Source organism: Elaeis guineensis, chromosome 1 (assembly GCF_000442705.2).
Source record: "Elaeis guineensis isolate ETL-2024a chromosome 1, EG11, whole genome shotgun sequence".
Classification (NCBI taxonomy): domain Eukaryota; kingdom Viridiplantae; phylum Streptophyta; class Magnoliopsida; order Arecales; family Arecaceae; genus Elaeis; species Elaeis guineensis.
The window spans coordinates 183,013,702-183,074,649 of record NC_025993.2 but is presented as its reverse complement, the minus strand read 5'-3'; the positions used below and the strand labels follow the sequence as shown (position 1 = coordinate 183,074,649).

Genomic DNA, 60,948 nt, shown 5'->3' with positions numbered 1-60,948 from the left:
TATGCATAATCTAGAGTGCAAATCAATTGCCCAGGCATTTTCCACTGTATGTAGACCAGGCAAAGCTGCCATCCAAAATGAATCGAGCCTATCGCCAAAAACCAAAAAAAAACAAAAAACAAAAATAGCGAGTTGATAACGTGACTTAGACAACTCGCATCAGAACATGATGTACATCATCCATAGAGCTATTCAATTGCCAATTCACTCGGTCACCCGCTCCAACTTCTCTCTCTCTCTCTCTCATGTAGCACTACCTATTCCTTCTTTTTTTTTTTTTTTTTAAATAACCAGCGAGTTCTTTAATCCGAACTCCACTGAAACTATGCAGCGGTGTTACCATGACAACCCAATCAAAATGCAAAAATCGATGGCTAACATGGAACATCATTCACGAAAATCGATGAAATACATGATACTCGATAAAACACACATACTTTTGTTGGATTGTGATAAATTTGACGTGATATTACCGATTTTCTCCTCATATTGCCAGTTCTCTCTCTCTCTGTTTTTTTTCTGAGAAAATAACCAGCGAGTTTTTCTCTGAACTCCACGCAAACTATGCATAACCGAAGAACCGGTTCTCATGTTACCGTGCACTTGCAAGGCACTATACAGCAGGTGGTATGACCGGCTATATAGAACCTTCTTGTCACCCTGTTTTGATTTATGGAACAACATCCATACAATTTAGACCCTGAATAACAGGGGATGGTAATAAAAGCTATAGCTAATCCACCAATCAAAATAAAAGATACTATGCTTGCCAATTACCTCCAATCACTTCATCATCAATATCTGATACCATGACAGCAGTACAGAACATCTAGTTTCATAGCTGATCAGATTCAAATACAAAGAAATCTGTCTCATACACACCATGGGGCTCAAACCATCAGGAACTGCCCAAGTGTTCAGCAGTCGTGCAAATCATCTCAGATCAGCAGTTTAAAATCATAAGCATCAATTCGCTATCATATTCTTATTTTTCCTTGTTAAAAGAAAATTTCTATTACTTTCTCAGAAAACAAAGCATCATACATGATTGATTAGACAACGAATATTTACAACAGAAAGACTTTCCATAATATTGGTACCAAGAGCCCAGTAACAGAAAACATGAAACTGAGATGGCAACAGGGAAGTAATAATATGTTAAAAAGAGCCAAATGGCAGCAGGACAAGATGCGTTCCAGTGTTTAATAGCATGCTGAGATAGCAAGAGGGGTCAGATATGTCAAAAGAAAAGAGAAAAATCACCATGCTCTGCCCATCATAGGGTTTCACGAGTATGTACAAGGCTCCACGTAAAGGAGTTCATATACAGTAAAACAAGCTGGAACTAAACGCAACACACTTCAACATACCTGGTAAAATCAAAGCCACTGACAAATATGTCTCCAACAGAATTCATTTGACTTTCAGGTTTTTGAAAGGATTTGACACGGAATTCAGTAATGGATGCAAAACAAGTCCAGTCCAACATAACATCCTAAATCCAGCAAATCAGACTCCCGCCTGTGGAGAAACCCATTTAGCTTTAACTCTCACTTTGACTGAGGCATCGCATGGAGAACAAGGGGTGGAACTAGTTACTAATCAAATCACGCATAGGGAATAACCAAGTCAACAAAATGCAAGGCAAACTGATCTCAAAGAACCCCTTCACCCTAAGTGTCATGACACCCAGGCTTCCAGCATGCTGCCAGGCAAATGTGATCAATCAGAAATTTGATGAAATCATGCTCAAACTCTAGACTGCATTTACTCATCTAGAATTTTACATATTAATATTGACAAAACAAGATCTGAACCATAATGAGGCATGTGACATATAAGTTGTTCCATGTACATACCTGTATCGACATTCAGTCTCCATTATTATAAGGCTCACCAACATGAACTGCGGCACCACTGCTCTGCCTGAAGAATTGACCACCGTGTCTTGAGTGATTCTGATCATGCTCCCTGAACCTCAGTCCTCGAGCCCGGGAACCCTCCTGGGATTCTTCACCAACATGGGAGTTCAACTGAGATGAATCACTAGGCTTATCATAAGGCCCAATAGGCTGGTACTCATAATGTGAGTTAGTCCTTCTCCTGTCGCCATGTCTGTGAAAATTTTGCCTGCCAGCATCTTGCCCTGAATCCCTACCTCTATAAGCTACTTCTTGGCCTCTAATAAAGCGCCCATTATGCTGTCCATGTCGTCGTGGTGATGGAACAACCTGGTGTTCATGCTGGGCTTTTACATTTTCTGGACCTAGCTCAGCATTAATTGGCACATCTTTGTTTGGGGTATGGCTCTGTTGTTTTGATGGATCTACGGTAACCTTCATGTATCCTTTAGCTTCTTGATGGGATTTGCCAACTCCATTTTCTTGGATAAGGGCATCAGCATCCTCCTGCAAAGGATTACTCTCAAACCCCTTAAAAGCAAACTCCTTGTCAGATCTGCCACCATGAAAAGCAACTCTTTGCCCTCCATTGCTCCTATTTCCTTGCTTATGAGAATTGGCATGAGATTTCGGCTTCCAATGAGACCTCATATGCTCACCACCAGAATTCTTGTTTTCAGTTTTTGAAGTATTTCTTAAATCAGGTTCATTTAAGTCAGGGACTGGAGTTCGGATATCACTTTTATCATCTATCCCGGTCTGCAAATCCTTGTTTCCAGCAGGGGCATGATTATTTCCTGCAACTCTGTGGACCTTAAATTGCTGGCGCTTTTGTCTGCTAGTTATTCCTTCGTCTTTCACACCAAGTGAGGCAATCGGTTCAGTTGGCGCTGCATTATCATTATTACTGTCCCAGTCATCAGATTTAAACTGCTTTCCTAATTGGCTATCAGAAGGGTTCTGGACAACTTTTGCACCGGAAGAGCCTGAACCTTCACCAGAACTCTGAAAGGCTGATGCAGATTCAGCTGAATTCCTTTGACGCCAAGAAGCATGTGTCTTGCCACGCCTGTTAGGTTTATTCTCCTCTCCATTTTTGGTATTGGCAAGAAATTCTGTCTTTCCAACTGCCAAACCATCAGTTCTGCCACTATCAAGACTCCTAGAATCAAATTCAGGTCTCCCAGACTTATCGCTAGATGCTCCCTGCTTGAGGAAAGAAGGTTGCCGGGAGTTTTCTTGTTGTGACATTTCTTTGGCCACAGGTTTAGGAACATATCGCTCCATTTCAGCCCTCTTTGTTTTCATACCATTCTGAATATCATGCTCTTTCTTCTCCAAAGATTGACTGCTAGCATCAGTTATATTGCTCTGGCTAATTTCCTCAGGTTGCTGCTCACTTTTGTTTTGTTGTTTAACAGGTGCCCAGACAACAGCCTCCCCACCATGGAACTTGTCTCCAGGCTTGATACCCTGCTGGTTTCTTGCTGACCTCCTAGGAGGCTGAGGTTTCCATTGGTTGCTAGACCAAGCACGTGCTTCTTCAGTTGCTTTGGACCACTCCTGTTTGGAAGATGTAGCCATAATATCACTGGGACCTTGTGTTCCTGAAATCTCACTAGAATTTTGAGCTGGAACAGAGACAGTTTCTGCCTCTGATGCTGGGGGATGAGTTTTCTGGCAATCAATTGGACCTTTTTCAATGCCCTCTTCAGTATGTGCTAAGGATGGTGTGGTGGAGCTCATTGGAGCCTCATCTAACTTGTTCTTATTTCTTGAGTTCTTAGTATTTTTCTTCTTGTGCTGCAAAGAAGGATCCTCATTATGGTGCAAGCTATCATTGATTGATGCATCTACAGCCATCTCAACAAGAATTTTTGGGCTTTCCATATTCCCAGAAGCAATTGGGTTCTCACCTGCATTTTTTTCGGTTGAAATAGTCTGCCTTCTTCTGTAGCCCAAATGCTTATGCTTGGAAATACTAGTATCATGAATACGTGAACCCACTGTCTGGGAAGCAACCACAGTATTATTAATCTCTTGCCTGAGGGCCAAGGATGTGTCTTGGTAAATTGCAGGATCTTGGGTAACATTATTCGAAGTATGTGAAGCTATATCTGAAGGCAACTCAGCTGGGACATGAATATTTTTAGGATTGCTATCATTTGCTTGTATCAGCGCATCAGAATTCTCAGCTAACATAACACTTGGCACTTCATTGTTTGTTGCATCAGTTTTCAGAACTGTATCAACTCCAGAATCTTGTTTATGCTGCATATCAATGCTTGTTGGTATAGCATCATTTGACTTCTGTTTTGAGCTTTGTGCAGAAGATCGCCTGTTCAACTCTTCCAACTTTGCAAGAGCTTTTGCTTTTTGTTCCCTTGTCCGTTCCTCCTCCTCCTCCTGCAATTGTTTTGCACGCTGTGCGGCTATCTCCTTCATTTTAGCACGCTAGGAGAAAGAGGCAACAAAATAGCATCAGATTGATCAAGGAACATTAGGGAAGCCTTCACAGAGCAACTTAATAGAACTATTGTCAGTGAGTTACTGGAACAGTCTTTGTCATTTGCATTTAAAAAAATATATACAACATAATTTCCACTGCTCTTAAATTAACGCTTCTTCAGGATGCAGACATTCTACAATTAAATGCTCAATTTTATATCATCAAAATCACAGTTCTCCTTTTGAGCGTTTTATATATACAACATCTTATCCTAAACTATACATTTAGTTGCATTTTACCTTCCAGATTCCTTTTGCACACAATTACCAGAAGCATAATAGAAAGGAAAAACATCTCATAATTTAAAGGAAACAATATGAACACAAGCATATTCTTCAGGAAGTAGACCGATGGTAGTGGTTAGTCCTACTTACTTTGTTTAAAGAGGATTGAATTTTTCTCCTAAACAGAATAAACTCATAAATATGCATGATGCTTTTCAACTAGTATTATGAAGGCCTAAAGCTATAAACATTTATTTTTTGTTATAGAACTATCTTTTCTTGGAAAGTATATAATTTTGTTAAGAATATAATGGATTTCTGAACACAATCTGAAACAAGTCTACATACCTTCTTCACAAAAATTACATAAAATCAGAACCTCTTTGCATTGATTAAGCATTAACTGATACTTCAATTTACTTGACAAAAATAGGACCAGGTAGGCAATGCCAATTTACACCACCATATACAAGGATTGCAGCTTGTGAGCATGGCTTTTGTTAAAACTTCAAGCTATTACTTGATAGAATTACTAGACGAAGAAATAATATAACATAATGGGTCTCTTGTGAAAAAAAGAGTTTCATATAGTCCCAGAATGGAGTTTCCTAACATCTCTGTTTCATCAAACTCCTAGTTATTACAGAGAACCAAGAACTTTTCATAAAATTCTTCCCAAAATCCAAACTATGTTTTTCCAGTTGTCAAGAAAAAAAAAATTTGAAGAAAACAAATTAATGACTTCCAGGGTTCTTAAAATGATTGTCGAACATGTATTGCAACCATGGCATACTGAAGATGAGAGAATCTACACACCTGGGCTTGGTAATCAAGTGAATCCAAAGATGGCGTATATGATGCAGATGCACTGTTGATTGAATGATGCGACTCCTTTGCAGTATCCTCTTGAGAAGAATGGCCATCAGGAACACCTCCCTGAGCGCCATTCTCACCATTTTTCACAGTGATTAGCACCAAGGAATCTCTTCCAGGGGATTCCTTTGTCCATCCATCATCAACTTGACTATTACTTCTTGACTTAGCATGATAATCCACTCTAGCTCGCATTGCATTGTCTCTCATATAATTATGAGAATGACCCACTTCACCTAGTTCTGAAGAATCTGACTTACCCACTGCAATAACTTGCGATTCTGATGGCCCAGGGACAGTTTTCCAATCACTGGATAATTTCACGTCGTTGCTTATTGTAGAAGAATTTAACTCACCAGGACCTGGGATGACCATACCAGATGAAGGAGCATTTTCCAATGTAATAACATTAGAGCAGATTGGTTTTGGAGAATGATCTGCCTTTCTAGTTGCAGCCTTTAATTTTGTCTTTTCTTCTCTGAATGAAAATGGTGCAACTTCACTGTGGCCATCAGCACTCCGAGCTTTATTGTTTAGGCCCTCTATTTTCTCTATCAATGTTGCATTCTTTTTAGTAACAGGATACCCTTGCCTATCGTGAGCCACTGAAACAGCAGCTTCTGGTCTCGTCAAAATGCCATCAGTCGATTTGTTCGAACTTTTTTGAGAGTCCATGCTAACAGGTTCTGAAGAATGACCTTCAAGGTCACTGGATGGCTTTGAAAAACCTTCACAATCAGGTTTTGACCTCCCAAGTACTGCTTGTTCATCCTTTCTGCTATTTGTGCACCAGCTTGCCTCCTGCGCAGAACGTCCTCGCTTGCTTCCCTTACCAAAGTGTGGGTTAAGCTCCATCTCTTGTAACTTATTATCCTCCAATTCCAAACCATCATGCTGTTTTAGTAAAACCTTGTACTGTCCTTGATGAGTACCATGAGTTCGATCAGTTTCCATCACCATTGGTGGATCATGTCCACGAGGTCTTATATGAAACTGTCCTGGGTTAGGATTGCCATGTTGATGTGGATGCTGGTTATAAACACCTGGCCGACTAGCTACTCCCGAGAAGGGGACCTGTCGCTCACCATAACTGCAAAAGCCTGCTTGTGGCATGCCATGATAGCCATCATAGGGCACTGGAGTTTGATAAACTCCAGGTCTAGCTGGAAGAACAGGATGACTGGCAACCATAAATGAGTTTGGGGGTACATGAGGACGATATGTCTCACCATTATTGGGATGGTATCCACCCTGTCCAGGACCCTGCCTAGGAACAGCCTCAGAGCTTGGGGGAAACTGAGGATAATAACCAAAATGATCGGCAGGAAAACCACCAGGAGGCCCAGTTGGTCTGCATGGACCACCTAACCCCCTTCCTCTATACCAAATTCCATCAGGAGAGTCGAGTGGAGGACCATGCCATGAGTCAAACTGGTGAGGCGTCATGTTCAAGCTTGGATATTGGGGTTCCATCTGCCAGTTCATGTTTGGTGAGGCCCGACCTCCGACATGCAAGTAATTATCTGCCTTTTGGGTATTCATAGTTCCCTGCTCTGAACATTCAGCTACCCTGGCATCCCCTGGAAGAGAGGAAGCAAATTCCACATTGCCATGGGAGAAGTGAATAAAATCTGAAATGATATGGACTTAACTACTGAAAGAAAAAATAGTTCTAAATACTCTACAATCTTAAAAACCTAAGGATGCATGACAACGTAAACACACCAGGCAGAGGAGATTCCAGCTTTTCCTTTGGTGCTGCATCTGTACCAGAAGAAGCAGAAGCGGGACGACTTTGAGAATTATGACCTAGAAACAAATAAGAAAATTGTATCATAAGTATGAAGATGAAAACACAGCTATTTTCCTAAAAAACCTTCCATTAATTCAAAAAAAAAAAAAAAAGTGTACTACAAATCTGATTATGCTCGTCACTATTCCTTTCTTAGATATTATAAATGTGCCAATAACACAAATAAAAATAACTAATGTAACATAATGCATTGCTTTGATACACATGATATGAACCTGTATATGCAAAACAGCTCTAAGAAGCTTAAGATGGAAGAGGATACAACAAAGTGATACTATCCCAGGGCAGGGCAGGGCAGCAGGGTTAGGGGAAGGAAGTTGAAAAAGCCAAAAATGCTTTAGTATGTTAAAATACATAATCATCATGTTTTTTCTTTGTAAACAAAGTTGGGATTTGTATTTAGAAAAGCACAAGACATGGACTTTGACAATAATGAATAAAAACAAGCATAAAGGTAATGAAACTAAGGTCATTTATGATATTAAGCGACCAATATTTTAGAAAGACAGGAGCCAGAAGCATCAGGAAGTGCTTAGAAGCTGAATAAAGTGTGACCAGCAAACTACCAATGACAATATCCTGTGACTTTTCCCTTTTTTTATGGATTATGATTCCTGATTGTAAAAAGCAGTGCATCATATTGTAACTTCAACACAAAAAAAAAAGGGAAATAAACATTTAAAAACTCATAATTGTTGAGAAACAAATAGGGAACAAAAGTTCATCCACATACAGCCCATAAATTAGACCTAGATGAAATGCTAGATAGCAAATATCAGGTCCAAAAAAATTAGATGATCCAAGTCTAACCAAGATTCTATGTAAAAGCATCATCTGATCCATTCGGATTTCTCCTGTTAGCAACAATTCAAGTATTCAACAAATTGTATTGCTCAAGTCTCAAAATACCTACAATAAGATGCAATGAAAGAAGACCATGCACCTTTACGGTTCTTTTGAAACACTTAACCTTTTTGGTGGTTTTGTGTCATAATATGTTGTCTTTCATTTTATTCATTTATTTTCTTACATTTCAAAATGTGCATATGCAACCTTTGCTCCAACATGAGAACTCTTAACAACAAATAGTTGATTAAACTAGCATAATGTAGAACGACAACTGATATATACATTCACCTACAATATAAGTGTAACTTAGTTGATGTGATTTTTCTATAGGAATTTGGTCCGAACATACTTTGGAAAATACCAGTACTTTCACAAGGTACCCTACAAATCCCCAAATTCATTGGATTACCAGGTCAAATAGAAGAATGAAGAATTCATGCAAGAAATTGACAGAGTGAAGGATGAACACAGTTTACTTTAAAAACAAGATAATTAGACATGCATACATCAGTCAACTTATTGAATACAGAAATATAGTGTTAGATTTTGCTAAGAAAAAAAAATCAATATTCATGTGTAGTTGAACTACTATATGGTATTCCCGAAGCAAAGCCACATTATCACATGTACTTATAGGAGGAAAAACAGTAAGTGAACTTTAGTCCTGGTATAGACAGCTTCCACTGTCAGTCAAAGAGTAAGCACAGAGATATGCAAAATGATTGTTACAACAATTTTACCTGCTTATGTAGTTTAAGAAACACAATTTGCAGGATGCCAGTTAAAAGAATGTAAGATATGCAGATCATACAATCAACGTATTGAATGAATCTGCAAGTTGGTTTAACCCTTGCAATGAATTTTATAGTTATTAAAGATGTGAATAGGTTAGTTGATATACAATTTGCAACACTGCCTGGAAGCTTCCACTTTAGGAATTCTGAAATATTGTCATTTCTCGGAACAAATCATATGGAATGGCATGATACTCATTAGCCCTGAGAAAATGGAATGTTCAACCTACATCATCTCAAAGAATCAATATTCAGCACAAAATTTGGAGAGTCATGTCCAAACTCCAGTATAAGTATGGAAAGTTCAATCTTCAAGAATTTGCATTGATATGAAAAGTCTGAGAATTCTGACCTATGTATTATAAAACTTTAATTTTCTTCTGTTAGTATAATACAAGTATTGAAAGTTCAACCTTCAAGAATTTGCATTAATATGAAAAGTCTGAGCATTCTGACCTATTTACTATAAAACCTTAATTTTCTTATGTTAGTATAATCACACTTGATTGGGTATTTTCTTTTCAAATAATAGTACCACTGACTAGTCAACTTACTGTAGTGTCCATTAAATTTATGTTTATTTTATAGTTAAAATTATTTTTATGTTGTAAGGCAGTCATTCTTGACAAACAAAGCCGAAACGCCAATACTGATACCCATATCATTACATGATATGGCACTGTACCAAGACAGTGCACCTGTTGGTGATGGCACAGAACTAATGCGCTGATGTACCATGTGTCAAAACTGACCATTATTGCAGGACATGCAGGTACCAATACATGCAACTACTTAATTCTTTCCTTTTGATGCTTGTCAGGTGGTAACCAGGATATATGTCTCAATAACATGTTAATTTTTACGTAACAATTACAGAAAGAATGTGTTGGGTGGATGTCTGGCTAGAACACCACCTCTCAGGACCTTTTCAGTATCACGCGATGCAGCAGAAAGAAAGAAGAAATAAAATAAAAACAATCAAAATACATGGATCAGCCACAAAGGGGCTCGCCTCCACGGGACATGCAAACTTCACTATGAAAAAAAATTTTTACAAGAAGAGATCTCACCCTCAACCCTCGTACACCCAATTTCTCTCTCACTAGAAGTTCCCCTCATAAAAACTCTTTCTCTTGGAAAACCCCCCCTTGAACCCCTGAAGCAACCGACGTCCGCTGTCCAAAAGTCTCTTGCTCCTTCTCTCTCAACGTACGGCTCTCTCTCTCTCTTCTCTCGGGTTCTGATCGTCTGCGCCACGCGAAGCCTTCCCGCGTCCACGAGAAACCATGCCACACAAAGACCACAATTTACTGTTCAGGCCCTTTTAGGGCTAAAACTCAATTAGATCAGGTTTAAGAGTCCTAATCAAATCCAATTAAGGCCCCAAACCGTTGGATCATCACCGAAAATTCTCTGGGCCGTCCGATCGTGACCGATGCACGGAATAGTGCCGTGGACCACGAGAAATGCCTGGGAAACGCCCAGGCGGTCCACAGACCCACCCGTGAACCACTCGATCTACCGTGGATCGGGGTACAGGCTGGGCCTGGGCCGGCCCACGCGGGCCTGGGCTGCGCCCACACCGCGCCCCGCGGGCCCGCGCGTGGGCTGGGCCGTGCGCTCGCTTGGGCCGCGCACCTAGGTAGTGCGTCCTGCGCATTGGCCTCGCCTGGGCCGCACTCCGTCGCCTGTGGCCGCACTGCCGCCGCTCCGCCGGCGGTCCTCCGCCGTCTCAGGCCTCGTGCCGACTTTAAAAGCTCGTATCTTCTCCATCCGAGCTCCATTTGGAGTTATCTTGATCTCGTTGGACTCTATTTTTCGCCGCGGACCTCACTGTGGGCTCAATATGGACTAAATCTCGAGGTGTCAAATCCTAACAATCTCCATCTTGACTCGATATTCGGCCTCCTCCTAATTCCGAGAGCTTCTGGATCTCCTCGCCCCGATATCCTAGGGCAATCGCCTATTGATCATGGATGGACAAACATGAGAGTCGAGCCAGGCCACTCGATCTCATCTCCGTCGTATGCTATGCTCCTCCTGACCTGAGACCTGCTCGGGGCATCATCCTGCGGCAATAAGAATCTTACCTTGTGACGTCGCCTCTCGTCCTCCCGAGTCTCCTGTCTCGTGCCCAATCCACCTCCTGGAGTTCCACCTCGCTTTGGACTCCACCTGGCTCCCGAAGCTCCACCTCACATTGGGCTTCCTGCTAGGTAATAATGTCCTCTACTCTCCTTCTTCCTCTCCAGCACAATCTTATCGCCGTGTAGCACCCTCAGAATTCCTCCACCAGCTACCGTCCTGTAGCCTCTCGAATCCAGTCTGCTAAGAGATAAGATTCTGCCTAAAATCGAGTATATATCGAACCTCTCCTAATCTCCTCACTGCACCATCATGTGTCTTCCAGCTGACCATCCCAATGCCTCTGATCGCACAGCTCGATCCATCCGGCAGATATACAGTGTCCTCACTGTTCTCCAAGGAGTCAAACTGCTTCTCTCTGCAACATATATGATAGGGGCATGCAGAATCTAATATCCACTGCTGGGAAGAAGTATATACCTCGTCAGATATTTTTAGGACATCTCCATCTGAATCGCTGCCGGCCATCGCTATAGCAGCCATCGTTCGATTTTTGAGTTGAGGACAATCTCTGGCTAGATGCCCCAACTCACACCGGTAACACCTGGTTTTGCTCAAGTCCCTCCTGAACTTGGATCGCCCTTGTCGCGATCTCCTATCGCTTCGTCTACCACCTCCTGCTCCTCCAGAAGCCACCAAAACTGAGCTACCGCCACCTGAGCTCGAAGCCGGATTCTCCCTCCTGAGAACCTCATTCTAGAGTATCGCCGCAGTGACCTCGTCCATCTTGATGGTGCTTTTCCCCACTAGAAGAGCAGTCACCAAGGACTCGTACGAAGGTGGAAGCGACGCTAGCAAAACCAACGCCCTGATCTTCTCCTCAACATTCTTACCAACGCTGAAGAGGTCGGTGAGGATCTTCTGAAAGCAACTTAGATGCTCCTACACGCTGTCCCTCAGTCATCCGCAGCTGGTAAAATTGCCTCCAGAGGAAAAGAATGTTGGTGAGAGATTTTGCCATATACAACTCCTCGAGCTTCGACCACAGCACCGTCGGAGAAGTCTCGCTCAGCACATGAATCACCACTTCATTCGCTAGGTACATACGGATAGCACTCATCGCTTGCGTCTGTAGTCGTTTCCAATCCCGCACCTCCATGGTGGTTGACTTCTTGTCGCACAAGAGAGCATCGATCAACCCTTGCTGGATGAGTACGTCCTTTATCCTCGTCTGCCATAAACAGAAATTACTCTTACCATCAAACTTGTTGATCTCCATCTTGATTGATCCTGTCTTTTCCATCTTTAATCTTGCTCACCACTGCTGCAATCTGCATCCTTATACCGCCTCGCTCTGATACCATTTGTTGGGTGGATGTCTGACCAAGACACCACCTCTCAGGACCTTTTCAGTACCATGCGATGCAGCAGGAAGAAAGAAGAAATAAAACTAAAAAATCAAAATACGTAGATCAGTCACAAAAAGGCTCGCTTCCACGGGGCATGCAAACTTCACTATGAAAAAGAAATTTTACAAGAGGAGATCTCACCTTCAACCCTCGTACACTCAATTTCTCTCTCACTAGAAGTTCTTCTCACAAAAGCTCTCTCTCTTGGAAGACCTCCTTGAACTCCTGAAGCGACCAGCGTCCGCTGTCCAGGAGCCTCCTGCTCCTCTCTCAACGTACGGCTCTCTCTCTCTTCTCTCAGGTTCTGATCGCCTGCACCGCGCGAAACCTTCCCACGTCCACGAGAAACCAGGCCGCACAAAGACCACATACCACAATTCACTGTTCAGATCCTTTTAAAGGGCTAAAACTCAATTAGATTAGGTTTAAGAGTCCTAATCAAATCCAATTAAGATCCCAAACCGTTGGATCATCATCGAAAAATCTCTGGACCGTCTGATCACGATCGGTCCACGGAATAGTGCCGTGTACTGCGAGAAACGCCTCAAAAATGCCCAGGCGGTCCACAGACCCGCCCGTGAACCGCCCGATCCACCGTGGATCGAGGTACAGGCCCAGGCGCAGCGCTTGGGCCTGGGCCGACCCACGCGCCCGGGCCTAAGCGCCCGCACTAGGCACCTGGGCCTGGGCCGCGCCTCGCGGGCCCGCGCGTGGGCTGGGTCGCATGCCTGGGCCGCGCGCCTGGGTCGCGCGTCCCGCGCGTTGGCCCCGCCTGGGCCGCGCTCCGCCGCCTGTGGCCGGCCCGCCGCCGCTCCGCCGTCGGCGGTCCTCCACTATCTCGGATCTCCTGCCGACTTCAAAAGCTCGTATCTCCTCCATCCAAGCTCTGTTTGGGGTGATCTTGGTTTTGTTGGACTCCGTTTTTCGCCGCGGACCTCGCTGTGGGCTCAATGTGGACTGAATCTCGAAGCGTCAAATCCTAACAAAATGCTAGACATATATTACAAGAAATAAAAACCTGTATTAGCAATAATGGTGCAAGACAAGATGGAGTGCTGATGCAACCCAAACAGAAGAACACAAGTTTGGGATGAAGGGGCCTTTGCTGAATACCAAGGAGTCTAGGGCTTCTAGGCCAAGCTTGCAGTCTTTTTGGGAGGTTGATTTCCTTCTTGTTTAATATTTTATGACATCTGCTGCAAGGCCATCAAGTGATTTTAGCCCAATGACCAAGATTAGAAATTGGCCATAATCCTTTGAGCTTTTTGGTGCATATGCTAACTTATGGGACCATAATTTATACTAGTCTTCACATGCATGGTCAGCATGGAGAGAATCAAACTGGCATATCTACTCCTTTCCCTAGTCAATACCAAAGTCCAGCAGATGACCAATAAACACCACACATTTTAGTACCATGAAAACCAATGGAAAAGGTACAAGGAAAAACTAATCAGGGACCTGATAGTTCTATAGTATGTCAATTAACTGGATATATATTACTCAATCAATCTCATTCATAAAATAAAAAAAATATGTTTATAAGAGTGCAAAAACCATTAAGTGAGAAGCACCTCGCTGACTATGCAACTCAGAATCCTTCTCAGAACCAAGTGTTGGAAAATCTCCAGAACTCAGAGTGAACCCATTAGTTTTCGATGATGGAGGCCCCTACAAAGTACAAAATCCAATTACATGCCTGCATAAGAGATTATACATGGATCTAGAGGGGAGATGTGATTTCCTTTAGTTCAATCATTGAGCAATGAATAATAATAGCAAATGATACTTGTGTTGAAATATCTTATTCAGAAATTTAAATAGTAAAAATATTGACTTCCAGAACTATACCAATCTCTCAGCAATTCTAGTGGACCCCCATGCAACTGTACTTTCTGCTGAATTTTCTGCAAAGCGAGACAGCTGAGAGCTTCCTGGCCTTGTTTCTGCACTTTGAGGGCGAGTTGCTACAATAGATGTCTGATTTGGTGCCAATAATCCCGATGCAGATGATGGTCGTGAATTTGACCCCCATGCATTAGAAGCAGCCTCGTGGGATCTATCACTACCAGCAGTTGATGGTCGCGTGCCACTACCCCCAGATGATGGGCGACCGTTAATGTGGCTTGGCGAACCAGTACTACCATCAGTTTTAGGTGATAATAGAGTAGATGAACTCCATGCATTTGGTGCTGCTGAAGATGGTCGGCTACCCCAGGTGAGTGTACCCCTACCACAGGCAACCACAAGTCATGTCATGCAGCAACAATAAACTTTAACTGGGCTTTTTTTTTTTTTTTTGATCATTCAAAAAGGAAACATACATCACAAAAAGTTCGGGGTATGAGAATCATATTCATAAGGTAAAGAAAAGAATGACAAAGAACGAGACTCACTTTGGAACAATTTCCACATTTGGGTCCAGACCATTGTTTTCCAACCTTCAAGAATGAGGATGAATTAATTTACAGAGAAAAAACAACACTAAAAATTGAACAATGAACCTTGAACTAATCATTCTAGAAATATTAATACCTTTGACTGGGTAAGTTAATAGGTTTCGGAACTTTGCCCAAAACAGTCATGCCAGATTTTCGTGTAGAAGCCCATCTACAAGTAAATTACAAAAGTTAAATAAGATTACCCACTGGTATGTATATTACAAAATATTAACTAAGAACTAATGGATCAAGATAGAATAAATGGCAATCTACACTCAATTTAGTGAAACAACAAAAGTACATTACGATACAACAAATAATTAATGCAGCACAAGTATTTTAAAAAGAAAAAACATTTGAATGAGTTTTCCCTTTTTGTAAAATTAAAATTACTAATGATTTCAGTACACGTGTGGAACAGTCCAGACCGGCCATACCAATTTACTCGTACCCCCATGCCCCATCTACCAATATTATACCAATACATGGTATTTTACCGCTATTTTGCTTCAGTAGCATCAAGAGGCAAAAATACCATGTGTCTGCATGATGCCATACCAGTAAGGTACTGGTTTCAATCCTTCAACCATTGCAAATTATTTTATATGGTGGTACTCATTTTAAAGATTACCACAAAGATAATATTATGGTTACTGTGTAATAATAAATTCGGCTGCCATATAGTTATCAAGCTTCAGAGCAAGAAAGCAAGCTCAAAAGAATATATAAAGTGCTTAGTAGAATTTAATTGACAGTGACTGGATATGCTGTTTATCCATTGTATTGAGAGGTTCAGAAGACAAGGTGGCACATCTCAGATTCATTCAGCTGCACTATCATCATCGGTTCTGTTAAATTATTTGTTGGTATTTTAATAGTGCTCAGCTCTCCTTAGAATGAAGCATTTTGATGGATATGATATGTAGGTTTTAGAACCTTATTTGGAGGGGGGAAAAGAGAACTACAAAACAAAGAACATACTCTATGCACCATGATATAGACGGACAAACAATCATTCAAATAAACATATAGTTTGAATATGCTGTGAGACATGTTTTATTTCGTCAAATTTGATTACGTCTTGTAACTTGTTCTGATAAACAAAGTGGGCATGAAAACACAAAGATGTTAAACAAATGAGAATTCTGCATGCATGCAAAAGTCACAATTTTGCATAAATATCCATCCTCTCACATTTCACTGACTTGCGTACTCTACCTTAGTATGGCCAAGTTTTAAAAGTTAACCCAACTTATTTATTTACTATTTTGTTCTTAATCTTATTTATTTCGAAAATCTTGAGAGATGTTTAAAACTTCATGCTGATGGTATATATTTTCTTTTCACATTTTTTGCAGCAAACAAGCAATTAAATACTATGCAAAAAACCTTTGAACGAATAAAATGTTAAGTTAATCTACGAACACTATTTTTTCGTTTGGAGCATGCCATCTAGCCATAAAGAACATATGTACAAGGTTCAGATTTTCTTTTGAGGAGCGTATATGCAAGTTTTAGACTTTAGGAAAGATATTTATGTAGTTTCCTTCTAAGAGGTAAAAAGCATATAATCAAATTTTCTAGAGTATATGCATGATAATCACATACACGTTTACATAAATATGTGCATGCTAATTTAGGTTGATGACAATAACAAAATAAGCTGCATGCTGATCATAATTACTAGTTTCTTTGCTCGCAGTGTAGAATAAAGATCTCCAAAAGGTAAACAGGCAAATAAGCACATGCCAAAGAGAAATTATACACAATATCTCAGCAGTAACTGATTGCTTATCATCACTGCAGAAATCTTTTTTCCTATGAGGTAAATAGCATATAAGCACATTCTAAATAGTATATATGCAATGATTAGGTTAATTATAAAATATAATTTACTTGTAGTTCATAATTTGTACTTGGCAGTTAACAGTTGCTTCTCTTATCATCAAACTGTGCACGACACTAAGGTTCAGGTGCAATATGCATTAGAATAAAAGCAGTCATTGGAAAGCAAGATCCTGAAACATGTTATATGTTGATTTAAATATAATGTGCTCAGTTATAAAAGGCATACTAAAATAAAGTACACAGAATTTTATTTGAGAAAGAAGATTTTTTAGATACACTGGTTGTGGTCTTATTAAATGAAAATATTTTCAATACAACTTTATAATAAAAAAAAGAAAATGGATATGGTTGAACTTTAACCTTCGATCTCCTGTCAGTATACTTGAAGCCATAACTCAAGCAAGGTGCTTGCAAGATCATCAAATTATATGCGTAGATCTATGCCTGAAAAAGTAAAAGACATGAATGAGATTTCTTTGAGTCCTTTAAGACAAGATATAGAACTAGTTTATGTGGAGATACAAGAAATAATGCCAAGCACATGTTTTATGTTTGAAAAGATAGTCAAATATCACTTCAATTCCCCAAAAACATGATGCAGGACCTAACCTAGAAAATCCCAGCCATAATCTGATTTAAGAAGATATTCTGATTTACAAGATGATGCAAGTTAACAAGATCTGGTAAAAAGTTTCTGTTATTACTATCTCTTCTCTAATTGGAGCCCAAAATGATGACATTAAACTGATCAACTTTTTCTCTTGCATATGAAGGTTTTATGGAAGAGGTTACTAAGAAACTAACATTCCAACATTTTATAATAATTATGCATGTATATCGTTCTGTCATCTTTTCTTCCAAACATGCCAATATTCTTTGGTAGCATAATATAGAATAAAGAAATTTTACAACAGAAAGAACATGAAAATGGGGAAAATGGCATGACCTTATTCTTTAACTGTTGTTCCTGCTCTAGTCAACTGGATGTTCCACTCACGTGTGTAGGATCTCCTGATCTGCATTTGTAAAACAGTCATTCTGTAATTCATGGACCCTTTAGGTATAAGTAATACAAAAGGACCCCAAACAAAAAAAAAAAAAAAAAAAAAAAAAGCTTATGATGCAATTGGGACAATTTGGTTATGAATGCCACCAAATATTTCTCTTTTTTGTGCATACTGACTGTAAAAACAAATTAATGGGCAGACATGCTGCAACCAGCAATGCTAGAAGCATTCAGTTTTCAATTGTTGTATAGACATTCTAGTTTCTAAACAAATTACATTTGTCTTATCCTATTTTTCAATGCAGATATTGAAATGTGAACTGGTAGATAAGATTGGAGATAAAATCTTGATGATGAACATGATGCCCAACATTGGATCACTCGGTCATTTGAATCCTTACATGCACTATTAAGTGCACAATTTAGAAATATTGATTCCATAATAAATCACCTGGATTAAAAAACCATTCAATAAATACACTAGTATGGTCATCGAATTTGCTTTACTTTATTTGTTGAATACTCCAAATTTTGGAATCATTCTGAGCTTCTCAATATACATATAGTTGAATGACTAAAATCCTTGACACAGTGTTACATTCATTGACACCGGATAGTTCATACTTGCTAACTGGTTAAGGAAGTGGTCTGCAGAAGCAAATGAAATGCAAGACAACAACCTAGTATAAGCAATTCAAGAAATACAAACATTTCAATGTGAATATAATGTGTTCATAGATCATAAAAGTTTGTCCATGATCTTCTGCAGTTTGAATACTATGACTGCAGAAACTATTTTATCATGTTCATTAAAGAAAAAGTGATCACTGGAAAAATATTTTAACATGAAAGAAGAAAAAATCTTAGAAGTTATATCGCAACTGGATAACCACGATATCATGGCTGGCACAGTTGACAAGACCATTATAGTCATCTGAATGGTAAGTCAGCGTAACTTACTGGATGGCGATGGAAGATCTGTACAGAAGTTGAAAGACCAGGAGATGGCCACAGATTCTAAAGACCACTCCACCATCCACTCAATAATCTCCATAATTATATGAAACTTGAATGCTTCAGCATGCAATATTCCATGTGATACTATCAACAAAATTGCATAAACCACCTTAATCAAACCATATTTAGCATGCCTTGCTCACCATGTTCAATCAACATGATGACAGCCTTATGGATAACCCTATAATTCACTTAAATCAGAGAATTTCTTGGGACCAGACCTGAACGCCCAATGGATTGATCTTGAATCCCAACCATGGCAACTTTAGGCAATTCAGAGTCCTGCCATGGAACCTATAAGGCTACTTTATACCTTGGCAAGCAAGAAGGCTTGTCTTATTGGCATCCCCGACTGTTGATCACCGATTATGTACTCCGCCAACTGCCTCGCCGACATATTTAATCCATTCACGAAAGACTCAATAAATTACAAAAAGAAGAAAACAAAAGGCAGGAGAATCATCCGCGAGTTCAATTATTTTCCAAATCCACTAAATCAACAGAAAATATAAGAAAAGATCCGTCTCGGGGGAAAAAACCTTCATGAATTGCATACATACAAACCTCAATTAAATCCAAAGATCCCGAGAAGACGATCCCATCCGAAATCAAATCTAATGCCATCAAGAAACCAAATCAAAGAACCCGCGCATACCCAGAGATACCCAGAGATCGCAAGCACGTTTGTATGACAGAAAGGGAGCGGGGGATCGGGAGCACCAGTTCTCAAAGCCCGATCCTCAAAATCCCTAACTTGCTAGAACAGAATTACGAAGAAGATCCCTAACCCTAAAACGGGAGAAGGATTGTGAGCCTTACCCTGAGGAGCTATCCCTAGGGGCGGCGACGCCGCCTGGGCTCTGGCGGATCGAGGCGGCCGGAGAGGAATCGGAGCCGCCGGACGGTGGCCGGAATCGCCGCCGCGTGGAGACCGCCAAGCTTGCTTGGGTCCGAGAAGGGATGCAGAGATAAAGGAAAGACAGAAGAAGAGAAAGAGGCGGAGGAGAATAAAAAAGAGGACTTCGAGGACGTGGTTATTTATTGTTGGTTCTACATGGTGTTCGACGTTCCAATTGGAATAGCTGCGCTTTGTCCTTTTCCTGATGCATGCCGGACGAATGAACGGATGTCATACTGCCCCATTTTAATGCCACGTGCCCAGTTATAGTGGGGCCCGCGTTTAAATGGAAGGCGCGGTCGCGTGTCCCGGCAGGTGTCATCTAAGCGGGTCGTGCACCTTCGGCCTTTTACTTTCTCTTATTATTATTACTTTTCATCAGCTCCGGTACGGTTGGCCTGATTTAGGACGGATGGTGGATCCAATGAGCAATTTAGGTATTATCTCAGCCGTCCGTTGCGGAGGATTTCTCTTCCAGTGGAATCGAAAATTATCGTACCGGAAAATATGAACCACAAACTACGACGCATAGAAGTTTTTATGCGGATGGTGGATCCACCATCTAAGGAACCATCTCATCCGCCTGATCTTGTTACATGCCATGACTGCTCAAGATGTCTGTGATACCACCCGCATGATGATGCGTATGAGCACATGGAACAGCAATCATCAATCTAGATGGATGGTCTTTGGACAATAAGATCAGTCCAGACCGTGTCCATTGGTAGTGGAAGTGTCGTATTTGTTATCAAACACCCGTAAATTAGTTGCGAATTCAAGAGAATACGTGAAACAGGACAAGGACATCGTAGAAGTGCATTGAGTGACGTACTCTGTCGCCTGTCCAAGATTTAATGTGTGAGTGATGGATTCGGTGGAAAGGTGCAACAGGTTGGATCTCTCTACGAGCAATGATCGTTCACTCTTTTACTAAGATTGGGAACCTATGGCGATGTTGTAAACAAATTCGCGCGAGCATGTCACGTTCCAAATTGTATATGTACTATGTTATGTCACTGATAGAAGTATGTTAAAAGTTGTAGATAATAATATGGCATCAATTTGAATTCTCTCATTTCATATATAAGTTTCATTTACTCTCTCATAGATGAGGTTACTAAGTTCTATATTTGTTCTAATCAAAGAGCTCATCTTTATGGTATATACATACACACATATATATATATATATATATCATTTTTCGTGTATATAAGTTCATGTTAATTCACCAAGGTGCCACATAGCCAACTATTTTTCTGTTTCTTGGAAATTTGATTGAAATGTAATTAATTGTATGCTGATTATATTTTCAATATGTGCCTAGCATTTTAAGATTTATTGATGACGAGGAGTTTTGTTGGACATATATTATGTGTTTGCATTATAGGTACACTGATGATTCAAGGCATTGGCATAGAGATTGGGTTTTGGCATTTATAGATGGCATCACGTCAAGATTTGGAGAAGAAACAAGGTTAAACATCATTAACATCAATGATCATATATCATTATTCTTGTTTGTAGGCTTGATGCCACAAAAGACGTGCTAGCCAATCCAGATCGGTCATCCATGTTGCTTAATCTGACCGAAATTGATATTTTCCTAGCTAGTTTAAGTAAGAATTGAATTACCACTAGTTATAGGAATTCTAGTTATTTGTTCTAATCATTGTATCCAGGTTGCATTCTCTATTCACAAAGATTAGGACCATAGTGTGCTGCCTCTAGGAAGGGACCTCATTTTTTGCTTTTAAATTTAATAAAACATATTCCAATAAGAAATCTGTAAAATGAAACCTCCAGTGATGCAAGACATAGCTGGCTATTCTAAAGGGGTTATATCAACAATTATCAAAAAAAAAAGAGAGGTTATATCATGCATGGCCCTGTCCAATGACACTAATCTATTCTACTAGTCTCATTAAATGCGTGCCTTTGTCGGTAGAATGGAAATCCACCCTTTTGTCCGAGCATAGGTTGACAATCAACGAAGGCCGCTTCTTCTTTAAATTTTATTATTTTATTTTATTTTATTTTTTGAATTATCATTATTTATTTTTAAGCCAAAGTCTTTGCACAACATCCCATGAAACCATGACAATATAAATAACTCTCTCAAATATAAAAATTATGTGCATCATTTTCACAAATCCAGTTATTTGGATAGAAAACCACATCATCTTATAATTTGGCTCTAATTAAATCATTTACTTGACTTGTAACAAAAAAATATTCTCATTATGATAGATCAATCTAGTCTATATAATCATCATTGATGGTCAAGAGTGATGGGCATATTTACATATATAACAAAAATTTCATACAACAAATCAAAGATGATCAGGAGGCTAAAATTGAAACACAAATGTCACTAAGAATCTTGATTGGACATTCAGTGTACAAGAGCAACTTAGCTAGAGGCTAGCAATTTATATTTTGAAAATAATTATTAAGGATCCATGAGAAGTTCAAAACTAAATTACTCAATCAAAATAATATTAAATTTAAAAAAAAAAAAAGTACATATAACCAATACTATCAACATTTATTTAACCAGTGAACAGGAGTATTTCTTGTACAAGTTGAAAGTATTCTCACAACATAAAAATTTTCAAGCTTCAAATGATTATATATTTTTAATCAATGAGTAATAATTTGAACAATCTATAACCGAATGGAAAAATAGTTATTTAAAATTTCAATATCAGAAATTGTTGTCATGACGCTGCCGCTAGTGTGTTTTCTTCCTTTTTTTTTTTTTTTTTTTGTCTTTATTTTTCTTCTCAGTTGTAAGATATTAAATATCAGTCTTCGGAAACAACAACTTATCTGTGATATTGATGTAATATCTAATTTAATTTTTTTTACTTAATTTTATCTTTTAATATATGGGCTCTTGTCAACTAACCTTTACGGGGCCCATAGGGAGCACATAATACGATGTCCTTTACGGACGGTCAAGATCATCCCGATTGCATACGAAACGTTTATCCGTGATACACCCACCACGAGCGATTCCACGATAAATGCCCGCTGTGACCCCTTCTGCACTCGAAACCCTAACCCTAGTCTCAGCTTCTCTACCCCTCTTTCCCTTCGCTGCGACGGCCTCAGCCGCCGCCGCCAACATGCAGATCTTCGTGAAGACCCTCACGGGGAAGACTATTACCCTCGAGGTAGAGTCCTCCGACACCATCGACAACGTCAAGTCCAAGATCCAGGACAAGGAGGGCATCCCACCAGACCAGCAGCGCCTCATCTTCGCCGGAAAGCAGCTCGAGGACGGCCGCACCCTCGCCGATTACAACATCCAGAAGGAGTCCACTCTCCACCTCGTCCTCCGCCTCCGGGGTGGCGCAAAGAAGCGCAAGAAGAAGACGTACACCAAGCCTAAAAAGATCAATCACAAGAAGAAGAAGGTCAAGCTACCCGTTCTCCAGTTTTACAAGATTGATGACTCCGGCAAGGTCACCCGGCTCAGGAAGGAGTGCCCCAACGCCGAGTGTGGCGCCGGGACCTTCATGGCCAACTACTTCGATCGCCATTACTGTGGCAAGTGCGGTCTCAATGTCTACCAGAAGGCTGGAGGTGAGTGAGTGAATGAGTTAGCGTGCCTTCTTTTGATCTGGTTGCAGTCTTTTTTTTCAAGCAATAGAGAGAAGAAAGATGGGATCTCGATAGAGAAAGGTAGCGAAAGGCAGTGAAAAATCGTTTCTTTCTAGGTTTATGATTTATGTCACAAATTGACATAAAAAGTATCAATTAATATCTAAATTATCTAATTTTATTAGGAAATTGATACTTGTTATTATATTTTACAGGAGAAGAGGTCATCAATAGAAAGAACAAGGAAAAAAAATTTCAACGGCGTAAATTTTACGCAAAATGGAGTTAAATTGATCCAGGAATTGAAGAATGAAGAAAGAATACTCAATTGGGTCAAATTCGAGTCAAATCAGATCAAAATTGATCAAAAATCAACTGATTTGGTGATCTGGTTAGCCGTCTGGTTCACAGTAACAGGCGTCTGGACCATGGATCCATCGACGCACCATAAACCAGCCAATCAGCGAGTCTCGGCTCATCGCAACGCATCGCGAGCCTGATCCACGCGCGCGGTCGAGGGCTAATGAGGAGAGAGAAGAAGGTTCGAAGGGCAACCTGGTAACTTCACATCACTCGATGGTCCGATCTTCTCTGATCAGGATCCAACGCTCTACATTTTTGCGCCATCGGACGGTCATCATCGCAGCCGGTCAAGATCCAACCGTAATCAAGGCAATTACAAGAATCAATAAACACTAGGACAACACGGGATCCTTCTGCAGCGCGATCCAACGGACGAAATCTTTCAGCACCTTGATCGGACGGTCCGCGACGCATCCGACCTGATCCCATCTCTGCAGCATGATCCAACGGCAGCGCTTCACCCAGATCGTGATCCGACGGCCCAGAATCGCTCCCGGCTTGATTTATTAGATGAATTGGATCCTTTAGATGAAGATCGGACGGCTGAAACAATTTCTAGGATTTCTTGATGGATTTAAGTGCTTTTTGAGCGAGATTTGAGCTCCTAAATCCCTCTAACAGCTCTCTAAAACCTCTTAGTCCCACATATAAAGTTTTGAAAATCTGATAACCCCCAAATGCCTATAAAAAGCTCCCAAAGGCCCTTATTTTAATGATTCTTTCCTTCCGATTAAGCTTGTAACCCTAGATAGTGGGTTTTTTAGCTTTCTTCTCAAGCTTCGAGTTTTGAGATTTTTGTAATAAATTTTTTTTATATAAAATCTTATTTTTATACAATTTTATCTCTTTACCTTATGCAATTTATTTTTCTTGCAATTAGGATAGTTTAATTTATGCAATTTAATTTTATACAATTAAGTTAGTTTAAATTATGCAGTTTAAATTTATGCAATTAAGATAGTTTAATTTATGAAATTAGGGTAGTTTATTTTTCTGCATTTAAATTTTGCAAGATTTAGATCATGTCTAGCTAAGCATCCCTTCTAGGGTTTGCGATGAAGCTAGATCATGAATAGGGGTTTTACATACGGTTCTTTCTTTTTCTTAGGGTTTTTTTTTCTTCCTCTTTTGTCAAGAATTTTTGATGAACTACAATTGGGTCAGAGTCCCTTCATAGTTCATGCTTGATTCAGTGCATAGGAGGAGAAAACCCTAAGGGATCCTAGTTACTACTCCCCTGTAAAGAATCTTGATGGGTTATCGTTGGGCCTTAGTCCCTTCATAATCTATGCTTGGGAAAGACAAGAGGAGTAGTCGTTAGGATCAGATCTAGGTAGAATTCTTTAATCTAGATCTAGTGGATTCAAAAACCCTAGATCCTTAGTCTTATTGTCTTTAGCAAACAACTTTCGATTTTCGATTTTCGTTAAAGCTCGCTTGAGCATAGATTTGAAAATCGTTTTTAAACCAAGTCTCCGTGGGATCGATCCGTACTCGCTGGTCGTGCTACTCTGCACACTGTGCGCTTGCGGTTTTATTTACAAATTTTAAGATTTGCACATCAAGTTTTTGGCGCCGTTGCCGTGGATTTGGCGTTTTAAATTGTTTTCAAATATTTGTTCTTCGTGCTTTATAACTCTCTTTCTTTTTTCTTTAGGTTTTTAGATTTAGTTGGTGATTGCTGAAAAACTCAGGTACGCTTCTAATTTCTCTTTTATTATTTTTAGTTAATTACTTTTCCTTTTAGACCTAATCATTTGAATTTACTTAATAACAAAAAAAAAAAATTCTAAATTAAAATCTTTTACATTCTTGGTCATCTTGTTTATTTGCATTTGTATTTTCATAATTAATCTAAGGGCATCAACCCATTAACAAGATAAGGTGGGGATTTCATTATCCTTTTTTATCCCAAAAACCATCTTCATCATATTGCATTACCTAGACCTTTAATCTTAAAATCAATTAGACGTCAACCTTAAGGAATTCGAGCTCAATATGATGGAGATGGTTTTTGGGCTAAAAAAGGGTAATGAAATCCTCACCTTATCTTGTTAATGGGTTGATGCCCTTAGATTAATTATGAAAATGCAAATGCAAATAAACAAGATGACCAAGAATGTAAAAGATTTTAATTTAGAATTTTTTTTTTGTGATTAAATTCAAATGATTAGGTCTAAAAGGAAAAGTAATTAACTAAAAATAATAAAAGAGAAATTAGAAGCGTACCTGAGTTTTCCAGCAATCACCAACTAAATCTAGAAACCTAAAAGAAAAAGAAAGAGAGTTATAAAGCACGAAGAACAAATATTTGAAAACAATTTAAAACGCCAAATCCCCGACAACGGCGCCAAAAACTTGATGTGCAAATCTTAAAATTTGTAAATAAAACCGCAAGCGCACAGTGTGCAGAGTAGCACGACCAGCGAGTATGGGTCGATCCCACAGAGACTTGGTTTAAAAACGATTTTCAAATCTATGCTCAAGCGAGCTTTAACGAAAATCGAAAATCGAAAGTTGTTTGCTAAAGACAATAAGACTAAGGATCTAGGGTTTTTGAATCCACCAGATCTAGATTAGGGAATTCTACCTAGAATTTTTCTTATTGATCCTAACGACTACTCCTCTTGTCTTTCCCAAGCATAGATTATGAAGGGACTAAGGCCCAACGATAACCCATCAAGATTCTTTACAGGGGAGTAGTAACTAGGATCCTTAGGGTTTTCTCCTCCTATGCACTGAATCAAGCATGAACTATGAAGGGACTCTGACCCAACTGTAGTTCATCAAAAATTCTTGGCAAAAGAGGAAGAAAAAGAAATTCTAAGAAAAAGAAAGAACCCTATGTAAAACCTCTACTAATGATCTAGCTTCATCGCAAACCCTAGAAGGGATGCTTAGCTAGACATGATCTAAATCTACTTGCAAAATTTAAATGCAGAAAAATAAACTACCCTAATTTCATAAATTAAACTATCCTAATTGCATAAATTTAAACTGCATAATTTAAACTAACCTAGTTGCATAAAATTAAATTGCATAAATTAAACTATCCTAATTGCAAGAAAAATAAATTGCATAAGGTAAAGAGATAAAATTGCTTAAAAATAAGATTTTATATAAAAAAAAATTTATTACAAAAATTTCAAAACTCGAGGCTTGAGAAGAAAGCTAAAAAACCCACTATCTAGGGTTACAAGCTTGATCGGAAGGAAAGAATCATTAAAACAAGGGCCTTTGGGGGCTTTTTATAGGCATTTGGGGGTTATTAGGTTTTCAAAACTTTAGATGTGGGACTAAGAGGTTTTAGAGGGCTGTTAGAGGGGTTTAGGGGCTCAAATCTCGCTCAAAAAGCACTTAAATCCATCAAGAAACCCTAGAAATTGTTTCAGCCGTCCGATCTTCATCTAAAGGACCCAATTCATCTAATAAATCAAGCCGGGAGTGATTCTGGGCCGTCGGATCACGATCTGGGTGAAGCGCTGCCGTTGGATCGCGCTGTAGAGATGGGATCAGGTCGGATGCGTCGCGGACCGTCCGATCAAGGCGCTGGAAGATTTCGTCCGTTGGATCGCGCTGCAAAAGGATCCCGTGTTGTCCTAGTGTTTATTGATTCTTGCAATTGCCTTGATTACGGTTGGATCTTGACCGACTGCAATGGTGGCCGTCCGATGGCGCAAAAATGTGGAGCGTTGGATCCTGATCAGAGAAGATCGGACCATCGAGTGATGTGAAGTTACCAGGTTGCTCTTCGGATCTTCTTCTCTCTTCTCATGAGCCCTGGACCGCGCGCGTGGATCGGGCTCGCGATGCGTTGCGGTGAGCCGAGACTCGCTGATTGGCTGGTTTATGGTGCGCCGATGGGTCCATGGTCCAGGCGTCTGTTGCTGTGGACCAGGCGGCTAACTAGATCACCAAATCAGTTGATTTTTGACCTGATTTGACTCGGGTTTGACCCAATTGAGTATTCTTTCTTCATTCTTCAATTTCTGGGTCAATTTAACTCCGTTTTGCATAAAATTTGCGCCGTTGGAATCCTCTTTCCTTGTTCTTTCTATTGATGACCTCTTCTTCTGCAAAATATAATAACAAGTATCAATTTCCTAATAAAGTTAGATAATTTAGATATTAATTGATACTTTTTATGTCAATTTGTGACATCAATCAGTTTATATGGTGACGAGGATTTTGGATTAATGTTGGTTTCATTAAAGGTAATGACTTGGAGCAGCAGCGAATCATGTTTCTGACCCGGCCTTTTAACGTTGATGAATTTTGTCATTCATAAAATTTGGATAATTATGAAAAACTTTGGCTCTTAATTCACGTCTTGCTTAGTTCTTGGATAATTCATTGTTATCTAAGTGATTCTAAATAACTATGCTGATGCGAAATGTAGTGTGAATATTGTTATACTATTGGCAAATGTTATGGTTTCAGGGTTTTTGGATGTATGCTGATTTCGTTGAACGTTAGGAGTGCACACTGGTGAGACAACGTTCTGTGGCCTTGCTTTAAATTTTTCTGTGAATCTTGTCATTTTTGGGACGTGGATTTTAGTGAGAAGCTTTGGTTTGATTTGACGAGACTGCTTGTAATATATTGTTTAAAGGGTTTGCTTTGCCATTTGATAGTGCTAAGTGACGAAGGTCTTTTTCAAAGACGGTGAATGGAGACCGGTGAATTACGTCCTTGAATTTTTAGTGAATCATTTTCATAACTCATGCGTCTTATATAATTTTGACTAGTTTTGGTTTGTGCTATGCAGTTTATTTTTTTTACATGCCTTTTGTTTGCTTGGGCGCTTTTGCAAATGGAAAGATGTATATGATCCTAGCTGCGTATTACTAATATGTGCTAGCCATTTGTTTAGATTGTATGCCATTTAATTCAGAGAGCTCAATGAATCTGCTGTCTTTGTAACTTCAGTTTTTTGTTTTCTTTTACATCTAAATAACATTTATACCACCCTTTGGTGTTTTGGTTTCCACAGATGAAATTGAATATTTTCTGTATCTATATTGATAGGCTCTAGTGAACTTTATGAACGTTTTATTGTTTATATGGATGTGATGAGGTTGTTAAGTTAGCCGTTAGCAGAATGAATTTTAAGTATATCATGCCTCTTTCTATTAGTATATTAAATTAAGCTATCATGCCTCTTTCTATTAGTGGCCTTAGGCTTGACTTCCTTTTCAGAGGAGCGCAGATGTTGGTTGCATGCATAAAAGGAACTGATTTAGGTCCGCAGGGGCCTATAGTTGTGGTTCCTGTTAGGTCTGTTGAATTTGAATTGGTGGGAGTTCATTGAGAAGTCTGGTTTTTAATAAGAACTTGGTGATGGTAGCTTAATTTAATAATCGTGCTTTTGATTCAGCAATGTTGGATGCTGGTTGCAGTTGGATAATAATCAGTCCCATTCCGGTGTTAGCAAGTACAATATGACATGGTTAAATCTGCCATGGTTCTTGGAAGATAGTCTCAACTAGCTAAATTATATTATACCGATGGAGTTTAACTCCACACCTTAGAATTGAGATTTATCTCGTTTCTTTGTTGAAGTGCATGTAACATTGTGAGCCTGGAATCTTTTATAACTAGTTTGTTTTACCAGCATTGATGCCTGGTGATGCTAAGCTGATAGGCATGCTATGTTGCTTGAGTGCTAAGTCATGCATATGACCTGGAATCCATATTATTGACGGAGGAAATTGTGTTTGACAGTTTGAACCCGAACCCTAGAAGGGTGAGCGTATGTTGAGCTAAGTCAAATACAAGTTTGTAATGCTGAAGGAAAAACAAAGAAATCATATTACCTTTGCTTGTGGTTGCAGGCTGAATCCATGCATACAGGCCCCGAGCTCAACCAATTGCAAAGGTCCCGGATTGAGTAGAAAATGGCAAATGGCAAATCGTTTGAGTAATTTGACGGCTAGTGTCACCCTAGCGTTTTTGTTGGGGCTATATAATGGTGGTTTGCTTATTTTGGCATGGGTAACAATGTATTCAGTCGTGCTAATTTGAAGAAGCCTTTGCGGATATTAAATTGATTCTCGATAAGAACAGATTTTGAAAGATTTGGAAGCCATATCTCATCAATATGATAAAGAGCGATCGATCCACATAGCGATGCCTCCTGCACCGGTGCGCTTAATCTGTATGACGGTATCTCCAATTCTTTGTTTACGAGGTCAAAATCAGAAAAGAACCTTGAGACTTACCAATCATGGATGGTAGCATTTGTCTGAGTTATTTTTTTGATGATAGAAATGACAAGGTTCTACTTGCTAGTAGCAACAATAAAAGCAAAGGGTGGAAAAGAGTATGCCAATCACAAAAAGATAGAACGCTGGATATCAATTTTTTATAAATAAGTCTTAGGAAACCAATGTTCATGTTTCTTTGATTGTAGATGCTAAACGTTACCATCCAACATGTGCTATACCTTCTAGCCTTTAGGGTCCAACTCCATGATGACATTTTGTGTCAGGACGAGGTATTCCTCACAAAGTCTTCCTTGGGCAAGGCCTTCAGGGTCTGACTCCAGGATGGGATGGCATTTTGAGTCAGGACTAGAGGTATTCCTCCCAATTATACCTTGGGCAAGGCTCTCTTCCCACGAAGCCAAATGCCACCTGCCTAGCTATGTGAAAGCTTCAGTTGTCTCACCTAGATAGAGGTGCGTGGTGCCTCCAGTCTTCATTTTTTTTTTTTTTAGCCTTTGGGTAGGATCGAGTCATCATCCATTTCAATTTGGAGTCCAAGCTGTCCGCATGAACTATATATTAGCAAGAATCAACATAACCTTTTATAGGAGGAGAAAAAACAAGTTGAAAAATTAGAACATGATAAATTTATTTTGTCCTCATAGAAAAAAGAAATTTGTTTGTGGATGGGCCATCAGACAAGTAAGTACTTTGATAATACACAAGCATCAATTTGAGTGCCGCATCTTTTTTGCTCTGCTTTAGAGCTTATGAATAACCTAGTAGAGCATGTCTGATCCCATCACCAATCATTCAACATCCTATACAAGCATGTGGTTTCCAATGCATGCCTAGTGCTTGCAGTTCTCTTTTCTATCCTCAGCATACATGCTGGGGTTCCTGATGTCACATTGGATTCCATAGTCCTGAATGGAGTCAACCTAGATGTTCCGTCAGTTGTTAACAGTGTAGTGTTTTTAAAGAGATATGTTCTTGTTGATTTTCACAATTTGATCCTTAAGTTTGGCTTAAACACCTTACAAAGTATTATTTGCTGAGAAACTGTATGATAATAATAGAATTTCAAGAGGGTGCTGAATGATACTTCAAAATTAAGATTACTATCTACAACCAAAAATACTTCATCAATGACCAAGTATATTCACTTCAGCTCTAGTAGTTTAAACACCACTTGCTAATTTTTACCTTATTATTCATTCAGTCCTCCAAATAAGGTCAGCTTTGTAGATCAAAGCAACTCCTATCCAGAATAGCAAAACAAGGAGGAAAAGTTACAGGCTATGTTCTGATGTGAACAATAGACAAGCACTGATTTTTTGCTGGCGTGCAGTACTGGTAATTGATAAATTCTGACCAAGTCCAACCCTTGATTATTAGTTCTCTCAATATTCCCATGTTCCTACGTATGCTCCACTTAGGCCCCCCACTCTCCATTTAAAAAGCATGTACTACTCATCTAGCTAACATCCTCTCCCAAGAAATGGCTTCCAATGCTTGTCTGGTGCTCTAAAATAATCTATTCTTTTGTCTCCTGGAATGGATTGCAGTGTGTTTTAAAAGTTGAATTTTGGTTGGATGATGATGAGTTCCAGTTAAAGGAGATCATCTATGACAAAGATCTAACTCTGGAAACTACAAGCATGAAGGACCCAGACAGTCCTGTGAGTTTAAGGCCAGCAAATGGATTATATTTCACCATCAATTTCTGTTTGAAAAATTTCTGTTGAATTCTAAATAATCTTCAAATCAATTAACCACAACTCTATCCCAATAATCTTGCTCCTATGTTTGAAGCATTTTGTCTTGTATTTAAGGTCCCATGTCACCTTTGCATAATCTCCACACAGCATTAACTAATGTTCCTTCATATATCCTCTATCAGTATTAGTCTTGACCCTCTTATGTAGCCATCCCCAGCTTTATCTTTCTAGACTTTACATGCTGTCCAATTTAATAGAATCATCTATTTTTTTTCAAATAGACCCTCAATTCTTTGTCAGGAGAGGCTGTCCTCGTAGCAGTTGATGAGTTTGTCATTTTCCTCTCTCAAATCTCAATGATGGTGGAGCTTGTATCTTTGACCTTACATGCACTTAAAAGTATGCTTGCAGTTAATTTTCAGGGCATTCAGCAGCAAATGAACTAATCATTGATTTGAGTCTGTCCATACCTTCAATTTCTAATCAGACCAGCAAACTGAGAACATGATACTAACGATATCTTGAAAGGCAGTATGATTTCAATCCTCCAAATCAATATCATTAGCAACAGGTTAAGAAATATGCTGGCTAAAGCTGGCTAGAAATAAATTATATTCTCCAATAACATGATTTGAAAACCAACCCACCTACTCGCCTGGCAAGGTTTTGAAACTGCGCCATTCATCCAAACTTAAATATGTGGCTGGTGTAATTTATCTGTTGAGCATCTCTTTAGCATCTTTGATTGCCCGAACTGATGGCACTCTAACCAGACAAGCTTTTGTGGGTCTCTGAAACTCATTTATATGTAATTAAATAATAACAAACTCTGCAATTAATTCTGAAATGGATTAAGCGCCACTAAGCCAGCCAAATCAGTGTTATATCCTGAAACAAAGCAACCAGTATATCAGAAATTGGAAAAAGATTCTGCATGATATCGATGGACTTCATTTACTGCCATAGATTGCCACCTCATTATCTGCTCATGGCTGCTGGACTAATACAAATGATGTAACTGAAATAGAGGAGGTTGTTGGGTTTAGTAAAAGGATTGCAAAGAGAATTGGCCTGCTATGACTTCTGTGCCAGATAGAAACAGAAAGCTATCAAATTATAAAGCTAATATGAACAAGGAGAGAATGACCAAAATGCTGGATTTTAGGAATACATCATACAGGACACCTATCATGTTAGCATCTAATAACCTGTGAACTATCATGCAAAATCCACAGTTGAATATTATAAATAACAGACCCCATAGTTGCTGGTCTTTATTAAAATTCATTTAAAAATAGAAATATTATGATCTTCTCCATCATGTAACTGAAATCAGCAGTTACCCTAATGTCTGATTGTGTTTTTTATTGTTCACCTATTGTGGTTTTTAATCATTAAAGCCAATCCATTTACTTGAACAGAGCAGTGCAGGTGTTATTGTGTTGATGGACATGGTCTTTTGGTTTCTCCAAGTACCATGTTTGTCAGCAGAGAATTTCAGTCTGGACCTGGCGCGTACCTTATTCTTTAATACGTTGTGTGATAAAGAGTTCAAAGCTTGATCATTCTCCTTATAATCCTACCTAAGCAAAGCTGACAAGTTTTCTTTTCCGCTCTGATATGCACATTACGTTGGTGCTGTTATTAATGGATTATTTTATCAGTATATAGAGGCAGGCATGTTATCAGATATTTGTTATTATTTATGCTAGTTTTTCGTCAAAGGTACATTTATCTTTCTTGTCCTACTGGTGGTAAGTAATAGAAAACCACACCCATGCTCTTCATAGTTTTGGGTGGTAAGACAACATCATAATCCAAAATTTAAATGTCGACTGGTTAAGGATAGTACTTCAAGTCATTATCTGATGTGAGGGTGGCATGGTGAGACATCACCAGCAATTCTCTTCCAGCTCATTGACTGCATAGAGTACATCTGCTTGAGCATAATTGTATGTGTAACTCTGACCTCGTTGAATACATATGTTACCAAGTGTATCCAAATAAAGCAAATAAAATAGGAGTGTTATTGAAGGGCAATAGTAGATGATAAAGTTAAACAGGCCAATGCATGTTAAATAACGTACGGGAGCTTATTTCATTGCAGCTTCCCTCAGGAATCATTAGTCTTTCTTACAAATGTTCCAAGCTAGTGGGCCTTTCATTTAATTGATTGCTTCTTCTATAATTTCACTCTTCTTCATTCGGTTCTACTTCTGTTTTTATTTCTTCTCATTATGCTGCGAGATCCACTGATAATTTGCACAAGTCTTAATATAAATGTAGTATACCAAAGTATTGAATGTAGTTTGACGATCATTTTTGTGGAAACTGTGATAAAATAACCAAGAAGCATTATGCTCAGTGTTGCATGGACACAGTATGAGAATCGGATTCAAATGCGTATCCAAGTGTCTGATCAGGGCAAGAAGAAAAAAAAAAAAAGAGATACCAGGAGATGTACGATAAATTGTGGTTTTAACCAAATTATATTTGTTACGCCTTTAATATTGTTTGTTTAAACATCCAAAGTAAATTTACAAAGATTTGTTTGTTAAGGTCTTTCAATACACATGTTTCTCATTCAAACTTTCAAATTAAGGGTGCAAGGAAAATAATATTTTCCAAATTACTGCAATACCAATCTCTAGAAAGAATGAATACTTGTTTCTAACATAAAAATGAAGGGATAAATTCATTATTGGAAAAGTTTAGCTTTCAGCTATTCGTTAAAAGTGGCAATCATACAACTTCATAAGTATCCAAATGTCAAATATGTATCAAGATCATATGCATCTGACACGGATGTTTGGTGGTAGACACGAATGTCCAGGTAACGAAGATTTTGCTAGCTACTTGAGGATGACAGGATTAATCCTCCTTCACTGGTGCTTAGCAGTGACAACTATATTTGCCATTGATGTAAACTTTTTGTAAATCATTCATCAAACCATCCCTTAATGGGTACGTCTCTGTTCTAACTAAGCTCTCATTAATCTTCTTGCACATGCTTATGCCATTTTATTTGAAGCTCGTACTATACTTCTGCATATTGTTTTTTTTTTTTTTTAAATCTCTGTTCTTTCTTTTTTTGGGTTGTGGTGGTTTTTGGAGTTTTGGCGCAGGGGGTGGGGGTGTGTTGGATTTTCATGTATCAATCTGTATTTTCATCCTAGCTGAGCTTGTTTTATGTGTCAGACTATTGCGGTTCCTTTTTATTTTCTAACATGTTTATCCCTGTAGCATCTTAGGTCTTGCCGGTCTTGGTATATTTTCATTTACGTAACAAAAACATACTTGATTACATACAACACGAGAAGTAACTCTTTACATTCTCTTGTTAAATCCAGGTTCCCTCATCCCTCTCTATTCTTATGTTAACACATTGATGACAAGTAGATTGATTATCACATGAATGCTAATTTTGAATGTGGCCGCTTTAATTTATGTTGCTCATGAAAGTGCACGTAGTTTTAGTCAAAAAATCTCTTATCTTTTATAATTTTATCAGAATATTTTAAATTTAGATTAATCAAATCAGAGGCAGTAGTGAGGATGGAGAGAGAAGAAAGCCAGAGGGATTGTGATACGTGTGGGATGAAAGGAAAGAATAGCCGCACAAAATGTCCTTAGTTTTTTCTTTTGGATTCTTGGGTGAAGGGTATGGGACATTGGGGCTCTAATAGTCTCATGCATCAGGATCAAAATTTTTTTGATAGGGATTTTTATAAACTTTGAATACAATGCCTTCTCATTGCCTTCCCTCTCACTAGCTTTTCTTGATTCCTTCATTTTTTTAGGTAAAATAATTCCTCCACTTATCATGAATGAAACAAACTCTAACTTGAGCACCATCTTAAACTATTAGACCTGTAACGATACATTCTTAATTTCCTACTCTTTAATAAGATTATATAATGGCTTGCAAATAGTTATATTTTAGGTTTTTTCTCAAAAGGTAAATTTCTGCACTAATGATATTTATTGCTATTTTATCAAAGTCATAGTATCGAAAAAGTTTGAACATCTAGATACAAAAAGAATAAAATATAGGTAATTTGGCATATCACTTAGTTAGCTTTAGATTTTATTGCATCTTATTCCGTATATTTCTTCTTCTAATCTGTTTAATGAATTTCTTTGATTCTAATTTAGATTTTTTTTTATCTTGTGATTTCAAACATATGTTTATTTTGTTTTAGTTATTATAACTCATTTTTTTGTCAATAACTTATAAGTTTAGTCATTTTTTGTCGGCATTTATCAATTTTTGTTGACATTCTTGAGTTTTTTCACATATGTAAACAAAATTGAACTTATCTCTTATGGTTATAGATGTATCTTAACCATTCGTAGTCAATTCTCTAGTGACAGAATCCGATTAATATTTTTGAAGCTAAATTTGTCGGTGTCACGCCTCCAAACCCAACACTGGGGTCGGCCACGTGACACAGTTGTACGAATCCTAAAACGATATCTTAGAGATCATATAAGATCTAAATAAATATAAATTTAAATATTTTCAAATAACCGACTAAATACTAAACATATCAACATAGTCGATCTTTCAAATCAAATAGTAAGCTTGTTCAATTACAATTATTCAAATGTTTAATAATATCAGAAACTGAACTAGCTAATATACTAAAAGTTTTGATTCTTGAGCCTCTCGCCCAATCCAACCGAACTAAATATCCTATGTCTCTGAAAAAATAAAAATAGGGATATGAGCTTTTTCAGCTTAGTAAGAATCACTGTACATGTAATATCCGGCCCAATTGGGCCCAGAATCAGCCCACAGCCCATACAAAAAAAAAAAAACAGGGGAGAAGACTCCCAAAGGGAGTCTTCTTTCTCCGTTCACCGACTCCCAATCGGAGTCAGAAAGAGCCCCCTCCGGCTCTATTTAAGGAGGAGAACCCTCCTCTCTCCCTCTCACCGGAGAATCTCAGATCAATCGACGGCGATCGTCGGGAAAAGTGCTGCGGATACCCTTACTGTGCCCGTCCCAGTTTTTCGCCGGCGTCGAAGGTGAGCCTCCTCCTCCTTCCGCTCTTCTCTCCTTTCCTTCCCGTGCCGGTGTGCATGCTCGTCGGCGACCGGAGTCGTCAGATTTTATTGCGGAAGAACCTCTATTTTTGTCCATTTTTCTTCGATTTTTCGACGTCGGTGGTCACCGCCGACCACCGATTTGGCCTCTCTAAACCCATGAGGGTTACCCCCTTTGCCGCCGGCCTTCGTCGTGTTGGCCGTGGCCCGAACGGTCGGTCAAAAGGAGGGGACTTGCTGGTCCCCTGTTTTGGCCAGGAAAGAGCCCAAAGAAGAAAAGAAAAAGAGAAAAGAACAAAAAGAAGAAGAAGAAGGAAAAGAAAAGAAAAAAAAAAGAGAAAAAGGAAAAGAAAAAGAAAAAGAGAAAAATAAAAATAAAGAAAACAAAAAAAAAATGAAGAGAGAGAAATTTTCTCTCTCCTCTCTCTCCTTTCTCTTCCTCTTTCCTCTCTCCTCTCTCTACCTTCTCTCTCTATTTTCTCTCTCTAGATTCTCTCCCTATTTTCTCTCTCTAAACCTTTCTCTCTCTTTATGAATTTTGTCTCTCTAGAATCTTTCTCTTTCTCTCTCTAACTGCATCACAGACTCTAGGATAAACTTGAGATGAAAATAAGATGATCTGAGATTGCTCCGAAATTTGTGCAGATTCCGATCCGATCCATATTCGAAATTGATAACATCAATCATGGTTAATCCATATTGAGTCACCCTAACATGATCTTTGATGATCTCGATCATGATTGCCTTATCTGAAGGATACAAAAATTTTCTCTCTCTATTTTCTCTCTCCACTTTTCTCTAGAATTTTTTCTCTCTTCATAAATTTTCTCTCTCTAAAAGTCTTATGGATCAGTGGAGGATCCAGATACTTAGATAAATCCTAATTTTGATTAATCCTAAGAGAGGTCCTAGATTTGTGTTATTAGGATTGATTATCGCATAATTTTCTCCATATATGATTTTTATATTTGATCAGGGTTATGAAGAGATGATTGTCTACATATGATATCGAGTGAAATATTTTGGTAAAGAAACTTATAAATCAAAGAAGAACATTGATTTCTGTGCTTGGATCAGTCACCGGTAAAGGTAAGAATCCTTGTACATGATCACTATTATATATATGCTATTTTACTGTTGGTCTTGCATCATTGATTTTGCATCGTCGAATTTGAGATCGATGAATTTATTATATCTGAGATACTGTTATTTGATTTTGAGCATGAGTATGTTATGTTAATATATATGTATCAGAGATTGATGGCATGATTATATGGATATGACATATCTGAATTGATCATAATGCAAGACAATTGATTTGATGAAATCAATACATAATGATTAAATAAAAAGAAAGAGATATATGGTATGGACTGGCCTTGTCATGTAGAACAGCCGGTCAGGAGCTTATGCCTGGGACAGCCCACCAGGAGCTTATATCTGGGACAGCTCCCATTGGCTTACAGGTGGATCAGCCGGCCAGGAGCTCATGCCTGGGATAGTCCGCCAGGAGCTTATGCCTGGGACAGCCTCTCACGGGCTTTCGTACGTGGGACAGCCGGTCAGGAGCTCATCTTGAGACAGCTTTGAAAGGCTTTTATGTGAAAATTGATTCGGATGATGACTGAAGTATAGACTTGGATAGTCCAGAGCCAGAAAGAAAAAGTTAAAAATCATGTGATTATGAAAAGAGAAATGAAAGATAAGACATGAAATAATTGTTGAATAAAAGTATTTCACCTGTTAACATATGATGATGCATCTATTTTAACAAGACAGTAAATTTATGAATGTTTGCAGTATTCTGAATATTGAACATGAGATTTTATGTTTTATTGCTTATTCTTATTTTCAGATTATATTACTATATCAGTGTGATATGAAAATTCTTACTGGACTGTAAAGCTCACACCCCTTCATCTTTCTTTTTCTTCTCAGAGTTACAGGATGCTCATGATTGGCTGTGGTATGAATTTACGGATGAGCAGATGGAGAGATAGAGTGTCATAGTACCTAATCAGAGGATTGAAGAAATTTAATTTGTAATTATGCAAGATTTTACGAATTATTGTTGAAATTAATTGTTATGGATGTTAAGGTTGTAATGATTTATTTTGACATTGCATATTCTTTAGGGCTTGCTCTAAGGAGTGTGCGGCTATCACGTATCCGATCCGGGTATTGGGTTCGGGGCGTGACAGTACATTTACACCAAAATAATAGATGTATTAAAAATATATCAATAAGCATGTTAAGATGGAATTATAAAAACTCATAACATACATATGAAATAATTCAAATACCGGCATATACATGCATCAAACATATAATCAAGAAATAGATTATTACAAGCCATCTGGTAAGATCTTTTATTCAACATCAATCTATCTGGTCTTAACATCAATTTGATCTTTTCCACAATTTCAGTTTGACAACTTTTAGTTTTTCGACTTTGGACTAACCAAAATCAACCCTTAATCTTGGTATGATCGAAAATCACACACATAACCCGTGAGGGTTGTCTCGGCATAAGCTCCTGATGAGTCATCCCAGGTATGAGCTCTTGACCGACTGTCCCACATATAAAAATTCATGAGGGCTTCTCAGGTATAAGCTCTTGGTGGGCTATCTAAGATATAAGCTCCTAGAGGCTAGCCCAAACATAAGCTTCCGACGGATTGTCCCAGATATGAGCTTCTAACTGGCTGTTTCATGATGAAGCTAGTCTAAATCATATCTTTTTCGCTTAATTATTACACGTTGATTTCATCAAATCAATTTCGATTTACAGTATGATCAGAATAGATATATCATATCCATATAATCGTATAATCAATCATTGATATACATATATAGTCAACACATAATATATGCATATTGAAAAATCATACAAAAAATAATAATGTCTCAACATGATAAATCCATCAACATGAATCCAATGATATAAAACCAACGATACAAATCCAACGATAAAAATAACATATATAATGATGATCATGTATAAAAATTTTTACCTCTATTGATGATTTATCTAAATACAAAAATCGATAAACTTCTTAATCTACGAACTAGGAATCAAAGTATTTTGCTCGATATTTTTTTGTACAAATAATTACATCTTTACATGATTAAGATCAAACATAAAAATTATAGATAATTAAGGACAGTGAAAAATTATGATGAACAACTATAATATCAGAATTTCATTATCCTTTCTGAATCCTTCACTGGTCCACAAAATTTTTAGAGAGAGAAATTTATGAAGAGATAAAAAATTTTAGAGCAAAAAGATAGAGAGAAAATAGGAAAAAAAAATAGAGAGAGAGAGAGGATAGAGAGAGAAACTTTTTTTTTTTTTTTTTTTTGTTTCTTCTTTCTCTTGTTTTTCTTCTTTTCCTTCTTTGTTGAAACTGGAGAAGAAACAAAAGAATGGTTAGTCGTCCACTTTCCATGGCGATTACCCCCGACAACAATGACCCCTCGTGGTGGCAGACTTTCGGTGACCTCGGCTTCGGTAGTTGAACATGGCCAGCGACGACAGCAGGGCCGGCAGGAGGAAAATCAAAAGAGAAAAAAAAAAATGAAAACTGGGGATCCGGTTTCAAACTTAGATTCCAATGAGCTGCCGGCTAAAATCAAGGTGGGATGATGGCTGCAGGATCAAGAGAAGGAGAGTAAGGGCTTAGGTCTTTACCTAAATCCGATGAAGCAAAGAAGGTAATCCGGTAGCCTATTCTGGTGAAATCCGAGGAAAAAATACTCGAAGAAATTCTGAAAATCGGTGAAGATTTCTCCGGATCTTGGTGGTGGAGACCTTGGAGGAGGAGGGAGCATCTTTTAAAGATGGAATCTAGGTTTTAATATGAGTTTTGAGCCCCCAAATCCCTTTTCCCAACTGTTTTCGGAGAAGAGGAAGGCTCCCATCGGGAGTCTTCCTTCTCCTTGCCTCACGTGCACAGTGCGTGAGGTTTGAATTTTTTGTTTTTGGACACGGGTTATTACCGTCAGAAAGCTATAAAAAGGTAATCTTTATTATTGTGCTGAATGAAAGTGTAAGATATATAGCTTGATGCAAAGCCGCTTAAAAAGCGTCTTCTTTTTCTCCGTGGAGACTCCTTTACCAAGAGGTAAGGAAATATCTAATATAAATATTACATATTGTAAAGGATCTAAGCTTGTTTATGTTGGAGTACCATTGTATCAAACTTGTGGCTGAGAGAGCCAAAAGAGGGGTGAAAGTCTTGATTTCTAACATATATCTTCTTCTGAAATGTTATACATCCTTGCACGTCCATTTTCTGAATGAAAACGATGAGGCCTTAGCCTAATCTTTCTTTCAGGAAAAAGGAAAAAAATGTTGTAGATCCTTTTACGAGGCCATTGGCAATGAGTGTGATTGAGAAACATGGACTTCGTTTGAGGCTTAGTTAAGGTTTGGTGAACATGCTAAATTGAGTCCAAATAATGGTGAAAGATATGGTTTCTAAGGATGCTCCCGAACAAACATTCACTAGTTGAAATAGAAGTTCATGTCCAACAGCATTATTAAATATATTTGTAATAACCCAGATTTTAAAAAAAAAAACAGGGGAGACAGCGAAGAAGAGTCCCGCTGGGAGTCTTCTTCCGCTCAAATACATCGGAAGAAAAGCTGAATCCGAGCGGGATTCGACCTCTCCTCCATCCTATAAAAATCCCCTCTCTTTTCTTCTAAGGTTGGCCACGACGAGCACCGGATTTCTCCTTTTATTTTTTTCGAAATATTTCGTTAAAGCCGCGGATGTCATCATCGTGTTCATCTCAAATACTCGCCGGAGACCTCACCGGAGTCAGAGGTAAGCCCTTCTCCTCTTTCCTCTCTTCCTTCCCATCCTTTCCATGGCTTCGTGCACTCTCGCCGGCCTTCGGGATCGTCGAAAAATCCATGAACAAGATGACCCCTGTTTTGCTCTGTTCGGCCAGGCCATATTCCTCTCTTTTTCGGCCACCAGCACCGCCGGTTGCGGCGTCCTATCCCCGAGACCGGATCCTCATCTTCCTCTCTCCTTCCCCTTCCTTCCCGTGCCGATGTGCACGCTCGCTGGCGACCGGAGTCGCCGGATTTTGTTGCGAAAGAATTTTTCTTTTTGTCGCTTTTCCGTCGCCGGTGGTCACCGCCGACCACCGGTTTGGTCGCCTCTTGCCGCCGGACCACCTCTCCTTCGACCGCCGACCATCTCCGTGTCGGCTGCGCTGCCGACCGGCCAACCAACGAGGGGACCTCACGGTCCCCTGTTTCGGCCCAAATGAACCCACGGGAAAAAAAAAGAAGAAGAAAGAAAAGAAAAGAAAAGAAAAGAAAAGAAAAGAAAAGAAAAGAAAAAGGAAAAAGAAAAAGAAAAGAAAAAGGAAAAAAAAAGAAAAGAAAAAAAAAAGAAAAAAGAGAAAGAGAAAAATAAAAATAAAAATAAAAATAAAAATAAAATAAAATAAAATAAAAAGAAGAAGAAGAGAAAAAAATTTTCTCTCTCTCCTCTCTCTATCTTCTCTCTCCAGTTTCTCTCTAGATTCTCTCCCTATTTTCTCTCTCTAGATTTTTTCTCTTTTTATAGATTTTGTCTCTCTAGAGTCTTCCTCTCTCTCTGATTTCATCACGGACCCTAGGATAAAATTGAGATGAAAATAAGATGATCTGAGATTGCTCCGAAATTCGTGCGGTAGATCTGATCCCAGTTCGATCCTATTCGAAATTGTAACACTTGATTCATTTTAAGTCACCCTGATAGGACCTCTGATGGTCTCGACCATGATTGCCTCATCTGAAGGATACGAAGATTTCTCTCTCCACTTTCTCTCTCTAAAATTTTCTCTCTCTTCATGAATTTTCTCTTTCTGGAAGTCTTATGGATCAGTGGAGGATCCAGAAACATAGACAAGTCCTAATTTTGGTTAATCCTAAGAGAGGTCCTCGATCTGTGTTATTAGGATCGATTATCGGTAATTTTTTTCATATATGATCTTTATATTTGATCAGGGTTACGAAGAGATGATTGTCTACAAATGATATCGAGTGAAATATTTTGTTAAAGAAATTCATAAATCAAAGAAGAACATTGATTTCTGTACTTGGATCAATCACCGGTAAAGATAAGAATCCATGTACATGATCACTATTATATATATGCTATTTTACTGTTGGTCTTGCATCGTTGGTTTTGTATCGTCAGATTTGAGATCGATGAATTTATTATACCTGAGATACTGTTATTTGATTTTGAGCATGAGTATGTATGCCAATATATATATGTATCAGAGATTGATGGCATGATTATATGAATATGACATATCTGAATTGATCATAATGCAAGTCAGAATTGATTTGATGAAATCAACACATAATGATTTAATGAAAAGAAAGAGATATATGGTATGGACTAGTCTTGTCATGTGGAACAGCCCGCCAGGAGTTTATGCCTGGGACAGCCCCCACTGGCTTACAGGTGGATCAGCCGGCCAAGAGCTCATGCCTGGGACAGTCCGTCAGGAGCTTATGCCTGGGACAGCCTCTCACGGGCTTTTGTACGTGGGACAGCCGGTCAGGAGCTCATTCTGGGACAGTCTTGAAAGACTTTTTAAGTGGATTCGATTCGGATGATGACTGAGGTATAGATTTGGATAGTCCAGAGCCAGAAAGAAACTGTTAAAAATCATGTGATTATGAAAAGAGAAATGAAAGATAAGACATGAAATAATTGTTGAATAAAAGTGTTTCACCTGTTAACATACGATGATGCATCTATTTTGACAAGACAGAAAATTTATGAATGTTTGCATTATTCTGAACATTGAACATGAGATTTTATATTTTACTGCTTATCCTTATTTTCAGACTATATTACTATATCAGTGTGATATGAAAATTCTTACTGGGCTGTAAAGCTCACACCCCTTCATCTTTTTTTTTCTTCTCAGAGTTACAGGATGCTTATGATTGGCTATGACTTGGATTTACGGGTGAGCAGAAGGATAAATAGAGTGTCATAGTATCTGATCAAAGAATTGAAGAAATTTAATTTGTAATTATGCAAGATTTTATGAATTATTATTGAAATTAATTATTATGGATGTTAAGGTTGTAATGATTTAAATTGGCCTTGCATATTCTTTAGGACTTGCTCTAAGGAGTGTATGGCCATCACGTATCCGGCCCGGGTGTTGGGTTCGGGGCGTGACAGAATGGTATTAGAGCTTAGGATATGATCATTAGGGATTATGATATACGTGATAGGATATGATGGAATAATATTATAGCTTAGGTTATGATCATTGGAGATTACGATATAGATGATTAGGATGTGATAGAATAATATCAAATCGCCATGTCGCACGCTCCTTCGGTGTGCCGTTAGCTCAGGTTTAAGATCACCAGAGATTATGAAGAGATATTAAAACTTTATGTAAGATCAGTAGGATGTGACAGAGTGGCATCTGAGCTTAGAGGTTAGGTTACGTTTATTTGGAGACAATGATACAAGTGATTAGGATATGACAGAACAGTACTAGAGCCCAAGTCTAAGGTCACTAGGGATTGTCATATAAGTGATATCAAAACTTTGAGATTATAATCAATAGAGTATGATAGATAATATTAGAGTCTGAGATTATAATCATTAAGGATGTAATAGAATGATATTACAATTTAGGTTATGATCATTAGAGAATATGATTTAAGTGGTATTTAAGCTTAAGATTATAATTATTTGAAATTATGACTTTAGTGATATTTAAACTTAGGTTATGATCATGAGGAACATGATAGATATAAAAGAGAAGATTCAATATTTAGATTTCGAATCAGTAGATATTAAGATGAAATTTATGTATAAGTGGCATATGATATCTATAATAAAATTGACGAGTTATATCTTAGATTTCAATTAGTACGGTTGACCTAAGTATGAAAAGAGTTGACCTTAAAATGAAGTGGGAGGTATTGATAATTATGTTAAGTATACTAGATGATTTAGGAATGTAAAACTTATATGATTGAAGATCATGATATTTTTTTTATAATTTCAATGATAATTGTCTGAGCATTATGAATTTTGGACTTATCAAAAAAAGTTAAATTAGGGTATGGTCTAAAAAGAAATTACATCATATGAGAGAGAAATATTTTTGAACACTAAACCCATAAGAGGTCATATAAGAAACTCAATTTTAAATAAAAAATATATTTAAATTTTTATTATGAGAATATGAGATACACATTTTGGTGAAATCTTTGGTTACTCAAAATATCATATTCTGAATAGGATTCTTTGATCTTTCAAGTTGCATTGAATCTCAAGTCAAAAGTTTATTTTTCTAAGTGGATCAAAAGTATTTTGATATTGTTGTTAATTTAAAGAAAAAAAAAATATTTTGTCAGAGTATGATATACAGGTTATGATGAAATCTTTAATAATTTGAATTACTATCTGTGGATTAATTTTTTTGTTGAAGATGGTGAAGTGTATTAATTATTCAAGTCAAAGTTTAGATATTTTTTTAAATTGAACTAAGACATCTTGCTAGTGTTAAATTTTGAATGATTTATACAAGGGACAAGATTTTCTATGGATTTATCGATTAATATTAAGGGTTGTGATGAAGAGAGCTCTATAAGAAATAATCAAGTTGATTCTACTTAAGGATGTTGGCTTGAGTTCTTTTAGTTGTCAAGTTAGAATTAATTCTTTTAAAAAGGAAGATTGATTTAGAAATTATCTAAATAATTGTAAGATAAATCTAAGATTAACTCCAATTAATTCTAGACATGTCGGATTCTTGAAGAGTGATGAAACTTATACAATGATTTCAAATATAGGAAGTAGATCAAGATTTAATTTTTATATGCTATGCCCAAAGGTAGTAAAGATGAAGAAACTTAAAATTTTATCCTAAGTCTTATATGAAATTTGAAGGTTGGATCTATCCTGGATCGATCTAACATATAAAGATATTTTTATCTTTGATATAATTATATAATTTGATAAATTAAGATCAGAGTGCGCAGCAAAAGCATGGTGGGTTAAATTGATTAGAAATATTAATTCTTTGATTCTGAAGATATTATGGAATACATTAGTTGTAAATAAAGAATAATTTTTAATCTGATCATAGTCGGATAATTTTTGTTAGTAGGTTGCTTCATTATAAATAATGCCAAGAAATCCTAGATATCTCAAGTTTATTAACAACTTGATAGTTCTGTTATCAGTTCAAACTTAGAATATCCTGACATAGATCTCATATTTTTTTTAAAATTTAATATTGTTACTCGAACTGATATAGAAGATTGAAATTTTTTTTAAGATGAGAGTCTACATATAAAATTTATTGGAAGGTCAAGAGAAGAAAAAAATCGATGATTGTGAAGAGTGCCTGATGTTTGACCTTTATTTATTTTTCTATCATAGGTAGTTTGAGATAATTATGAATTTTTGAGTGAAATGTATTAGACAAATAATGGTGGTATATTAATACAAGTCCAAAATATTACAGTTCTTCAAAAAGTTGAGAAATCAATAAGAAGGGATGAGTTTGAAATTTCAAATAATTTTTGTTATAACAAGATCATGAGAAATAAATAATATATATATGACATTATCGTAAGTTTGTGAATGACATGAAGAATGTATACTTTGAAAATAGGTATCTCGAACGATATAACTTAATTTGGAGGACGAAATTATTTTAAGGAGGGGAGAATGTAATAACCCAGATTTAAAAAAAAAAATAAGAGAGGCAGCGAAGAAGAGTCCCGCTGGGAGTCTTCTTCCGCCCAAATACATCAGAAGAGAAGTTGAATCCGAGCGGGATTCGACCTCCCCTCCATCCTATAAAAACCTCCTCTCCTTTCCTCTAAGGTTGGCCACGACGAGCACCGGATTTCTCCTTTTATTTTTTTCGAAATATTTCATTGAAGCCGCGGATGTCATCATCGTGTTCATCTCAAATACTCGCCGGAGACCTCACCGGAGTCAGAGGTAAGCCCTTCTCCTCTTTCCTCTCTTCCTTCCCATCCTTTCCATGGCTTCGTGCACTCTCGCCGGCCTTCGAGATCGTCGGAAAATCCATGAACAAGATGACCCCTGTTTTGCTCTGTTCGGCCGGGCCATATTCCTCTCTTTTTCGGCCACTGGCACCGCCGGTTGCGGCGTCCCATCCCCGAGACCGGACCCTCATCTTCCTCTCTCCTTCCCCTTCCTTCCCGTGCCGATATGCATGCTCGTCGGCGACCGGAGTCGTCGGATTTTGTTGTGAAAGAATTTTTCTTTTTGCCGCTTTTCCGTCGCCGGTGGTCACCGCCGACCACTGGTTTGGCCGCCTCTTGCCGTCGGACCATCTCTCCTTCGACTGCCGACCATCTCCGTATCGGCTGCGCCGCCGGCCGGCCAACCAACGAGGGGACCTCACGGTCCCCTGTTTTGGCCCAAATGAACCCACGGGAAAAGAAAAGAAGAAGAAAGAAGAAGAAGAAGAGAAAAGAAAAGAAAAAGGAAAAAGAAAAAAAAAGAAAAAAAAAGAAGAAAAATAAAAATAAAAATAAAATAAAATAAAATAATAAGAAGAAGAAGAGAGAAAAATTTTCTCTCTCTCCTCTCTCTACCTTCTCTCTCCAGTTTCTCTCTTTAGATCTCTCCTTATTTTCTCTCTCTAATTTTTTTCTCTTTTTATGGATTTTGTCTCTCTAGAGTCTTCCTCTCTCTCTGATTTCATCACGGACCCTAGGATAAAATTGAGATGAAAATAAGATGATCTGAGGTTGCTCCAAAATTCGTGCGGTAGATCTGATCCCAGTTCGATCCTATTCAAAATTGTAACACTTGATTCATTTTAAGTCACCCTGATAGGATCTCTAATGGTCTTGACCATGATTGCCTCATCTGAAGGATACGAAGATTTCTCTCTCCACTTTCTCTCTCTACTTTCTCTCTCTAAAATTTTCTCTCTTCATGAATTTTCTCTTTCTGGAAGTCTTATGGATCAGTGGAGGATCCAAAAACATAGACAAGTCCTAATTTTGGTTAATCCTAAGAAAGGTCCTCGATCTGTGTTATTAGGATCGATTATCGATAATTTTCTCCATATATGATCTTTATATTTGATCAGAGTTACGAAGAGATGATTGTCTGCAAATGATATCGAGTGAAATATTTTGTTAAAAAAATTCATAAATCAAAGAAGAACATTGATTTCTGTGCTTGGATCAGTCACCGATAAAGATAAGAATCCCTATACATGATCACTATTATATATATGCTATTTTACTGTTGGTCTTGCATCGTTGGTTTTGTATCATCAGATTTGAGATCGATGAATTTATTATACCTGAGATACTGTTATTTGATTTTGAGCATGAGTATGTATGTCAATATATATATATGTATCAGAGATTGATGGCATGATTATATGAATATGACATATCTGAATTGATCATAATGCAAGTCAGAATTGATTTGATGAAATCAACACATAATGATTTAATGAAAAGAAAGAGATATATGATATGGACTAATCTTGTCATGTGGAACAGTCCGCCAGGAGCTTATGCCTGGGACAGCCCCCACTGGCTTATAGGTGGATCAGCCGGCCAGGAGCTCATGTCTGGGACAGCCCGCCAGGAGCTTATGCCTGGGTCAGCCTCTCACGGATTTTCGTATGTGGGACAGCCGGCTAGGAGCTCATCCTGGAACAGTCTTGAAAGACTTTTTAAGTGGATTCGATTCGGATGATGACTGAGGTATAGATTTGGATAGTCCAGAGCCGGAAAAAAACTGTTAAAAATCATGTGATTATAAAAAGAGAAATGAAAGATAAGACATGAAATAATCGTTGAATAAAAGTGTTTCACCTGTTAACATATGATGATGCATCTAGTTTGACAAGACAGAAAATTTATGAATGTTTGCATTATTCTGAACATTGAACATGAGATTTTATATTTTACTGCTTATCCTTATTTTCAGACTATATTACTATATCAGTGTGATATGAAAATTCTTACTGGACTGTAAAGCTCACACTCCTTCATCTTTTTTTTCTTCTCAGAGTTACAGGATGCTTATGATTGGCTATGACTTAGATTTACGGGTGAGCAGAAGGATAAATAGAGTGTCATAGTATCTGATCAAAGAATTGAAGAAATTTAATTTGTAATTATTCAAGATTTTATGAATTATTATTGAAATTAATTGTTATAGATGTTAAGGTTGTAACGATTTAAATTGGCCTTGCATATTCTTTAGGGCTTGCTCTAAGGAGTGTGCGGCCATCACGTATCCGGTCCGGATATTGGGTTCGGGACGTGACAATATTACAGACAATTAATAACTCCATCAAATCTAAAGAAACATATGATGTGAAAATGAAATGAAGAACTAATACAATCAACGGTTTGATGGTTCCATAAGAAATAGCCAGAAATGTCTCCATGTACATATTCAAGAAATCCAGGAAACCTCATCACTTGCATCCTGCAAGGGAAACAGCATATTGGTTATTTATTTAGATGGAAATGATAAAGTTAATTGCTGGATTTTTTAATGTAGTTTGCAAAACATATGCAACCTTTGGCAATAGACATGGAGGAAATTTTGGCATATAATATAAAAACCCAGCCATCTAGAAGGAAACAGAATTAAATCTCTTGATACGTCGAATGGACGAAAAACTCCAGAACAGGTGAGAACCAAGACGCATTCATGGACATTCATATTTTCCATGTTGTGGATTCTAAAAGAAGGGTGCGTTTAAATTGCTATAGTACTAATAACAAATTATTAGCTAGAATTATATTTGGAATTACAAAGTTATGATTCATAAAAGAAGATTTGTACCAATGAACTGAAAATTAAAAAAAGAAAAAGAATCTAGATGGATAAATCACTGTTTGAATGTTAAAAATTCAAAGCAACCTGATAAATAGTGCATGTCGCTGTCTCATTTATGTAATCACAAGAAACGTACCAACTTTCAATTGTTGAATTGATGGGTTGCCACCTTTTGACGGAAACAAAAGTTTTGATAAAGAAGTCATAGGATCACAACCAGCAGTAATGGCGATCATTGTCACCAGTTGTTCAAAGTACATTTCTTGAGTCTCTCCATGTCTGTTTTCTTTCCTTTTTTTTTTTCCTTCCTTTCTCAGTGTTCTTCGCCGACTCCTTTCCTTTGTATTCATTAAATTTATTTTGTGAACTGCATGGGAGTTTTTCTCATCTTGGGTGGAGAAAAGAAACAAAAATTCTGGCTTAGGAAGGTTAATGATATGGTCCCACGTTCTATCAGAAGCCTTTTGCCAGGCAGTAATGGTTAAAATGTAGTGACAAGAAGAACTGCTTATGTCTGATACTGAGATTAAGAAATGCATGCTTGTTATAAAACCTATTTTAATGGCTTCCACATGAACGCTATTCTTCGAGATGTCGATGACAAGACCTCATATTATAGCATTTGTTTCGTCTAATCACATGCAAGCCCATGAAATGAACTATCACATGTGCAATTAACGTGATGCAAAATGGCAAATTTAAACAAGGAAAACAACAAAAAAAGTACAAAGTAGAGCTCTTTTAGTTTTTTAATTTTCTGTGACACTTGCCAAGAGAGCTGATAAAGCTAGAGTTTGTAGCACGGGGACCAACAGAGTGCATACATACAAGCACTTGAGGATTAAAGCATCATATTATATATGTACAGGTTAATTAATGGTGTTATCAGTGTTTTAGTGCATGAGGTGTTATAAGAGGTGGATTTTGTTATCCCATCCCGTCATCTAACTATTTGCATTTAACAAAAAACAACCAGAAATAGTAAAGATCAATATCCAGTAAGATCAGCAGTACTTGGTTGAGTTCAATGCTCTGTTCTTCACAAGCTAGAGAAGGAAAAGAAATTTTACAATAAGATTTCTTAACTTCCCCGTTAGAAGTGCTACAACTCAATCAGAATTTCAGCGATTAGAATGCTCAAAATTAGAGAGAAATAAAACCTAATACTCTGCATGACATTATGTCAAACATGTGGCATGTGAGTGTATTCAATCATGTAAGAAGTTCATTCCATTTGTAGAATCTCAAAGGATTGAAATAACAGAGGAAATGAAGGAGAGAGGGAGTGACTTACAGGGTTATTGCTGCTATTATGTCACCGCTTATATTGAAAAATAACGGAGGAGATGTGTTGGACCTTGTACCTATCCTCATTTCTGATCTTGTCGACGAAGTCAGCGGGCATGAACATAAGCTTCAGTTCCCGAAGGGTGGTCACGTGTTGCAATCCCTCAGGAAGCATCTTCAAGTTACCGCACGCATCGATAGTTAAATGGGTGAGGCCGGGCATCGCCCCATTCTGCACCGTCCATTCCTCTAAATATGCAAGAAAGTCTAACATCAAGTGTTGCAGTCGAGGAAAGCCACGAGAAGAACACGACATGCTCGTCCCAAGATATGCATCCCATCCCAATCTAAGAAGCATGAGGTTTGGCAGCTTCTCCAGCACCGGCATTGGGTCTCGCTCCAAACGACATTTTGTTAATATGAGCTTGGTGAGGTTTGGTGGGAACCGAGTGCTGTCTGGGAGCTGCTGCTGTTCGAGTAACAACTGTCCATTCAGATTCAATGAACGGAGGTGGTGCAGGTTTGGTGCTTGAGCGAAAAGGACGTTCCCAGGGATCGGCCCATGCACACTCAGAGTCAGGAAGATGAAGCTGCCCATTTTCTCGAGTGATTTCCCGAATGATTTTTCGAATGATTTTCTAAGCATTCTTTCATATGTGTCGGATATCGCTTCTTTAGTAAAGCCTGGTGAAGTAACCCAATTTTTGATGAATTTTGAGCCTAATAAACAGATGATATGCATAACATGCGCATAACCTTGAATGTATGTGATTTTCAGAGTCTGCAAGTTCTTGTGATCACCACTAATTGGTGCGCTTGGAAACATGAGAAAATTAATATACACATGCCTTAGCGTCCGGATTTTCCACAATGATTTCGGAAGCCATAAAATTTGTGTATCTCTCACATCCAAAGTCAGCAGATTCAGGAGACGTCCTATGGAGGATGGCAACCTCTTCAAATCAGTGTTTCTCAGTCCCAGATATCGTAGATGAATCATGTTGCCGATCTGTTTCGGTAACTCCTCCAGATCTTTTGCGCCCTCCAAATCCAGCACCCTCAGTAAGTTTAACCCTTTCAAAAATCTTCCCGCAGCAGTACCACCTTTCAAAACTAAATTGAAGCCCATCAAAGTGCGGAGATGTGGCGAGGAAACAGCAACCTCATCATTTATACGGTTGTGGAAAGCCGCACGATGACTCTTATCATCATTAGATACTGCCACGTCATCACCACTGCAAACATGGAGAAATCCGTCCTTTCTGACTTCCGATAGGCCAACGTCACGCAACATATCATGGATGCGTATGCTCTTAACCCATCCACGAGCCATGCTTCTCTGGACAACCTGGAGCATGCACCTCTGCACCAGCTCATCCAAACAATTCCTTGCAGTTTTCTCTAACGTGTGGTTTGCTCTTTGTGGTATGAAGCCCTCAGCAGTCCATAATCTTACTAGTTTCGATGCTGAAATAATGGAGTCTTCCGGAAAAGCAGCAATATACAGAAAGCATGATTTCAACTGATGGGGCAAACTATCGTAACTTAGAGCCAATATATCTAGGCATCTTTTGCCTTTGTCCATGAATTCCCATTCGATGTTCTTATCTACTTCAGACCATGCATGATAACTACGTTGTTTGCTTGCCATAAATCCTCCCAACACAACCAGTGCAAGAGGTAGACCACCGCACTTCTTTGCAAGGTTCCGACCCACACCTTGCAACTCATCGGGGATATCTTGGTTTGGAAAAGCCTTCCTGCGAAAAAGTTCCCAACTCTCTGCATCTTCCAGAAAATGCAATTCATATGGATCAATAGATGGGTCGATAGACTTTGCAACTTCAATATTACGGGTGGTGAGGACTACTCTACTTCCATTGTTTCGATTAGGAAAGACTTGGCATATTCTTTCCCAAACTAGATCTTCCCATACGTCATCCATTACAACAAAATACCTCGTGTCTTTAAAAAAGTTATATAGCGTCTCTTTCAGCTCCTCTTCATTCATCTTCTCTAATTCTTCTTTTGTAACGCTTGAAATACTCTTTTTCACGATATCCTTTAATATTGCGTCAACATCGAATTTCTGTGAGATAGTCAACCAAACATATGTATCAAAATGTTGTTTCATTTCATTCGCATTATAGACTTTCCTTGCAAGGGTGGTCTTGCCAAGACCACCCATACCCACAATGGAAATTACGCTGCGGTTTTTGTTCTCCGGATCAATCAAAAGTTTCACTAATTTGTTCTTATCCTCATCGAAGCCTATGACATCAGTGTCGTCAAAGAAATGACCAGGAAATTGTCGCAATTTTTGCAGATTATCATCCCAATCACTTCTCTTCTCAACCCCACTTTCACCCAGGTCAACAATACCACACGTGGCTCTGATCTTATCGATATCACCGATCTTCTCCTCTATTTTTTTAATTTCAGAACCAATTTTATGTAGGGTGATCAATTCGCAAGGTTTGTGAGAGTACCTTGAAATGGAGCCCATGCCGCCTCTCCTTTGGTGTCGCCTTTCGCCCATGTAGTTGATGGTGTCTATGACGTCTTCCATTTCATAGGCTACATCTCTTACCGCAATAATCCAGCTCTGCATTCTTGCATCTCTCTTCCTTCTGGAATCCGCATCTTTGAGGAAGCCTTGCAAAAAGTGGAGTTGCGTTTTCACCCTTTGGATCTGACCACGCACACCAACCAAGGAAACAACTTCATCTATGAGAAGGTTGGCGAGCCGAGACACGACATCCGAAACCACATCCGAAGCAATACTCGAAAGCAGAGAATCAGCCATCTCTCCTTCCCTCACTCTTCCGAACAGGAATAAGGTTTTAGACAATATGGTCAAATGGAGGAGCCAAGAGGAAGAGGAAGAGTAAGAAGGCTTTCTCTCTCCGGAACAGAGCTCAGTTCTGATGCTTTCCGTCATTAGAGGAAAAAAACAAAGCTGATGCTTTCCTTCCTTCAGCTACAGACATGGAATTTTCCATTTTCTTCGAGGCAAGAATGGAGGAAGTGCGAAACTTCCCCTAAAATTTATAAAGATTCAACGTCGGGACAGCATCTCATCCTTGGGATAAGTACATATTAAGTTCCTCGGGGAACTTCAGGACAGCATCTCACCTTGGGATAAAGTTCATCAGAAGTTCCTTGGCAAGGAGGGCTTCCAAAAATAAATCTTTCCATTCCATGGCTATATAAAGTTCACCAGAATTTACTTGGCAAGTAGGGCTTCCGAAGATTAATCTTTGAAGAACGAAGATTCATGACTTGTAATAACTAGCCATAGAATCTTCTTTCTTGAAAGAATTAAGTTTGGAGGCCCTCCTTGCCAAGGAACTTAGATGAACTTCATCCCAAAGGTGACACGCCGCTCCGAAGTCGGTGCTAACTCGTATAGCAGAAGCAGCATGAGGCCCAGCTTATATTACATATACTACCACTTGTCATCCTCCTCATATATATTATACTTTGGCTGCAGACTGAACGTACATTAGATAGGATGTCTAATGGCAGATTCAAGAGAGAAAATGCATAGAAAGAACCTTTCTTTTAACTTTTTATTCATTTTCCAACAAAAGAATTACATTTGGATATCACGAGCAAATGATGATCATGATTATCATTTGCTTGTTGATACTATAAGCAAAATGTATAAATGCAAATGCATGGGATTCATGCTTCACGCTCTGTTCTTTTATGAAATGAGCTTTCTTGTACTACCTTTCACTCGCTTTTGAATGACTGCTTAGGATTAATGGAAAAAGCTCGAACTGAAATTACCACGACAAAACTATGTTTTTAAAGGCACATCGAATGAAAATAAAACTCTGCTTTATCAATATATAGAGTAAGAATTTGCTGTTAGTTGGAAAGAGAGAGTAGTTACGAAATCATTTTGAGCAGCTTTCTTTAAAACTTACAATAAAAACTTCATTTCTAGATGACAGCTGAAAAAAAAGAAGCATCTGTGTCTAACATCTATAGTGATCCTGTTGTTTTTCTTTTTTGGGTGCAAAGGAAAAATGATTTATATAACCAAAGAAATACAATCTACACAGTACAGTACTAGAGCAATAAACAATTTTTTTTTTTTTTTTTGAGAGGTGTGGAGAGTAGTAGGAGAACCAAACTACTCACCAATTTTATTTAGAGTAAAAAAGTTTAGGAATTTTCAAAGAGAGATTACAAGGTAATATATCCTAGCGAATTACAAAATGTAGAAATAATAAAGCTGTTCAGAAATAAAAGACCCAAAATGAGACAAGGAAGAGACTTAGTTGAATCCATCTGGAAGTGAGAAAACCAAAAAATCCAAGAGATGAGACTCAAAAAGTAGTAACTGTTCAAACAATTGCGGCAATGGGTGCTCTGAAAAATACCACTGCAGAGCAGAGTTTCATCTTTGTCTCCCACCCCAATAGATGTATTTAGAGTAGGTAATATGTTCAGCTGTGTAAGCAAAAATTGAATGATATAACCTAGAAGAAAAAGATCCATCCAAATTATAGAAAATTCAGACTAAGAGTAAGCTTCTTTTACTAGCATTAACTGAAGAAGCAAGAAGGGCAATGTAAAATAAATAAAAAGGAGCTTGCAAATTATTAACAACAGAGGTTAGCATCAGGAACTCTCTTTTTTAATAAATTCCTGATTAGAGAAGTTGCAGCAGGTAGCTCAGATGTTTTATAGAGAATGATCCATTCTTGAAATCGATACATCACTTTTCTGAATACATCCTTTTCACTCGAGCTTTTTTTTAGAAATATTCTTGAATTTCTTTCTTCCCAATAGCTAGAAGCAATAGATGCCACTAGCATGAAGATAGGATTGAAAGAATTGAAATGGTGTTTACACCAAATAGAGCAGACTTGAGATAAAGAGGAGGGCACAGGAGGAACATTCAGCCTATCATAGACCCAATACCAAATTTGGGAAGAAAAGGTGTAATTAATGAATAGATGATCCAAAGATTCAATATAACCAGCACACAAAATATAGCCACTAACATTTTTGCCCAATTTTTTTTAAAGAAGCTCCCTAGTATCCAGTTTATTTGAAAGTGCTAGCCACAACAAACATTTGACTTTGAAAGGTAGTTTACTTTCCAAATCAACTTGGCCATAGACCACTTCACACCTCTAGAGATAAGGAAGTCATACAAGGAACATGAAGAAAAATTGCCTGAAGGTTCTAACTGCCAAAATTAGGAGCTCATCGTGCAAGAAAGAACAGCCAAAATCGTGCAAGAAACTTTTGTGTCAGCTGTTGGGTGTTCTTCCGAATCACCACTCCTTTAAAAGTCTTTGCTTTGATTGGAGAGTTAAAAATTTCAACAAGTAAGCACAACTCGTGGCACTAATGTTGGCAGCTGTTGCGTCTTGGACATATTGTGTTAGATAATTTTAATCTTTTATGTCTGGATCGTGCTTCAATATTCATATAAAAATCAGAAACCCATAAATAAAATCATACCTTGTGCCATCATTTATCCAATGCAACGATCACGTAGTCCGCAGTGTATCTGATCTTCTCATGTGAGGCATCTGATCTTCTCACTCCTCACCCTCCTCCTTAACGTCGATGATCAATGAAAATTGTTCACATCCTTCTGAGAGTTGGAAAAAAGGATCAAACTATCTCTATATTTATACCTGCTTATCTTGTCCCATCAAAAGACTATACTTAATTAGAGTTGAACTTCAGTTTTAGTTTTATTAGGAATAGATCTCTTTAATTAATTAGATTCACTATAATTGATTCAATACATGTGGCTAACTCAAAGAGTTAAATCTGATTAAGTGATAATTAGGTCACATTAGGATTCAAATCCAATATTCTCCCACTTGATCAATATTATTATTTAAAAATAACTCTTTGATTTTTCAAAAGAATATTTTATTTTTAAAAATAAAAATATTTTAATTTTTTAAAACAACAATCTTGAATCAAAATTTTGAAATCGAATCGATGAGTGTGCACTCATTTTGAAAAAAAATTATCCAATTATCTGTTCCTTGAATTATGCTTTATACTTTGATTAAACAAAAACCATTAATATAGATCATGGTAGTTATACATCTTAATTGACATACTCCTTTTCGTGTATCATGACATCAATAATTTACTTAACCCAATCTTATATAATGGAGTACATAGGATATTAAAAATCATAATGCTTATGATAATGGTCCCACTATTATGTCATATGAATGATATTTTTGTTTACTTTAATTTTGATAAAAGTCAACCATAATGTATACAAAGAATAATAAAATAGAAATAATAGCAGTCATTAAACTATTAAGAGATCTCAAAATGAGTGTCTATTATAAATTAAATATCCTAATGATAAGTATCCATAACTTTTACATGCTCTTTGAAAATTTTGGGCATTAAATATTTAGTTAAAAGATCAGCTATCATACAAGCAGTATCAATAAAATCAATAAACTTTTGATGACTATTAATTGTCTCATTTATAGCAAGATACTTAACACCAATGTACTTATTTGTATTGGTCATCTTGCTACTATTAGAGAAAGAAATAACAGCAGAATTGTCACAATAAATTCTCAGCATCTTAGGAATAGAATCCATAACTCCGAGCCTTGAGATAAATTTTCTCAACCATAGATCATGTGAGGAAGCCTCACAGTAGCTTATATATTTTACTTCTATAGTAGAGCAGGTAATAATGTACTGTTTTGCACTCTAATAAAAATTGTTCCACCAGCTAACAGAAAAATGTAACTTATTATGGACTTCCTACTATTGAGGCAACCAGCATAATTTGCATCTATGTAACCGTTCATCTCTAATTGATTGGTCGTCATGTAAGTCAGCATGTATTTCTTAGTCCCCTGAAGATAGTGCATCATCTTCTTGATAGCTTTTCAATGGTTCGTACCTGTATCACTTTGATATCTACCAAGCATTTTCAAAGTAAAACTAATATCAAGATGAGTACATACTTAAGCATACATCAAACTACCCACTGCAGATGTATAGGGTATATCCCCCATCTAATTTTTCTCAATCTTGTTCCTGAGATATTAAAATTTACTAAATTTATCACCCTTAACAATTGACACTTCACTTGATGAATAGCTTGATATTCTAAATTTTTTTAGAATTCTAGTAATATAAGTCCTTTGAGATAAACCAAGCAACCTCCTACTTCTATCACGATGGATTTTTATACTAAGAATATAAGAAGCGTCTCTCATATTTTTTATGTCAAAATAATCAAAAAAAAATTTAGTTTCATATAAGAGACCCCAATCATTACTGGCTAGTAAGATATCATCTAAATATAGAATCAAAAATATAAACTTACTTCTACTCACCTTCAGATATATATATTGATCAGTAATATTTTTTTTTAAATCCAAAGAAAGTAATGATATGATTAAACTTTAAGTACCATTGTTTGAAAATTTGTTTAGATCATATTTGGATTTTTTTAATTTACATACCAGCTTTTTATTTTTCTGCACTAAAAATTCTTTAGACTGTTCCATATACACTTATTTCTTTAAATCTTCATTTAAGAATGCAGTCTTGACATCCATTTGATGTAGCTCTAAATCAAAATAAGCTACTAATGCCATAATGATTCTGAATGAATCTTTTTCAGAAATTAAAAAAAATATCTCATGATAATTGATGCCTTCTTTTTGAGTAAATCTCTTTGTCACAAGTCTAGCTTTATATCTTTCGATATTATCTTTGGAGTCCTGTTTGATTTTAAAAATTTATTTACAAGCTATAGGCTTAAGTTCTTCAAACAATTCAACAAGTTTTTAGACTTAATTTTTAATCATAGATTTCATCTTATCTTTCATGGTATCTAACTAAAGTTCAGAATCATCATGAAATCCTTAAATAAGACTGGATCATCTTTCATCCCAATATTATAATTACATTCTTATGGATAAACAATATAATCATCTAAAATAGCTGTTCTAATTCTAGTAGATCTCCATAATACTTCATATTCAGTATTATTATTGTGATTATTTTTAATTAGGTCAGATTCATTGACAGACTGTTCTAAAGTGGTGTATCAACTATCTGTTGATGTTCCTTAATTTCAGGTTGAACAGGTTCATATGGAATATCTCTAGATGCTACTATAATAGAAAAAGATTCTCTTATTTTTTCTAACATCACATTATGCGGTTTACCACTTTTACTATTTTCATCATCCTTAATGAGCTTAGCAGTTTCAGTTTCAACAATTCTAGTGGTATGCAATAGACAATAAAATTTAAATTTTTTTAACCTTTCTGGGTACCTTATAAAATAATATCTAATAATTTTGAGATTTAATTTCTTTTTTTGTAGGTTATACGATCGAGCCTCCACACAAAACAACCCCAAATATGTAAATTCATATAAACTCGATTTCCTATCCATTTATAACTTGAAAAAAGTTTTAGGAACAACCTTACTAGGTACTCAATTTAAGATACATATAGTGATTTTCAAGGCTTCTCCCCATAAATTTAATGATAATGAGGAATTACTAATCATAATCCTCATCATGTCAATCAAGATCCGATTATGCCTTTAAGCCACAATATTTTATTGAGAATTTTCTGACATAGTATACTGTACTATAATACCATGTTGTTCAAAAAATTTGGCAAAAGATCCTGGACTATGATTAGATTCATCATATCTATCTAATATTCACCATCCCTAACAGATCTTATAATCTAAATTTTTTTATCTAATTAATTTTTTATTTCTGCTTTGTACACCTTAAAGGCTTTCAATGTTTCAGGCTTTTTATGTAATAGAAAAATATAACTATGACGTAAGAAATCATCAATAAAGATGATGAAATACCTTTGTCCTCCAAAATAAAGTAAAAAATAGCCACAAGTATCGATATGTATCAATTCTAAGAGTCCTTGATTTCTAGTGGCATATTTTTTATGACTTTTAATTTATTTTTTTTAATATAATCTATGCATGTACATATCAAAATCACTAAAATCTAAGTTTGATAAAATATCTTTCTTAACCAATTTAGTCATTCTTTCTTTTGATATGTAACCTAATCGTCTATGCTACAACATTGAAGAACTCTCATTCACAATACCATGTTTCATTCCAATATTGACATTCAATGTAAGTAAAGATTGTGCAAAAGAAGAATCTAAATTTATTTTATATAATCCATTACATAATGTTTCAGTACCAACCAAAATAAAATTTTTCATTAATTTAAAAGTTGAATTATAAAAGTAAATGAAAAATCTTCCAAGTCAAGCTTTGATAAAGAAACTAAATTTCTAGATACTAAAGGAACATAAAAAAAAATCATATGGATCTAATTTGAATTTGGTATCAATAATAAGTCAGCAAGTCTCAACTGACATGACCTTGGACTTCATCCAGTTTTTCATAAAGATCCATCGCTCTCTGTCATTTGGCTTTCGACTTGAAAGGAATCCCTGCAATGAATTAGAAACATGAATAGCAATATCTGAATCAATCCACTAGGTATTAGAAAGAACATCAATAAAGTTGGTTTTGAAAAAAATAAATGATAAGGGAATACCCTTCTTTTCGAATCACTTTCTTCTCTTCTTACAATCCTTCTTGATATATCCTTGCTTATTACGGAAGAAATATTTTAATTTATGAGAATTTTTTTAGTAGATTGCTTGATCTTTTATTTTTTATTTTTATCTTCTTTCTTTTAGAACGCTCCTCTATAACCATGTGAACAACTGAAACTCCTTTTTGTTTCAATCTCTTTTCCTCTTGCATACACTAGAGATGAGTTCATTCATTGACCATGATTCTTTATGTGTGTTGTAGTAAATTTTAAATTAGATAAACTAAGATGGAAGAGACCTGAGAACAAGTTGAATAAAATTTTTTTTAAATACTGTCATTCCTAAGTCATTCAATTTTCTATCTATATCACGTATTTTCATAATATGCTTTTATACTCTAAAAATTTCATCACATTTTGGAGTGCATAATACGCTTTTGCACTCCAGAAATTTCATCACATTTTATAGAGATTTGGTAAACTATTGTTATATAGAGAAAAAATATCTAAAAGCCAATTCGTTATCAGGAATAGATCTCCTAATATTTCTCACTATAAAGCTCTTAATGATCTTGAGAGATAATCTATTAGAACACTTCTACTTTC

The 60,948-nt window shown here is 37.4% G+C and overlaps 3 protein-coding genes across 9 annotated transcripts; 1 reads left to right on the top strand and 2 right to left on the bottom strand.

The window, feature by feature from the left end:
- Nucleotides 1-1,374: 1,374 nt before the first annotated feature.
- Nucleotides 1,375-19,728, bottom strand: LOC105040024 (protein MODIFIER OF SNC1 1). 2 transcript variants are annotated; one of them, XM_010916397.4, is made up of 11 exons: nt 19,589-19,728; nt 17,693-17,762; nt 17,107-17,190; nt 14,993-15,067; nt 14,854-14,898; nt 14,309-14,687; nt 14,032-14,128; nt 7,233-7,316; nt 5,451-7,087; nt 1,860-4,355; nt 1,375-1,705 (listed from the first exon to the last, which is right to left on the bottom strand). In XM_010916397.4, the coding sequence occupies exons 3-10, from the start codon at nt 17,136-17,138 to the stop codon at nt 1,872-1,874; spliced, it is 4,833 nt and encodes a 1,610-aa protein (XP_010914699.1). In that variant the 5' UTR covers nt 17,139-17,190; nt 17,693-17,762; nt 19,589-19,728; the 3' UTR covers nt 1,375-1,705; nt 1,860-1,871. The 2 variants fall into 2 exon arrangements, with proteins under 2 accessions (XP_010914699.1, XP_073106773.1); XM_073250672.1 differs by lacking the exons at nt 14,032-14,128; nt 14,309-14,687; nt 17,693-17,762; nt 19,589-19,728 and having other exon boundaries at nt 17,107-17,196.
- Nucleotides 19,729-22,678: 2,950 nt separating this feature from the next.
- LOC105040025 (ubiquitin-ribosomal protein eS31 fusion protein) lies at nt 22,679-38,894 on the top strand. Of its 6 annotated transcripts, XR_003800028.2 has the most exons (3): nt 22,679-23,255; nt 34,383-34,527; nt 38,551-38,894. XR_003800028.2 is itself a non-coding variant. In XM_010916403.3 (2 exons), exons 1-2 carry the CDS (start codon nt 22,694-22,696, stop codon nt 29,473-29,475), a joined length of 567 nt encoding a protein of 188 aa, XP_010914705.1. In that variant the 5' UTR covers nt 22,679-22,693; the 3' UTR covers nt 29,476-29,625. The 6 variants fall into 6 exon arrangements, 5 of the variants coding, with proteins under 5 accessions (XP_010914705.1, XP_010914704.1, XP_010914702.1 ...); XM_010916403.3 differs by lacking the exons at nt 34,383-34,527; nt 38,551-38,894 and adding an exon at nt 29,471-29,625; XM_010916402.3 differs by lacking the exons at nt 34,383-34,527; nt 38,551-38,894 and adding an exon at nt 28,077-28,356.
- A 9,937-nt stretch (nt 38,895-48,831) lies between these two features.
- LOC105040071 (putative disease resistance RPP13-like protein 3) lies at nt 48,832-54,303 on the bottom strand. Its single transcript, XM_019848204.3, has 2 exons — nt 50,764-54,303; nt 48,832-49,112 (listed from the first exon to the last, which is right to left on the bottom strand). Exon 1 carries the CDS (start codon nt 53,695-53,697, stop codon nt 50,785-50,787), a length of 2,913 nt encoding a protein of 970 aa, XP_019703763.3. The 5' UTR covers nt 53,698-54,303; the 3' UTR covers nt 48,832-49,112; nt 50,764-50,784.
- Nucleotides 54,304-60,948: the final 6,645 nt, after the last annotated feature.

Coding starts and splice junctions, on each gene's coding strand:
- LOC105040025 (XM_010916400.3), top strand. CDS start 22,694: ATGCCCGCTGTGACCCCTTCTGCACTCGAAACCCTAACCCTAGTCTCA. Junction 23,256..23,488: donor TGTCTACCAGAAGGCTGGAG/GTGAGTGAGTGA, acceptor TATATTTTACAG/GAGAAGAGGTCATCAATAGA.
- LOC105040071 (XM_019848204.3), bottom strand. CDS start 53,697: ATGACGGAAAGCATCAGAACTGAGCTCTGTTCCGGAGAGAGAAAGCCT.
- LOC105040024 (XM_010916397.4), bottom strand. CDS start 17,138: ATGGCTTCAAGTATACTGACAGGAGATCGAAG. Junction 14,129..14,308: donor CTAGAATTGCTGAGAGATTG/GTATAGTTCTGG, acceptor TGTACTTTGTAG/GGGCCTCCATCATCGAAAAC. Junction 7,317..14,031: donor TGAGTTGCATAGTCAGCGAG/GTGCTTCTCACT, acceptor ATTTGTTTCTAG/GTCATAATTCTCAAAGTCGT.